The sequence below is a fragment of the Pezoporus flaviventris genome, unplaced genomic scaffold, assembly GCF_033815535.1.
Source record: "Pezoporus flaviventris isolate CSIRO_AGI_PZ_B2104156 unplaced genomic scaffold, CSIRO_AGI_Pfla_v1 ptg000005l, whole genome shotgun sequence".
In the NCBI taxonomy this organism is placed as follows: Eukaryota; Metazoa; Chordata; class Aves; order Psittaciformes; family Psittacidae; genus Pezoporus; species Pezoporus flaviventris.
This window is the reverse complement of record NW_026892553.1, coordinates 6,870,111-6,926,599: the sequence shown is the minus strand read 5'-3', so window position 1 is coordinate 6,926,599 and position 56,489 is coordinate 6,870,111. Positions and strand designations below refer to the sequence as shown.

Here is a 56,489-nt window from a genome sequence, read left to right as displayed (position 1 = left end):
CTGTGAGCAAGACACCAGGACAGCAAATTGCTCAGACAGCACTGGGATAGCTGGGGGGTGTCGAGGACTTGAACTAACTTCTATTCTTCTGTATCTAACCAGAGTGCTGAGGTTATCAGGTGGGCTTGGCAATGGAGGGGGGGAGAGGAGTTCCTTCTTCTACGTGCTGAATTGGCCAGATCTGGTGTGCAGTTCTTCCATCTCTGGGATTTTTGCCGAGTCATATGAAAACACATGGCCTGCAAAACGTCAGGAGAGGCAGCAGCAGGGTACAGCAGCAGTACCTGGTGACAGGCAGATGGTGGCAGTTCTGGTGGGGAGGAGCTGTGCAGTTTTGTGTGGCGTGAATGTTCATCTAAGATGCTGTCCTGTGTGTTTCTAGGATATTGATCCCTGTATGTGCAGGAGGAAGTCTGGGTCATGTGCTGAGTCTCTCATTTCATTCCCACAGCACAGGAATGACTTGCCCACAGAAGACTGCGTTTCACCCTGTGCTTACACACTGCAGGCTGCTTCGGCTCTCTGCAGGGCAGGATATTGTCGTGTGATTTTTGACACAGCCCTTTGTGCTTTGATCCCATTTCAGTTTTATGGCACGATGTGATGCCGTGTTTCCTGGGTATGACAAAGACAAAAATAGCACAGCACTGTGATGCAGTGTGATTGGCGTTTATGAGAATACCTCATCCCTTTTAACATATATTAAGTGGTGTAGAAGAAGATTAGTAAAGATGACAAAGTAAAAATAATAGCAGTTTAGGTTATGATGAGTATGGGAGAGTAGCAAAGCATGCTTGATTCCCACTGGTTTGTACAGAGTTATCTCTGCTTATAGCCAGGGTGAATCATCCTGGAAAGTTTGACTCCATTCATCATGGAAAGCTAGGGAAAAAACAAAATGGAAGAGAATTTGTCTCCATTTATTGTGGAAATCTAGGCAAAAACAAAGTGGAAGAGAATCTGGGCAGTAAATCCAGCTTTAAGACTCTAAGTAACAGACCAGAAACACATTGGCCTGGTGATACAAGAAGCTGGTCCAGAGGTGGCTCTTTCTTCTGGTTAAGATTTATTGGAAAAACATTGCTGAACTTGTTTGTCCCAGAAGATGGATCACCTGTGCAGGCCCCTATAGATTTGTGCCAGATCACATCTCATCTCTGCTGAAGTGTGCTAGCATTAAAACATGAAGTCAGCAAAACTCAAGATGACCCAGCTAACCAGACAGAAGTGTCCTTGCCTGCTCCACATGAAAAGTTTACTGTCAGTGCTCCAGAACGGTGTGGATCCAGTATTAGTGTTCATAGAAGCACAGCCTGTGTGAAAGGAAATCTTCTAAAAAGAAGTAAATACCTTGTTTGTGTTTTGTTGTTCTATTTCCTCTAAATACTGTACAATGGAAACTGCATGAAAGTGTGACTGGATGGAAACTGGCACACTTTACAGGTATGGCTTGGGAAAGCAGAAAGTACTAGATAGTATTCAACATGTTTTTTTAACCCCAAAGGTTTAAGGCTCCTGGTGAAAGACATTACCCCAGTGTTGCAGAGGCGTCTCAATGACTGAGATATAGAAAGGACAGAAAGCTTCTTCAGATTGGGGCAGAGTCTGGATGAATACCCAGAGTGATGCTCAGCACCTGGACTGTACTACCATTCAGGGAGGACAGTAGCTAGCAATGAAAAAAGAGAATGTGGCTCTGAAAACAATGACTAAAAATCCATCTCACTGAATGTCACACAAATTAGATGACTTAGACTGTATTTAAGAAGATAGCTGAGACTGCTTGGGTTGAACTCCTCCAGACAACATTGCTAATCCTGGTTTGACCTTATTAAAGGGCACAATAGGGAGCTACAAAACATTCTCAATCTGTTTCATCATTTATCTGCTAACTCAGAAGGAGGAAAAAAGAAAACATCCAAAGGAGCATCCTGCCTAAGCTTGTTCTAGAATTGTATACCTCTCTATTGTACAGTCGGTAAGAGAGTCCACTAGGCTGGGTTCTTGAGCCTCTGTTTTCCACATTCGTTAGCAGGAACCAGGAAACCTCTGCATTTTGTTCTTACTTTCTCTGTAAGTGTTCTTAGTGAATGCCACTGAATGGTATCAGAGACAGTGAAAGAAAGTCCCTTGAAACTTGTGCAAGAAGAGACCCTTTGAATAGTATCTGTATGGGGCTGTACAGATCAGCAGCTTTCTCTGGGTGAGCATGTTCATCGTGACTACCTGAATCCCCAGGGCACTCTGGATCTGGGTATATGAATGCCAGAGGGTAGCAAAATCCCAGCAGAGAGCTGACATCAGATCAATGTGCCTGACCAAGGCCCTTTTCAGGTGACCCTCAAAAAAGATTCAGGTAATTTGAACACACATTGTGTCCTCACACTTGGCCTTTTAAGTGCTCTGAAGTCAACAGATGAGATTCACATCAAGTGGACAGACACAAGATTAATATGAGTGCCCAAGAAATGGACCTTGTGAAGTAACCTGAGAGAAACCCAGAGAAGGTTTTGGCTTTTTCAGCTTTGTAGTTTATTGGTGTATTTGTGTTTTGGCCTGCTGTGGACACACAGAAGCCTGGGGCAGGGACTGAGCAAGCATGGCAGGGTGTGGTTGTGAGACTAATAAAGTAGGTTAGTCCATGTAGGTCTTGGAGGGGAGGGAAGGGGATGTCTGCTGCATTTTAATGTTAACAAGCCAGGATGTGTGGTGTATCACGGGGCACAGGAAGCTCTGGCTGCTCCCTCTCAAATACAACATTTCAATTAATTCAGAATCATCTGCATCTTCATGGAAAGGAGGAAAAGCCTGCGGGAAAAGAGTTGTCTGTGGTAGTTTGTGGTGGATAAAGTAGCTTCCTAATTTCATTCTCTTTGAAGAAGGTGTCAGCAGCCCGCACATGTCTGCAAGTCAGTGCTTTTGTCTGCATCCAGGGGACAAATGGGCTGGGTCATCAAAGCCAGGGGATGTCTTGGGACATCAGCTGCTCAGCAGCTCAGAAAGGTAGGTGGGCACTGGTTTTTGACATGTTTCAAGTGTATTTAAGGAACAGGATCTTCTGGCCAGAAATTAAAGGTCCTGAAGGTCAGCCCCAACACCTCCACACAAGGAGAGGTGTTTGGACATGGTCAGCATTCCATTATTTTGACATTTCCTTGTCCTGTTGCACAATATTGATACCAACCATAAAGCTGAGATGGACTGAGCATCGCCTATGCAGAAACATGCAGTCAAAATGACACCACATTGCCATCTCTGTTCTGAAATGCAAAGAGCTGCTCACCACTCACCAGCCAACCCCCAGTAATCTATATGTTTTCTTCTCACTGTCTTATGTCTTTTATTTCTCCAGAGAAACAGGGCTTTATATTCCCTATTTACCAATAGCAGCAGTGCTGGGGCAAAGACTGTATCAGCTTCCTGCATCCAAGAGCTTGGACAAATCTGGAGTGTGAAGCCTCTTCTTGTGACTACCGAGAGTCCTTAGCAGTGTTTCTAACAGTGCTTTTAACGTTTTCCCACCATAAGACCCCCACAGGCTCAGAGGATTCCCAAGGGAATTTTGTTTGACTAGTAAGATATAAACTAGTTATGAATAAGGCAGATTCTCTGTCAGTCCCCCAGAATACTCATAGTATCTAATGAATCCTGGGAAGCTGAGTAATGCCATAATCTTTTTTTCCACCTTTGGCTCTTTGAGTGCATTGCAGCTGTTAATGAACACCATCAGCCTCCAGTAATTCATCATTAACTGGGGAAACTGAGGCAAGAGAGAACAACCTGCAGTTATTTCTGAGATTATTGAGCCAGTCTTTCAAAGCAATCCATTTTCTCAGAAAGAAGGCATCAGCTCAGGGATGGATTAATGAAATACAATGTGGTACAGGGATGTACTTCACCAGTTTTGCATGCTGCACTGGGGCAAGACAGGGTTTATATTTGCTTCAAGAAAGCTCAAGTTACCTATGCAGGCGGTGTCTGACCCTGTGTTGGTTATTGTGGGAGCGGCTCTAGTTGTGTGTTTGTGTTGCTGAAAGGAAATCTTTACTGAATTGACATTGCCTGAAATCTGTACTATACTGACACTGTAAATATCAACATGAGGACACACCACTGATAAGATGGAGTTTGCTTCCATGCGATTCTCTCCTATGCTGTTCTGTCCTGTCTTACACCATTCTTTTCTTATACTTCTGAAGTTTGTGAAAGCATTCAGCTCTTGCAAATGCATCGAGTAATAGGAATAACACGAAACCAGGAAAAGACTCAGGCTGGAGCACCTCTCCTGTGAAAACAGGCTGAGAGAGCTGCGGCTCTTCAGCCTGGAGAAGTCGCTGAGAAGACCTTATAGCAGCCTTCCAGTACCTAAAGGGGCCCAGCAGAAAGCTGGAGAGGGACTTTTCACAAGGGCCTTTGGGGATAGGAAGAGGGGGAATGGCTTTAAACTGACAGAGGGAAGATTTAGGTTAACTATTAGGAAGCTCTTTACTATGAGGGTGGTGAGGCACTGGCACAGGTTGCCCAGAGGATTTGGATGCAGCTAGGAAACAAACTCCTATGGTTCTCCATGCTTTTCATTGCAGGAGGTCCTGCAATGAGCAAGATGAAGAGAAGGAATACAAGCAAGTAGGTTAAACTCCTCCCAGAGAAGCACGGGCTGGCTGACTGACTCAGGTTAGGTGTTCATCTCCTGGCAGCAGAGGACAGCAAGACAGTCTCTAGTAGTCCTCCTCAGAGCTCTTTGAGAGGCTGGTTGCTTCTCCCTACAGAGGGACCTTGGGGCTCCACTGATACTGCCAGTAGCTGGTGCTGTAGGAAAATGCTGTGCCCTCTGTTATCCCCACCACCCCTCGGAAAGGATGGTGCACTTTGAGCTCAGGGAGACTTGCTGACCTGTTAGGGAGCCTTGTGCTGTGATTCAGGGGAGAGGCAGCCTGACCCTGGCCCTGCTGCTTCTCTCTCAGATGCTCACAGAAAGCCAGAAGGCACATGCACAGACATGAAGTTCAGAATGCTGCGACTCAGCTCTGGGTCTGTTGGAAGGCCATCTTCAGTGAGGACTTCTGATATCTCCTGTGCTCTTGAGGAGCCATCCTTTTTCCTTAATGGTTATTTTTAGCTGTACACTAGCCTTTCACTGAGAGGGACTTTGGTATCTTGGTGGTTTGTGTGGTTTCTAAGAGAATTACCCAGAGAGCTTTTGTGTTTTCAAAGCACTGTACAAACATCAGTAAGCTAATCCTCCCTGCCCCCAGGGTAGCTGAGGATGGAGGTTTCTGGTGGGGGAAGGCTCGTGGGCTTGGGGATCTTCTCAAAACACGTTTTTAGGCTTGAAAAACTAGTTTTGACATCGCAGACTTCCCCCCCCCCCCCCCTTGTCCTCAAAAACAAACAGAAACATGCTAAGTGAGGGAAAAAAAACAACCTCTAAGACAAAGAAAATAAAGGCATGGCTGTGTTTGAAAAATGGAAGTCTGTGTTCTCTATGAAGATCGAATTGTCCTGAAACATAACAGGCATAATTGTGACTGAGTGTCTGCTTCTCTGTGTCTGTGCCTGAAGACAGCCGCTTCTGGGACAGAGAACAGCTGAGAACACAGTATGTATGTATATATCCATATGTCTACCTATCTGTTATCTATCTGTCATCTATCTGTCTATCCATCCACCTATCCACTATCTGTTCCTCATTTTTATAACCCACTCACTCTGCTGGTATAAATACCCTAAATGCCTTATTTCTCTGCATTTTAGTATCAGAGATGCCATGTGTTTAGTAAAAACCTAAATGAAGGATGCCTTCTGTCATGCCTAACTGGGCTGGGTGGTGTGTGCTCTGTGGTGCACCACTGTGTTTTGCAGTGGGGAAAAGAACTGGATGCAGAGTGGGAGTTATGGATGCCCAGCGGTGCATGTCTCTCACAGTCATGCAACCCTGACTGCAGATCACACCCTGTAACGTTAACAGGCTGGGAGGGAATTCCCTTCATCTGTGAGTGAATCAGCTGGGTGGGAGAGACAGCATGAACATTTCCTGGATTAGACTCCTGTTCTAGGCATCTCCCGCATAATAACATTCTGGGTTGTTGGGTTTTTTTTAGGTCTACTTCGTGTTCCAGCCCAGAAAGAGCTGCAATACTTGCCTGGACAACATTGCCATGGGTCAATTTGGTGTTCACCTGGAAAAAGCTTGCCATTTGAGCAGGAACCAAGAGGAATGTCTTCAGTATATAATGTTCCTGCATTGGAATAAAAATGGCTGGCAACCGCCTGTATATTTTTAAGGTTTCCAGAAATAGATCTAAGTCTCAGGCAAAATGAATGGAGCCAAGACTTAGATGGAAAGAACTGGTAAATGGTCATTTGTCTGAAACGGTTAGTGCTGAGATCATCTTCCACGTTATACACTGCTACCTGGAAACATGGCCCAGTTTTCTTTTCCCTCTTTATGGCTGTCTGAGCCCTATGTTCCAGTGTATTGATTCCCTTGACCAAGTTTCAGTACAGTGGGGAGAACTGGCTTAAAGTTAGTGGCAAGACTGAGAGCTCCCTCCCTGCTCTGTAGGAGCTGGAATGCCTGGAACACCAAGTCACTGTTAGAGCCCTGGAGAAGCAGAGGGAAGTCAGATTATAAGCAGCTGCTCTGTGAGTGAGAGAGAGAAGGTTTTCCAATCACAGTGGCAAGTGAAAGAGGTCAGGAAGAGATGAGTGGAAGCAAGGGCTAACTGGAGGGTAAAACACTCATGGAGGTGCATACTTACATTCCCAGGGGAATTTGATGTCAGTCAGTGAAGCCTGAATCCATGGGTGAGCCTACTAAGTTTTGCAGAGGGAGAAGGAGAACTTAGGAGCCAACTTCAGCACTGCAGTTTGGTGCCCAGTGCACCCATGAGCTAGCGTGGCTCCCAGGAATGGCTCAGCTGGCCTGAGGCTGAAGGTGCTATTCTGGCTCATTTGAGGCTGTCTTCCTTGGGGGTTACTGTCTCCACAGCGGTGCCAGTAAGTCTGCATGCCTGCTTGCTCCCTAACTCAGTTCTGCCACCACCATCCAGGTTAAAATCCATCCAGCTAAAAATGTTTGAATAGGTTCAATAGACACACAAGCAAGCCTGGATCATTTTGACAGGTAAGCACATCTACATTAACAAGTAGAATGGTGTAATAGGAGCAGATCTGGAAAACAAAAGAGCTGCTGCTGAATATTTAACATTCACACTAAAAGTGTTTCAGAGGAACTTTGTTTTTGACTTGCTCTATTCTGATCCAGTTAAATGAATCATAGAATCCTATCCTATTCTGTTAAAGAGCAGACAAGCTGTACAGCTCTGGAGGACTGCTGTTGTGAAGTCTGCAGGCTGCAAACATAGCAGCCCAAGAATGTGTTCTGAATGATCATCCAGAAGATAAATTCTGGAGAATGAAGAACTGGAGGGGGCAGGATGTACATGGGGAGAATGGAACACTCCAGTAAATACTGGTGCTTTGAGATCCCTCAGCTGATGACAAATTTGAAGCTAAACAGACTTGCCTTTATTTTTTCCTGCTTCCCTGGGTGACAAGTAGTGACTTGGTTACAGCTACAAAGATCAGTGATATTTTGTCACAGAAAATTATTGTGCACCTAATCAAAGTTCAACAAAGACTATCAGTCCTGGTTATAATCAGGAAGCTTCTTCCCCTGAACCAGGGCTGGTAAACTAGTGGGACTTTGTGCAGTAATTGGTGTTTCTAATGAATTTGGAAGCAGTTGCCAAAATGATACGCTGTCACTTCGTTATCCTCAGTGGGTTAAATTTAGCCCTGATAGATTTCTGTTGACTGCACTGGAGATACATACAGGATATGGGATGGATATTTCGCAAGGTCTCCTTCCTCCCTGACTGCAGAGCTCTTCCTTTGTCGCCCCATGAATGAAACACAAAGAGCCCTGTCAGGCTCCACAGTTTTGCATGAACTTAAACGTTTGTGAGGGAACAGTAAATATCACCACGTGTCACAGGACCTCTGGCCTGCCTCCGCTACCTCCTGTCATGCAGCTAGAGACTCCTGCTGTGGCATCTCATTGTCAGTATTGGTGATCCATGTGCCTTTGGAAGGGGTTTAATTTAAATAGCCAAAACATATTAACCTGAAAATCCATCTTAGAACTGGCTTCTCCTTGGTTCCTGTTCAGTAACTCTCAGTTTGGTTCTTCTATAGCCCCTTTCCTCAGACTGACTGTACACAATTACTCCTGATAATTACATGTTGAAGCCTTCAGAAAACCCCAAAACTCCTATCCAGTGGTCACCTGTATCAGAAGCATCTGGAGCTTGGTACTCAGCCTCAGAGGTTGGACCAGGCACTCATGTTCTCTGGCAGGCATGGAAAGAATCTTCTGGTGGCCTTCCTTACAATCTCTGAGTTTCCAGTCTCCGAGTCAGAAACGCAGTGGCCCTATATGGCCATTGCACTGGTACCATCATCTTGGATCCATATCAGCCACCTGTGAAGGAGGCAGAGCAGGAGAGAGGGACAGGGAGGGGAGCAAGGGGAACATTCCCAGAGAGCCTGTTTCTTTGGGGCACTGAAATGGTGAAGTTCTATCCTGAAGACTCCAAGTCACTTCCCTTTCTGCAACAAAACCTGTTAGTGTTGGGTGTAAGCTCTGTTGGTCTGAGCTCTATTGAATAAAAAGTTTGCTAGGTTTTATGTCTAGAAAGCTTTGGGTTGTCCTGTTAAGAAAGTAAGGTGGATGAGGAGCAGAGCAACAGGTCTTGTTAGATTTTGGAGCTGTAATTGTTTTTTCTGTCATGGTTGGTTTGTAGTGAGGCTTTGCTGGTCTAGACAGCTCTGGTGGGTGTCCCATGGGCTTTGTGGACAGCCTCAGGGGATAAACTGCATCAGTAATGTAGTGTTTTACCTTTAGCTCCCTGCTCCGAGTATTTTTTAGTTGACTGACCACTGTAAATGCTCAATAGCCTCTGAGAAATACATATGGGTAAGTATGTTTCTGTTTGGATACACATTACACCATTAAACCTGTCAGAATAAACACCACTGGAGCTACTTCTTCGGTTAACTATCTTTCCTAAAACTGAGTTTGATTCCTCCCGTCACCCATGGGAGAAATTTCTCTTCTTTAGGTTGGGAGGGAACAGATCAGTGGGCCTTACCCCACCTCCTGGCTCTGAGGAAAAGGCATCAATGTCAGCCTCCAAAGCTCACATCATTACTATTCTGCATACATTTCAGAGCATTTCTACATTAGCACCTTTCACCCAAACTGGAAAAATATGTTCCCATTCATTGTTTTGTCCTTGCTAGTTATGTTATCTGTTACTTGGGCTGTAAATATTTGAAGTGAGGTCCCAGAATATCCATTAGATTTCCCCTTGTTCCCCACATTGCTGCGAAGCAGTACAAGGTGTAGAAAGCAAGCAAGAGATGAGCACTTGCTCCTATATGGTACATAGAAAGAACAACTGGAGAAGAGGCAATTAGAGTAGAAAGGTGGTTCTTGGTTTTTTTTCACATGGTCACTGCATACATTGCACACCCTTTGTCTGGTCTGAAAGTCTCCCCTTGCACGTACCCCAGACACACAGGGATGTGGGCCATACACTGAGCTGTTGCTCCTCATCCTGCCTTCTCCCTTGGTCCCTTCAGGGGCCTCACTGGCAGTGGGGGACCCATATGCCAGGGGGAACTAGGAACTAGGGCTTTACAGAGCATCTGCAGACTCAGATCCCTGGGATTTCCAGGCAGTTCCAGCTATTTCTGCTGCAGGGAATGGACAAGCCTGGAGCTGGGGCTACACACTGTACTGAGCTCCATTCCTCAGGGTGGAAAGGGAGTCAGATAAACGGGGTCACAGATGCAATGGTCCTATCAGCTCCTGCCCCGTACCAGCAGCTGTGTGGGAATGGAGTTATTCTCAGCCTTTTCAAATCCTACCTCCTTAGATGTTGTACCCTCTCCCTTTCCTTTGCCCTCTCATCCTCCCAGCTTGAGAATCACTGCAAAAGATTACCCTGGTCCTCAAAGCAAAGCAAGGGTGTTTGTAATGAGTGACTGTGTTTGGGAGAAAAGATGCTTTTCACCTCGAAACACAATCAAACACTAAAATGATCCAAGAGCATCATCAAAGGCATCTCACTGTGAAACTGTAGACATTACTGTCTGAGCAGTAGAAAACTGTAAGAGCAGGTGAAAGAAGCTTACCTGCTGCTCAAAGAATAACTCATAACCAGACTGCTTAATTTAAATATAGGACAATCCAGGACTACTGTGTGGTGAAGGTAGTTCTCCTACTATGGTAACAATTTGATTTTCTGCCTCCATTTGCCTATGTGAATGAAACCGGATTTCTTTCAGCCCTCTGACATAAGTGCACATTCTAGTATGGAACATCTTTTCTTTATTGTTGTTTTTTTGGAGTGTGTTTATTTGTTTGTTTTTTAAATGACATGGTGGCAAGCTGGATGGAATAAAACTTCAATGTTCTGGCAAAGCTACGTGAAGGGCAGTTCAAGTTACCCAGCATTAGTCCCAAAAAAATACATGCTGATGAAATGGTCCCTTGCTTAAGTGCTCATGCTACGTAATTCTGGTATTTCGGACCAAATAATGTACGTTCTTTTTCTGTTGAAAAGAAGGTACTACAAAAGGTTTGATGTAAATGAAACCAAGACAATAAATCCCCGGTGAATTATCAGACCTCCTCCCAGGAGAATGCTTAATGTCATCCTGGTCTAATCCAATTCTGAAGTACTTCAATATTATTTAGGCTCTGAGCAGTCTGGAAATAATGCATTTTTGAGGCCCTGGGTAATGTTACTCATCTCTACAGCCTCCTGCAGGGAGGATCTTTAGTCAGCTGACACTTTTACCCCTTGGAATCTCACCCTGCAGTCGGGGAGGAGAGATAACCCCTGCCTGTGGCTCTTAAGGAATCCACTCATGTGGTTGTTCTCACATATGGCCAGGCAGGGAGGGCTCAGCAAGCCTGATACCACCATCCCTCCTCAGCAGCTGGCACAGGAGAGGTCTGCGGGGGAGGCGAGATCCTGGTGCAGCACCTCCACAGCAGGAATTCCTCATGACGCTGGAGCTGGAGCACCACACAGTTCAGATGTTTGGGATGTCTTGTCCTCCCCCTCCACAGGGAAGGGAAAGAGGAAAGGAAGAAGCATGGGATGAAGTAAAGCATAGAGATTTACATGCCTGTCACGGGGCATCGTTGTCTTTCAAAGTGGCATGAACGGTACTTTGTTTGGCTGTTCCTACGAGTAATGCAGAAGAAGGATGAGAGGAGTGGCTGTGGTGAGAGAGTCTGTCATGCTGTAGAATTCGCTTTGCTTTGTCTTGTCCCCGCAGACTGTTTGGAGACTGCTTGACATACAGTTTTTCACTTTCTGTGCGTGCAGCCAATGCCTGGCACACCGTGACTGGGAATGCCATTGCTTAGGATCTGACTGTTTCACTGATGAGCTTTGTTTGAATCACTGCTCCTATCGTTAGCACTGTGAAGAAAACGTTAGGTCCCTGGATGCTAAACTATGGCTCCTCAAATCTGGCAAGGAAAGACATAGACTTTTGTCTTCTGAGGTTTTATCATCGTCATGAAAAAGAATGATTAAATCCTCCAAATAGTTACCTCAGCCACTCAACAGAAGGGAAGTCGGAATAGAAGTCTCAACAGCAGCAGAATTGGGATCTCCCCATTATATATGATACTGTTTGCATGGTAATGAAGAAATCCCCAGAGTGCCACTTGAATTCAGTGACAAAGCTCACACCCAACATTCCTAAAATTGTGAGCAAGTGCCTGTATTATTCTGGATCTCTTTGATAATATCAATTTTCGCAGGAAACAAGTGGAACCCTTTCATGGAGCAGTCTTGTTTGACCTAGTCTGAGGAAGTCTCCATGTAAAAACAAGTCAGAAAAGGAAGAAAACTTTGTAAACAGGCTCTTAGGGAGCCTGTGACTTTTTGTGTAGAAAAGTTGCACCAATTTACATCAATCCAATTACACTGACTTTAATTTCTATGTAGACACAGCACAGAGATCCTAGTTTAGGTGAAACCTGCATATTCAGGTGGAGCAAACAAAGCTTATGGGCCCCATTTCTATCTCCTGCCACGTGGGCACAAGAATAGTTCTATTACTCTCTGTAGTATTACTTCTAGTTTACTCTGGGGTGAAGCAAGGCCTCGTCTCTCACAAACTTCATTTTCCTTTTTTATAGGGTGAGAACTAATCTGGATTTTCTCTTTCCCACATAGTGCTGCCTAGTGAGGAAACATCACATTGAAAAGCAAATCAACACATTTTATAAGCCTCTAGTTTTAGAATTATTTATGTTGTACTACATATGCATTTACAACAATATTATTCCTGGGGGAATAAAGAAGAAAAAACTTCCTTTCTGCAGACCCCGAGTATTTGATTATGGGTATTTACCAGGCACTTCAGAACAAACTGAAGCTTTTAAAGACGTACAAAGTGTTATTACGAATCTGATGTCAATTCCCAACATACTTCAGTTTAATATTAATGCCAGCAGAATGGTATAATCAAATGAAAGAAAATGGCTTGCTCGGCAGGAGTCTGTGCTGAGCTGCTCAGTAGAGCTTGGCATGCTCTCTGCCTATTTTATATCTGAATTTATGTGTTCTCGTATTAACATACTTTTCGTTTATCCAACACGCTGGGCGAAAAAAGGTGTCTGCTTGGGCTTTCCACCAACCAAGATGGCCTAAAGATTGAAAAAGCTTTAGTGGATTTGACAAGGAGACACCAATCAAAAAAAAAATAGGAAGATAGGTTTCTACTTGCCTGGAGAAATGAGATGAGGTGGCTTCTTTAAATCCCCATGAAAACACTGGATCTCGATTCTCTCCATCAGTGGTTCCAACACACCGGTGACACAGCAAGCTTTGGTGAACAGTCTACAGCTGGTCCTCAGACTGTTTTGATCCATGAATTTGACTGCTCCTTTATACTGTGTGATTATGGTGGTGGCTGCTGAGAAGGCTCCAAGACTAGAGGTGGTTTGTCTGCCAGGCTTCGGGGAGCCACAGCCCCGTGTGCTTTTGAAGCACCTGGAACTGGGTTTGTGCTTTTTAGTTAGACACTCATGCGAACCTTGTAGGTGAGAGCACTGAGGAGACTATCGACTGAAGTGTACCCGAGCAGGTATGACAGGGACCGAATGAGGGACAGGATCCACCACCTCACCACTACGGTCTTATTTTGACCAGTTCAACCTCCCATAAAGTAGCCTCTTTTTTAAATAAATAATGCTTTTAGCAAGAACCACCAGTGCCCCCTGACAAGCAAACAAACTTCAGCGTTCAGGGCCCCCACTTCTGGGGCGCTGAGCCCCTCGGCTTCTGCCCGGCGGGGCTTGCTCCTTTCACAGACCCCTCTCAGGGCATCGCTCCGATCGCATCCACCAACGCTTCGAAGCCTCCCGGAATCCCAGCGCAGCCCCGGCCTCCCTGTGCTGCATGGCCGAGGAGACCAGGGCGGGAAGGCGGCAGCTCCATCGCCGACCGAAGGCGTGCGGGTGGAAGGCCAAAGGAGGCGGGGCCGGGCGGGGCTTGCGCCGGGGCGGACAGGCGCGGCGCTGAGTCCCGTTAGAAGTAGCGCGGATCCCGCAGAGAGCCCCACCGGCGCAGGAGGAGCGACCTGCCGTGCCCAGTCCGCCGGGAAGATGCCGAAAACGGTGGGTGCCGCCGGCATAGAGCCGGGGTGCGGGGAGGGGGGGGGCCCTACCGCTGCGGCCGCCTCCGAGCGGGGCTGGGCGGGTGTGGCGGCGCCCGGGCCTCGCGGCGGGAGAGGACGGAGACGTCCCGGCCGTGGGGGCTCTTCCCGGCCGTGGGGGCTCTTCCCGGCCGTGGGGGCTCTTCCCGGCCGTGGGGGCTCTTCCCGGCCGTGGGGGCTCTTCCCGGCCGGGAGCAGTGGAGGGGCCTGGGAGGGAGAAAGCAGACGAGGAAGGCGGGAGTCCCGGGGAGCGCGGGTCGGGCGGGCAGCAGGGCGCGGAGCGGAGCCGCCCGTCCGTCCGTCCCTCCCTCCCTCCCTCCATCTTGTGCTGCGTGCCCCGCCGTGCACCCCCGCCTCACTTGTCCGGGGCGGTGGCCGGGCTGGGGCCCCGCCTGGGCCGCTGGTGGGTAACGGGGCAGCGCCCGCGGAGCCGCGCCAGCGGTGCCGGCAGTGTGCGCCCCGGGCCTGGGGAGGCGAGCGGGGTGAAGCTTACGAGAGCCTGCTGCGGAGTTCATTAACTCTATGGCCGCCTCTCCTGTGCTCTGTGCAGTGAAGTTGGGGTTTTCACAACTTGTAATTAGTCAGCTTGAGTTGCTAGGGAGCCTTGTCCCAGCTTGACTCGAAGTATTTCTTGGCTGGAGAGATCTCGGTACTTCAGAAAGCCTGGTCAAGTCTGTACTTGACTCTCCTCCTCGCAGCAGGAGTTTGGTGACTAATGAGGAGCATGGGTTTTTTCCATTTAATTTCTCCCGGTTGGAGTAAAAGAATTGGTCCTGGCCCTTCATTGATAAAACAGGAAGGAGCAGGCTGGAACGCTCTGGATGTTTCCTCACTGGGAGTGATCCGAAACGGCCTAGGAACACCAAATGTTTAAGCAAAGAGACTATGGTTTACGTAAAGGAGAGGAAAAAAAGCCCTAAACAAAACCCCATCCCTGTGCAAGTGGAAGTTGAAATGGAATCCACCCTTACTGTGTTTTTTTTTTTGAATGCAGTTTAATTTTATTACTTTAGAATAGGTCCTGGATGCCTGTTTGACTGATTTCTGCTTCTCCTGCTGTCTTAAATGCCAGCTTCCTGAGACAATAGCTGGCTTATTTGCTTTTTAAACATCAACATCTGAAAGGATATCAAACTTGAGCTACTTAAAGTTTGAGACAGTATTTTCTGAAGCTTTAGAAAGGCCTTCAGACATCAGCAATGATTAGTGAAGATTTACTTCCTAAAAAAGCCACCCTCAGAAACCTTACAGGCATCAAGTTCGGCAAGATTAACAGAAGTAGCTCGGGTTAGGGGACTTCAGTGGAAAATGTAGTTGAGACCTTTTAGCCAGAGAGTTCACAGTTGTGATGAGTGACTTCTGGTGTGCCTCAGCCAAGAAATCCTGAATATGTTGCGGGGGCACTTACGAGGCAGGATTCCCTCTAACAGGCTGAATCCAAGTGTTACGACACTGCGCTCGCTGGCTGCGAGGTGCTCATTGCAGCCTCTGTGCCTGCAGGCACACCCAGGGCTGGATTCGTGCTCTCAGTCTGCTGCTTTCTGGTTCTGACAGAGCAGTTCTGCTTTCGGAGCTTCAGCAGATACAGAAATGAGAGTGCTTTGCTGTGACACTGCGTACTGCGCGCTGCAGAAAGCGGTTCAGATGCTTGTGCCTGTTGAGGTGCAGAGCTGCAGGCCTCCTGCTCTATCAGTCCTCAGTTTCCTGCCCCATCTGCCCTAGCTGCAGACTCAACTGAAATAGTATTTTAAACATTATTTCTTGAGCTGTGGTTTGCAGGAACAGGATGTGCTGGCATAACTGTGTAATCAGTTCTTCATGTGAAAGAAACGCAACTGCTGGTGTGCTAGCTTAAGATTTGCTAATAGCTACTCAATTAACAAAGTAGTAAAATGCAAGTGACTTTCTCCAAAGCAGGTCAAACGTGGGTGAAACTTGAGCAGTTAGATGTAGCTATATGTGAGCTTCATCACAAAAATAAATCCATTGTGAGGAAGACGGATGGAGGAAATGTTCCAGGGAACAGTTCTGGCTGGGCAGGAAAAACATTTGTGTCTAAAGTGTTTGGTAGCTCTTATCATTCATCTCACCAAGCTTACAGAACATGCTGCTGCGTGGTTTGAGCAGCAAAACCTGTTGAGTTCCGAGTACCCACTCCTTGTTAAGCTAGGCTAAATGTTAACGCATCTAGCTAGAGATTGCCATTTTCTTACATGAGATTTGCTACAAGTGGCACTATGCTTTTGGTGCACTATTAATAGGAATCCAAGGTTAACTCTAGTAACCTTTGAACTAGTGGCACGTGATTTGCTGTCGTGAAGTGTAGTGTCTGCACAACTGGAGGGTTTGGTTGTTGGAGGCCTTGTAGGTTATGTAGAAAGTCCATCATGGATCAGCCAGCTGATCCTGCCGTGCTCTCAACAGGAAAGCTTTACTGGTTTATCTAGAGTGATCTTATAGGTAAGCAACTAACTCCCAATTTATGATTTTTTTTTTTTTGTTCTGAAAAGCTTGCAAGAGTTGAGCAGTTCAAGAGCACACCAAAAAGGGCAAGTAATTCCCCCCACACTTTGTATTGTAGAGGGATGGAAGTAGCTGAGTGATAAAATGCCTCTTGGAAGCCATTGTTGAGCTCTGAAGTCTCTTTCCTAGTTGAGAAGTCTCATTATTGGCCATGAGTAGGCTCTGATCTCATGCTTACTGACTAGTGATCTAGTCTCTCATTGAGTCATTCCAGGCTGGCAGAGCTGAAAGTCAGCTTCTAAATCCCGATAGAAGTGAATGAGGTGTCACGTTGACGGTTAGTCCAGGCCCCCTAGTTAATCACTTGACCTTTAGTATTACAAAAACCATCTTAGTTGGAGGAGTGGGAGGGAAAGTGGCCTTTTTTTGTACCAGTCATACCCATTTAATGGGCTGATACTTTACTGTGGTTTTAGCTATTGGAAAAAGCAATGCCGTATCAGGTTTCATTAACTGTTTTGCCTATGAATGAACATACATTGTGACTATATGAATGGATAGGCCACTGAACTTGAATTGTGAGCATCTGTCGTGTAAATTCAACTATCTTGTCACTAGGACTTGAGCTGTTCTGGTTTAGGTAACATACCCTTTACTTGTAGAGAAATGGGTTTAATCAGAGCTAATCTCATGAATACAGGAACCTTCAAACTAAGGTATAGTAAAGTTTGGACTCCTCTTATTGTATTAGAATGAAGTGTTTCTCTTGATGTTCATAAGTCTCCAGGTTTCTACGTCAAAGTGTTTCTGCATAGAAAATCCACTTGAACAAGCATGAAGTCTTCAGCACAAGAGAGTAGTAGGATTCATAGGTCTCAGGTCAATGATGCTATTTAAGATCTTTTTAACTCTTTCCTGCTGTTGCCTTTTCCTTTCGTATTTTCTAATATTCAGTGTAGCAATAGTCGTAACGGCCTTCGGGGACCCTGTCTGTACCTTAAATTGGTGGTTGTATTAGACTCCAAAGGTCCTTGAAACATACCCCCTATGTTCTTTGGAACTGCGTGAATCTGGTTAGAAGAGACCGGTAAGTATCAGGAGAATCCTCTGGGTAATTAGTTTCCTGATGTGTAGCTACTTGTTACCATTTGCGCAACTAAGTAACAAAACAGAGCCTACACTTGTTTGTTTGGGTGATTGATTTATTTACTTTTGCTGGTGTAATTTGCTAGAGGTCTTAAACTGAGGGCAAAAGGTGGACAGATGGAAGCCAAGACTTGGAGACTTTTTTGGATGTCCTGGGTTTGGATCCTGTTGCTCTATGAAGGAACCCTTGGAAGCATTTGAGATGCCTTCTCTCTTTTCCAAGGACAGTCCCTTTGGTGTTGCATCTCTTTCTCCCTTGCTTATTGCAACTTGGGAAGCTTTGCAGCACTGATCAAAGTTAGACAGGCTTTGGGAGACACGGGTGCTAGCTTCTTAGGCAAACTCAGTCCACTGTATCTTCTAATACTTCTGGATACACGGAGGTGTTGCAAAGCCCTGTCTTTGAGAGCTCCCTATACAGTGTTGCTCCTGTTGGTGAATTTCCAATGTCTTTGTACTTCAGCAGCTACAGTAGCTAGAAAGTGCTGAGTATACCCTAGAACCAGGTAAATTAGTGGACTGGCATTCAATGATTTAGCTCTTGCTTTATACCTGCTATGGGACTTTACAAACCAGGAAAGACCTTTACACCCCAGCTTGTATTGTATTCATCAGTAGATAAAGCAGTTAAGCCTGATAATGAGCAAAAGCTTGGTTTGGTACTTCTGGGCCTTCTGTGTTTAAACGGGGAGTTTAAAGAATACCGTTGATAAACTAGTGTTTGCTTTGTTTTTACATACTGGTGTAATCCTGCTTCCCCTTCTTAATGCAAGCATTTCACCTAATGTCAGTATTGTGCAGAAAGCATCGCTTACAGTGGCTTCAGACCGGTGATCAAGAGCTACTGTGAATGCCTGATTTGAATTGGTAGTCATAATCCTGTTTTTGAAACTGTAGTGTGACAGCGTTAGGCTTAGAATGCTTATCATATCAGAGGTTCTAGAAGATGAAATGTCTTAGTTGAGTCCTTTTGGTTTTGACCTCGATTTGCTGCTTGGGGCAGATGAGCAAGAAGGAGGTTGATGAGGTGCACACAATAAAAGGAGCCCAAAGAAAGCTTTAGATCGGCTTTTGCTACAAGAATCCTGTGGGGAAAAAAGTGCCTAATAGCAGGGATTGGTCATCACTCAATCCTTACAGGTATCCTGTCCCCTTAACACTTACTGGCAGTACTTTTTCTGGGCCCCCAAGGGGTTGCAGTGCTTTCCTTGGGGTAACTCTCACGTGCCTGATTAATCACCCCTGCAGGTTAATTACAATTCTTGCTTTTCTCGTGAGGATTGCTCATAAGATGTCTTAATATGGACTCCTTTTTTTTTTTTTTTGACAGGAAATGGCATCATTGCCTCTAGAGGAAACTTGTTTCAGTTGTTTTATGTATAATATCTGGTCTGAAGTGAAATCCTCCTGCGCAGAGCGCGCTCAAGTCCCTAGGTGGCTGCATGACAGACGGCTGATGAACTGAAACCGAGCCGTTTAAAGAGCTTCAGTCTTTGCTTCTTGCGAAGCTGGGCGTGCAGGGGAACAGGCCCCTTCCCCAGTTGCTGGGCTCCGCCTGTCCCTGTGGATCAATGGCCACTGCTTCCAGAGGAGCTTCCCTGGAAGAGGTGGCTCTGGCCCCCCTCCAGGTTAGGGAGGAGACTGACTAAAAGCTTCCTCTGCTGTGGCTTCGTCATCTCCTGGCCCCTTTCCTGGCTTGGGGCAGCTCAACCAACCTTATTTGGCTGACTTCTTTCTTTCTTCCCCCCCCCCCCTTTATTTTTTTTCCCTTTCCTTTTCCCTTCTGAGCGCGAGAGGGGCCTCCCTGAATTTGCACAATAAAGGTGTTATCTGTGCTTAATCGCTGCTCCGAGCACTACAATGGGGTCTGCTGGAAGAAAAAGAGCTCCGAAATCTCCACACTGACTCCTCGGGTCCCATCCCAGATCTCCCTCCCGGGGTCTTGTTTGTCTGTCTGTCTGCCAAAGGATTATCCTAGAAATCAGTTCACCCTGTGAGGAGTGTCTTTGCTGTTGCAGGCACACTTTTGGAAAAGAGGAAATCCCTCCTTGCCCGGGAATAATCCAGGGCAATTAACTGATGTAAATTAAGAGCACTAGTAAGCATCCAGTTAATTGCTTGCTTTTCCCTAGGGGTGTTTGGGAACAGCAGGAATTTGCATAGTGCAGCCAATAGTACTGCATCAAAGGAGTTTGGTTTTATCCAATCTGAAACTTCTCAAGCAGGCTGAAGTCTCTAGATTCGTGGAAGGCCACTCTTCCGGGCAAACCTCTTAGAGACAGCCACAGAAGTGTTACAACTTGGAGCATTCCAGTAGTTTGGAATTTGTGGGCATAAACCCCACCCTTCTGACTCCAGTAGCTAATGCTGGCTCTTACTGGGACGTTTAAAAGGTTGTGCAGTAAAAACTTGTCAGGGATGTAGGAAGAGAGAGTTGCTGGCAGGCTTGGTCGTTATAAATGATGCAACGGTTTGGAGGCTTAAAACCCGAAATTGCAGAGGATTGGGCCTTATATTGACAAGAGACAATTATAGCTGCAGCAACTGGGGGTACGTGGGTAGGTGATCTACTGCTGCTTCCTTCCTGTGCAGCTATGAAAGGATATCTTCAGTTGTATTAATGTGTGATCCTCCAGTGGAGTATTGGGGCAGTTGGAAATTCCTGGCCTTTTGAACTCTCACTAAAAGGGGCGAGAGCACTCTTTAAGAGGTTTTTAATGGTATGACCCCTGCAAAATGCTTTCCCAGTTGTTCTAACATCTCTGAAGCTGTAGTTGTCCTGAGGAACCTGTTCAAAGATACAAACTTTGAATGAAGGAATGATATTTAGTTCTCATCCCATTCCCAGGCTAAGAAATAGGAGCATTTGGCCATGCTGGGTGTCCCTCCCTTTGACCACTGCTGGCTGGCAAATGGTTACAGGGAAAGGCACAGGGGTGCTCCTAAAAGAGGAATGAATGCAAAAGCTCTGAATCTGATCCCCTCCGTAGAGAAACATGGAATTGGGCAAGAATGAGAGGACTGGCAGAGAGAGAAGAGATGGGCTCCTCTCTGCCTGCAGTGATTTTGGGTAGAGAAAAATTAAATCTCAGAAGAGATCAGGAAGAGGATAACTGAAGCAGTGAATAACTATGGCATGGTATGGGTTGTCCAGACTGATCTAGGTTCTCTTGCAAGTTTCTAGCTCTACTGGTCAACTTCTTTCTTTCATAGAGGAAGGCTACTCAGGAGAACAGACTTTAGTGGAGTGTGAATGCTGTAAAACCTGGGTATTTTTTCCTTTGTTTTGGGAGGGTAGGGGGTTATATCTATGTCAAAGAATCCTGTATGCAGCATATTAGAGAATCGCTATTCTATGGTTGTGTGCCTTCCTATAATCTCCAGGTATTTTTGAAACAAAAATGATGGCTTCTGCAGCCATGAGCCATTCCTGTCTGTCTGTATATTGCTGATTTATCCTTTTCTCCATAGAAAGCCCTTATGACTCACAACCTTTTATTCTCTGGACTGGGAGACCTAGTTATGGTGGGGAAGTGACTAAGTACAGGAAAAATCTGCCATCCTAGTCTGATCAATCACTTAGTCACACCATTTAATAAATGTATTTGGTTTTAAGTAACACAGGCTAATAAAGCATGGAATTTTCTGGGCTAAATCTTTCCTTGCCATACCATTTAAACTGTACTGAACTTGACTCTGCAGTATTAATTCTGTGCTTGGTTACAGTGCAAAAGATGAGCTGCCAGATGAATTATTAGGGTGAAGTGTCAGGGCTTTAAACTTCCCTCGCGCCCTGGAGGTGTGGCTTTTTGTTCATAACGCCTCTAAGAATAATATGGTGTAACTTTTTCACCCTCTGAACATGCTTCTCTGGAATAGTGAATTAAAAAAGCAGTAATCTATTTCCTCAATACATTAAATGTCTTTTCAGGCCAGCTGCTGGATGGACAAGATGGTTCTGGTTGCATTTTTTTCCTCTATTAAAATCTAGAACTTGATATCTTCCTAAAATGATTGTAATCCACAGGACTTCAGGATGGCAGCAGGTAGTTCTGAAGGCACTCTGTAAGAAGTAAGGCAGTTCTACTCCTGACAAATTCGAGCAATACCACGTTGCGTGGTCAAAAAGTGATGATACAAAACTCGCACAATACTTGTGGTCTAATACATCCTCTTATAGATAAACAATCCTATTAGTCCTATTAGTGTAACAACTCACTGTCAACCTTGGAGTTCCAGCTGGAAATTATAGAGAAGGGGAGGGATTTTTACATATGTATTAAAAGTAAGGCTTTCCTTACTTAGCCATTAACCAGGCACTTTAATGAATGGTTGACTTGTTCATATGCAAGTCAGCAAGAGGCATATGGCATACAAGTTTGCATAGACTTTAGAAATGCTTCCTCCCTGTGTGCAGAAGCTGACCAATGGTGTGACAAGGGGTAATGGGTACTCCTGGGGGTGTTCTGTCTGGACACAAGAGGAAAACTTTTCACAATGAGAATGATCATTGTGAAATGGGAATAATCTTCCCAGGGAAGTGATGGATTCCCCAGTGTTGGACAGGGGGCTGAGCCAGCTTATCTAGACTGTGTTTTATGACAGGAAAGATTGGACCAAGTGACCCTTGAGGTCCCTTCCAACCTGGCATTCTGTGAGTATCTTGAATATTCTATGAATTATCTTGTTGCTCTCCAGCCACTGTCCCAACTCGTGTTCAAGCCTGAAGTGTTACTCTGTCCCAGGTGCGGAATCCTGCAACTGTTCTGCTAAATTTCATGCTGTTAACGATTGCCCAATGGTCCAATCTATCTAGATCCCTCTGCAAGGCCTCATGCTCCTCAAGAGAGTCAACGGCATGTCCCAGTTTGGTATAAGCAGCAAACTTGATGATGGCACATTCCACTTGTGCATCCAGATCACTGATAAAAATAGTGAACAGAACTGGCACTAGGACTGAGCCCTGAGGGAACCAGTTGCCAGCCAGATGTAGTCTCATTTACTGCAACCCTTTGGGCCCTGCTGTCCAGCCAGTTCTTCACCCAGTGCTCTGTGACCCTGCTCGTCTCACAGTTGGACAACTGGTCCAGAAAGATGCTGTGAGGGACACTATCAAAAGCCTTATTAAAATCGAGGAAAACTACATCCACTGCATTCCCTTCATCCATTAGGTGGGTGACCTTGTTGTAAAAGAATATCAGATTAGTTAATATGTTCCCTTTGTGAACCCATGCTGGCTGTCCCTGATGATTGTATTGTCCTTTAAACACCTTTCAGTTGAGCCCAATTACTTGGTTAATCTAGTTAATATCTGACTACTAAAACAGGTCTTCTAGTAACTATATCCTAAGGAACCAAAATTGCCTGGAAAGCTGTAGGGGTTGAAACAAACTTGCTTGTACTGAAGCTTATAGTGGAGACAATAGAATACTTGGTGTCTAAGTAATAACAATGCGCAAAATCTGGACAGTTTGGTGTGGTATATGTGTGGCTTTTGTTGTAGGTGTTTTTTTTATATTGTACTTTAGTAATTATGCTAAATTATGTTACTCTTCACATTCATATGTTCCATTAAGTTTTGACAGCATTCATTAATGGAGGCACTGCAGAGCCTGCATTAGAAAGGTGTGGCTTTTCTAGTGTACTATTTGTAACTACTGCATGTTATATACCAAGTGTTAAGATAACTCAGTGCTTTATGAGACAAGATCAAAAGCTTAAGCATTGATAACTATTTTTCCAAGATCTGTTTATTTAATTTGCCCCTACATATATCTGTGTATTAAAGAAACTTCAAATCACCTTTGAAGAAGTAGACTAATTTGATTCATTTGTTTTATCGGGTAGATAATCAGAACTTTAGCTGAGATGTATTGAATCCAATTGAATTCAGTGCTTTGTGGCTGCAGTTATCCTCGGTGAAAAATCGGGGTCTGAGCTTACCTCAAGCAAGAAACCTTTCTTGTGTTTCTGAAAACAGGCTGTGTAAGAGACTGGATTTCTGTTGCAGTATCTGTGTTTTTCACCAAGGAGCAATCAACATGTGAATTTGCTTGCATTAGTGGAATACAGGAAGCAGAAAGTAATAAAATGATTATGTTCTAGGCAATATTCACAATCTACAGAACCAGAAGCTGTTGTGTGAAAGAACTGTGTACACATGACTGCTCATTTTGTGAGCTCCTTCAGAAACTGTTACAGTTACTATGGTTTGAATAATAGGGTCAAAAAAGCTACTTATAATGCCTGAAAGCTCCAAGCCCATGGTTGGAAAGGTGGTGGGATCTGAAAGCATTCTGATCCAGCACCTTGAAACCCTAAACTAAGGCAATACTTGAATAAGCTATGTGTCTTATCCTCCAGCCTGCAGCTCTGTTGTGCTGCCTTTATATGAGCTGAGCTGTAACATATTCTTTCCCAAAATACTGAGATGGTGTGATTTCTTACTGCTGTAGCATTAGTCCTTTGCGCCAAAAAACCAAGCAAAGACCCTCTGCTACCTGAATATGGTGGTCAAAAAAGCCGAAAGTGAAAAATGATATAGTTTTTTCTTGCTTAAAACAGTAAACTACACCTCACACTGATGCTATTCTGACCAGCAATAAACTGGGAAGCTGGAAAAGTTCAGGTGGAAGCTGAAGACTCAGTTTTCTTACTCTTCTTTTAATGACTTGCTGCTGCAAGTGTTTTAGGCTATGTGAAATCTATAGACACAGTGTCTTCTCCACTGATGGGGACAATGTATACCTAGGATGTTGTGGTAACAGCCGTGCATGTGGAAGTGAGCTAAAGTTAAAAATCCCCCAAGTTGTGTGTTTTTTCTTTATCTTGTTCTGTGGTTTGTTACTAACATCTTAAATTGAAGGTTGACTGCAAGCTGCAGTGCGATGTGTTGTGCTCGATTTGAATACCCTTTTGTACACCCAAGAGAACAGGGTAGAGATCTTTTCTGAACGAGGATGTATGTCAGCATCTTCACTGGACATATTACTGTCTTGAATAGCAAAAGATGGGAGCAAATGGGACTAAATCCACACTAAACCAGTGAGCTTCCAGATCACTGAAAGATCAGAGCAATCAACTGGAGATGTCCTGAACAGTACTTGCTTGTGCATCATACACAGGAAACAACTACACTATCTTAGCATTTGTGAGAACAAACACTAAGTAATCAGAATCTGTTTAAAAATCTGACAGAAGGCTGTCCTGCTCCTTTGCTGCTTCACTTCTGAGTAATTTAATATAAAGGCGTTGTTGCTTGCTCTGTACTTGGTTCACCTCTGTGCAGTCTTTTCTGCCACTAAGCACCAACTTAGCCATGGGAGAAGTGGTTGGTCACTTCCTCTAAGCTTTGAAAGTGTCTTTCATTCATACTGCAAAGTAGCTGGTTGATGTTTCTTCTTTTAACATAGAACACCTCAAATTCATCTGTTTATAGGAAATTTAAGATTCACTGCATAATAGCTTGCTTCTCAGTGAGCTGGTTCTATCCCTTTGGTGGAAGGGTGCATATTCTGAGACTCTTTCCTTGGTATCTTGAAGCTGTGTGCTGCATTGCCCTGTCCTTTCAAATGTTTCCTTATCTCTTTGCAAGTGACTATGTGCAAATGTTTTGGTCTCAGAACTGGCATAGAGGACTTTCCAGTGAAATGCTTTTACGGTATTCTAATGACAGCTTTGAGGTGGCAGTGTTTGGAAGGATTTGAAAATAATTTGTATCCGAGGGGATTCGAACAGTCTTGTAAATCAAGCGTGCGCAAGAGTAGCTTGCTGCGTTTTCTGCTCCTAGTGTTCTGGAGATGTGCGGTTGAGGGCGAGTTATCTGCATGCAGGAATGTTGAAGGAACCCCAGGCTTTGATTGAAGTTGAAATAATGCCTGCAAATCCTATGCTGCTGTTCCTTAACATATGGGAAAGAACCTGAAAACATAACAAAGAACAACCCTACACAGCAGGCCTGAGTGAGAGTGAAGTGCTCAAGTTGACTTGTGAATGCTCTTTGCAGAAGGCTGCCTTGCAGACTCCCTGCCTCTCCTTAGTCTAGTAAGTTGAACATGAGCCGGCTTCAGTGTGTGCTTGCAGCCCAGAAAGCAACCATATCCTGGCCTGCATCAAAAGGAGCGTGACCAGCAGGTCGAAGGAGGTGATCCTGTCCCTCTGCTCTGCTCTTGTGAGACCTCACCTGGAGCACTGTGTGCAGTTCTGGTGTCCTCAACATAAAAAGGACATGGAACTGTTGGAACAAGTCCAGAGGAGGCCACAAGGATGATCAGGGGCTGGAGCACCTCCTGTATGAAGACAGGCTGAGAAAGTTGGGGCTGTTCAGCCTGGAGAAGAGAAGGCTGCGTGGAGACCTCCTAGCAGCCTTCCAGTATCTGAAGGGGGCCTATAGGGATGCTGGGGAGGGACTCTTCATTAGGGACTGTAGTGACAGGACAAGGGGTAACGGGTTAAAACTTAAACAGGGGAAGTTTAGATTGGATATAAGGAAGAAGTTCTTTCCTGTGAGGGTGGTGAGGCACTGGAATGTGTTTCCCAGGGAGGTTGTGAATGCTCCATCCCTGGCAGTGTTCAAGGTCAGGTTGGACGAAGCCTTGGGTGCCATGGTTTAGTGTGAGGTGTCCCGACCATGGCAGGGAGTTGGAACTGGATGATCTTAAGGTCCTTTCTAACCCTAACTATTCTGTGATTCTAAGTTTTAGTGTTTGGCTTTGTAAGTTACATTTGTATGTATGTTGACTTGCATAGGAGATATACTGAGCATCTGGCTATTTCTCTTCTTACTACTCAGCTGTGTTTTTCAGGTTTGACCTTCAGCTTCAGGAAGACCATTAGCAGTTTGGCTTATCTGTATGCTTTGCTGCGTAGATATAGTTCATAGTATCTCTGTTTGTAGAGGAGGTTTAAAGGATCTGAATACTGAAACTGCGAATCAAGGAAGGAAATTTTTCCTGCCCTCTTGATACAAGAAGTCAGTTTCTGCCATGAGCATTATAAATGCTTGAGCTAATTTGTAAACTCATCTTCTGGAGTGCAGAGATACGGAGAAAGTAAGAGCTAGTTAAATATAATGATGAAAAAAAACCATAATGATTGAAAGCAACCCCCTTTTTTTAACACTTAATATAAAGCCCAGTTACTTTTCAGCTCTCTTACCTGTTGTGTACAGTTGATCTGTGCAGGGTATCTCTGGGTATATCCAGGCAGTGTTCTGAAAACACTTTACCGCATGAAGCTAGTGTAGGCTGGAAAACAGTGTCAGCTTGGCTGCATGTTTGAGAGCTTTGATGGTGTGCTGCAACTGTACAGTTTTGCTCCCCTCAATGTGTTTGTCTTGCACTGCCCTGAGTAGTTCAACTTAATAGTGCATCACTTCTGTTCTGCAGAATTGTGTTAATGGCATGTGCACATGTGGCTTGACGAAGGGTAAATCTCACCAAGGGGTTCTGTATCGGAGCTACTGCAAAGGATAAAGCAGGAGTGGTTGGGAGCAAAGGCTGCTCAGCAGCTTGGCCCATCCTGTCCTGTTGTACTCCAACAGCCACCTTACCCTTCCCTCTTCCTGTAATCTGTGCCAGCAGTAATGCCCCCATGTAAATGTAGTGAATGGGACTGATGAAATGGTTCCGTTGGAAAACGGCAGATGAGTTATTCTCTGCCTGATTCATTCTTTGGTGCTGCTTGTGGTGTAGTCATGGGTTGCTAATACAAGGCCAAAAAAGGCAGTGGGAGGATGCAGGGTGTTTGGGATGGGTTGTCCTGGCGATGGGACCGCACCCTGCGGGTGCTGGCTCTACTCCCTGCAGCTCTGGAGCAGCCCTGTGCCCACTTGTGGGATGCTGGGTCCCGTGTATCCTGGTGGTGTAGCCACTCTCTATTAGGAAAACTCAAGTGCTTGAACTAGATGGAGCTTAAAATAACAAAAGGTACTTCAGCAATCACAAGCTGGTCTTTTATGAGCCTTGTGTAGTCCCAAGAGAGCTATTTAGAACCTAAAATAGGTTGGTGGTGAGGAAAGCAAATGTGGGTGGGGAAACTGAATATTAAGAAGAAGTGCTGAAAGGAGCCATTTCGGGGAAATCCTGCCTTTTGGGGAACCATGACCTAAATAGATAGGAAAAAGCAGGCAGCCTAAATGAGACCCTGTTCTGAAAGGAAGTTGCAGGATTTGTCTAGTACCCTGGAAATGATAAACCCGAGAATCACAGGATGATGAAACGGCTTTACCTCACTCTTGACTGTGCCTGCAGTTAAATTTGGAGGGATGGCTCATAGTCTGGGCAGTCAGATCCCACAGTAAGGCTGTGTTCTAGCTCCTAGAAGTCTGGCTATTGTTCAGATATTCAGTGAGCGCTGTGAGCTGGCCAAGAACTTGATGTGCCACACCCAGGCACTGCTGTGGATGTCTGGAACAGGCAGCCCTGTGTTCAGCTGCCCCTCGCTGCAGTGAGCTGAGATGCTGGGTGTCTCCTGGTTGCAGAACAGAGAAGCATGTGAAACAGATAAGCATGCTTCTGACATGTTCGTCCAAACAGGAGAACCCTTTGGAAGGAAGAGCTCAGTCACAGCGGTTATCACCGTGCTGTCTTTCCTGTGGAAAGTCTCTTGAATGATAAGCAAAGCGTCTGAGCATAGCTTTTTATTCATTTTCCCTCAACTCCAAGTTACCTTTAAGACAATTCTTAATTGCAGGTGACTTTAGAGACCTTTACATAGGGAATGAGTATTTAGTTTATTAGCTCATGAATGTCAAGTATTTACTGTACATATGGTGCCTCTATGTAGCTCACATTTGTCTTGTTAGCATCCTGTCTTGATCTTGTTTTGAGCCCCTTCCAGCAAAATAGCTGCTTATAATTCTGGCAGACATCCACTGGATGCTAGGTTTGGGAAGCGTATTGGCTGTCTGGAAATGTGCCTTGGCTACCCGTCTTTCTCTGCTTAACCCCTTGAACTGGGTCTTTGCAGCTGTTAAATGGTACTGGGAAATCCCTGCTTTTGGAATGGAGCTTGGGAGGGAAAAACTAGACTAAGGCAAGTTTAGGGGTGGGGAAAAAAGTGGCCTGTTAAGGGTCTTCTCAGATGCTTCCAGTGGTGGTGGTGAGTGCTGGAACTGTTTTACTGGTTAAGTTACTGCAGTAGCAGCCAGGATAATAGCATTAGTCTAAGGTGTGCAGCTGGGGGGGGGGAGAACATAAAATACTTGTTTGTAACCTGTGAATAGGATTGCTTAGGAGGGGCACACAATAGCTCTGAGGAATGTCACCCATACCACTGCTGGCATTTCAAACATGCTATGCCTCCTGACCTGCTGACTGCCTTTAATTTGAAGAGCTTTCACTGGGGATGTGGTTAAGCTCAGACATGTGAAGTACAACTCCCAACCCTACTATTAGTGTGCAGAGGCCATAATAGGCATATACTGTTTCACCAGAGAATAGCATCTTCTAACAGGCACACAAAAAAGGGTGTTTACAAAATACCCCCCCCCCCCAACCAAAAGCCAAAGCTACTCAGGGTATAGAAGTTGAATGATGGCAACTGCATATGGCTAGATTTTGCTTCAAGTTTTCCCACCTGATCCAGATGGTGTGGAAAAGAGGTCAGAGTTTTCCCCCATGATTCTTCTTTTAATCTCCTTCTGAGTTTTGGCTAGTAAAGGATGTTCTTTAAGTAGCTCAAACAACAGGGACAAAAATAGTTATTCTAAAGGCCTCTTCAAACTAGCAATGTTAATGGCTTGGAACAGCTACAGGAAAGCAAAGGGAGGTGCATGAGGAATCTATTTATGAGAAAGGAAATGGTAAAAATAGAGGAATTGATCCATTGCACAAGGTTGTGACTAAGTTGTGTAATAAATGGCACACAAGTATCTGGACATAGCTGTAAATGTGGGGATCCACCCATGGTTTCTTTTACTGGCTTGGTACTCTCATCTTGCAAGTCCTTTTGTCAAAGTGAAACTTGTTTGCACTCCGGACAGGGTGGCAAGCTGCTAGCAGCCGTAGTATTGAAACGCTACCAGTAGGATGCGACTACTTGCTATCCGCTTGGTTGAAAAGGAAGGAATTGCATTTAAGTAGCTTAAACTTGGAAACGTGTCACTAATGGTTTCGGAAGCCATGCTGTGTAGGGGGTAGGGGAATTCCCTGTCCCTTGTTTTTTTTCCTTTTAATTGTTTTGAATGAATAACTTCAGCATCTTCTCATGAAGCATGACTTTTATTCCTGAAAACGTTGCCTGCCCAAATCAGATGATTAAATTGGGTAAACGATGCCTCCAGAGATCTAAAATGCCAAATTCTCCAGCCTGGCAAAAGCGCTGGCATAGCTCTGGCTTTGTGTGGCTCTGTGTTCTTGCATTACTAATGTGTGCTCCGTAGTGCTAACTGAAGAAGACAGCAGAAGACAATGGCAGACAGTGTCTTCAAAGAAATAGATTTTATTTATTTATTTATCTCTGGTAATATTCCTGTTTACCACTGGCTACGTGGAATAATTTCATTTTCCTTATCACTGAGAGATGAGCAGTGCAAATTCATCTCAAAATAACTTCCTGTGTTAACAGCCAAACAAATACATATTTGGGGCTCTGATACTACAGTGTGACAGGGCTTATATTAGGATAAATCACTTGTTTTCCTCTTTGAAGCTGACTGCTTTAGCATTATTAGTTTGCTGATGACACCAAGCTGTGTGGTTCAGTTGATAATGTTGGAGGGAAGGAATGCCACCTCACGTTTGTGAGGTGGGCTGATGCCAACCTCATGAAGTTTAGCCATGCCAAGTGCAAGGTCCTACACCTGGGTCGGAGCAATCCCAGGCACAGCTACAGGTTGGGCAGAGAAGAGATTCAGAGCAGCCCTGTGGAGAAGGACTTGGGGGTGTTGGTCGATGAGAAAATGAACATGAGCCGGCTTCAGTGTGCGCTCACAGCCCAGAAAGCAACCGTATCCTGGGCTGCATCAAAAGGAGCGTGACCAGCAGGTCAAAGGAGGTGATCCTGCCCCTCTGCTCTGCTCTCGTGAGACCTCACCTGGAGCACTGTGTGCAGTTCTGGTGTCCTCAACATAAAAAGGACATGGAACTGTTGGAACAAGTCCAAAGGAGGCCACGAGGATGATCAGGGGCTGGAGCACCTCCTGTATGGAGACAGGCTGAGAAAGTTGGGGCTGTTCAGCCTGGAGAAGAGAAGGCTGCGTGGAGACCTCCTAGCAGCCTTCCAGTATCTGAAGGGCCTATAGGGATGCTGGGGAGGGACTCTTCATTAGGGACTGTAGTGATAGCACAAAGGGTAATGGGTTAAAACTGAAACAGGGGAAGTTTAGATTGGATATAAGGAGGAAGTTCTTTCCTGTGAGGGTGGTGAGGCACTGGAATGGGTTTCCCAGGGAGGTTGTGAATGCTCCATCCCTGGCGGTGTTCAAGGCCAGGTTGGAAGAAGCCTTGGGCGAGATGGTTTAGTGTGAGGTGTCCGTGCCCATAGCAGGGAGTTGGAACTGGATGATCTTAAGGTCCTTTCCAACCCTAACTATTCTATGATTCTATTTTGTACTGGATATTTAGAGCTGCCTCAGTCAATCTCTTCTCCTTACCCTTTTCAAGAACTGGGATTGGCTCTTTCAACCACTGGATACAAAGTCTGCTTTAAACCCTGTCAGAAAATGTGTATAGCTGTTGGAGTGGACATGGAATCAGCTTATTTTGAACCCATTTGTTAGATAAAGTAGAAATTCTCTGCTCTTCTAAGCTCCATATGGGGCAGAGGTACTTTTAAAAGCTTCCACATTGGTCATCAAGTGCCAGAAGTGTGGGTAACCTGAAGAGTAGCTTTCTAATGGCCAGCATCTGTAATCAGCTTTCCCCATGCCCTGTGTTGGTAAATCGGTGCTATGAAGGTGAATATTACTGGAAACCATGGGCAGAGAGCTTTCTGTGTCGGCAGCATCCCCTCGGTGTCTCTGCTGAAGTGAGATAAGTGTCAGATGCACACTTGTGTCATAGGGCATGTCTTGCTTCCTGCAGCTCGGGCGCTCCCTTCTCCACCCTTTCTTAGTTCACTTTCTGCAGACAGACTCTTCAAAGCTGTGAGCTTTCTCAGTCTTGCCTGCTGTTGCTGTAGCTTGCTTCCTGTGGTAGCTTTTCCCCTTGCTGTTCTCAACAGCTTGGCTCCTGAAGCTGTCTGTGAAAGCTGCAGCTTGCTGCCCACATGTCTCCAGTAAAGCGAGGTGGCAACTGGTGGAAGTGGAGGGAGGGAACACAGCTCTGATGTGGCTTTAAGATGTGGTCCCACAGAGGTTTCTGAATCAAGCTGTTTGTTCTTCTATTGTTTTTAGTTCAAATACTGACCTAAGTATAAGATTTTATTGATAAGGTGCTGCTTAGCTTTATCTGGTGCTTGATTTTAAATTAAGCAAATTGGTAATTTTGTTGGGTTGATGTTTTCTCTAAGTGAATTTATTAATCCATGAGGTATGCTTGGGGTTAAGCACTGTTGTGTATGTGGCCACAGGGCTCTGCGCATTAATCCAGTGGTTGTGGATCCTCCCTGAGGACTTGGATCACATCTGTGAGCTGTAGGTCAGTCAGCGATACGCACTTTACAGTAGAATCTGGAGGACGCTGCCAGTTCCTCATGTTTTTGAAACTCACATCACTGTGGTCTAGGCTGTTGCACACGAGATGTGTGATCTCCATTCTTCTGCAAGGGGGATGGATTGTGGTGGGGATAAGGAAACAGGCCAGAAAAAATTGTTGCTGAAGCTAATAAGAGGAGCTTCTTTCTGTGCTTCCAGACTGCAGTTCTTTATCCCTGCTGAACTCAGTGGTTGAGCCCATTAATTGAGATTGGAGTATGCAGTCCCTAGTTCCTTTTGTCACTGGCTGCTTACAGAGAAGCCGGTTCTCCCTCTGCAGTTGGCTTTTAATTGAGTTTTATTATAGTTACAGACTGAAGTTTCCCTTAGATGACACTGGGCTGTGGAATTTAATGTAATAGTGGATGCAACTTTACTGTAAGCTTCATGTAAACCTGCCATTTCTTGCTGAGTCTGACTGTCAATGTTGGCATTTTTGTGTGCTTTAATGAACAGCTATGTGTCTTGTTCATGTATAGTAGCCTGAAGCTTGTAATGCTGAGCTAGTTTTAAATGGTGGTTGGGTGCATAAGATAATGTATAAGAAAGGCAGTAAGCTTGGGCACCTTCAGCAATTTGATTCACAGTCTATAACTTTCTGTCCTGGTTTATGTCTTAATATACAGCAGGTACAGCTAGGATGTGTTAGTAACTAGTGTATTGCTGAAAGGTATAGTCAACTCTGGTTTGTTCGTTGTAACAACTGGCTTTGTCAGAAATGATATTAAAAATAGCCCCAACTGAATAACTAACAACTACTGCAAAATGAAGTCAGATGCTGTGTTCTCAACTGCGCAAAGAGAACGGGGTGGATGGGAAGAGTGCAATCACTACAGTCACGGGGGTGTTTTATCTGGTAAAATGTTTTCAGATAATCCTTGCTGTGTGCACTTTTAGTCTTGGTATAAGGTGACATGTGCAAAGCAGCTCAATTTTTCTGTAACATCAGCTTTTTCACCTCAGGCTCTGCACCAAAATCACTAGGGATTCTTTAAAGGGTGAGTTCCTACTACAGGCTGTAGTTAGGTACCAAAACATAGTAAGTGCCTGTGAGGGTGATGTTATGTGTACTGTATCGCATGTAAGTCGTACCTCTGGCTTGCTGGTACCGTGTGCCTCAAAGGTGGGCAAACTTCCAGCTCTGCTATATTATGGTGACTTCATACAAATTGTCATGGTGGGGTGGAATGGGATGCCTTCCTTGGCTGTGTTGCCCCCATCTGTGGCTCCAGATGAAGGAGGAGTGCTGTGTTCCCAGGTGAGTGAGGAGGAGAGTAGTGGAGATAGCTGGGAAGCTCCAGGAACCTTTAGGAGGGTTAAAGCTCTCTTTGGGACTGCAGCGTGGCAGGGCCAGGGCTGGTGCCTGGGGTGTACCTGCTGCTGTTCTGTTCCCTGATGAGCTTAGGGGTATGAAAAGGCCCTTTAAGACTGCTGGAAGGGGGCTTGGTTTAATTAAGTGTAATCCCTTTAAAAATTGCAAGCGCTTTCACATGACCCGATTCCAGTCTTACACTGACACAGAGGAACCAGGGCTGTTTCGGTGGAGTGCTGGCACTCGGGAAGGAGCCAGATGTCTGTGAGTATTGCTGGTGCTGCAGGTGGGGGCTCTTCTGAGGTTGTGCGAAGCATGATGCCCTGGTACGCTCCATGGGTCAGCATGTGACTCCTGTCCCCGTGTTGGCTGGCCAGCTTGGTGGGAAGTGAAGTACAACCCTGGGGAGCCAGTGTCCTCTAGAACACACTTGTGTTTTGAGGGACAGAGGAACAATTCTCATTATACTTACTATCCTGTTGCTAATCTTGTTGCAAACCAAAACTGAGAAGGTTTTCAGATTATTAGGGTGCCTTATGCGATCTAGAGTTCAGAGTTTATTCAGCTTCACTGGGATTTGATGTGATTCTCTGGTCAGAACTGTTGGAACCGATGCATGGTGTTAGTTTAGTACCTTTATCTGCAGAAACTGGTGCTCTGTAGCATAGAGGGTCTATAAAGGATGGCCTGGAATTACTTATTAATTGAACATCTGTAATAGCCAAACGAACAGTTAAATGTGGCTTTTCCTTATGCTATTTTCTCCAGAAATAATCCACTTGGTGGCTTGAACTTGAGAAATATGAACATCTGAAGCTTGAAGCCTGTGAACCAGTGGGGTATAACAGCTTCCTCACGCTCAGGAAATTGAAAGAGGAAAGAAGCTTTAGGTTAGGGTCAGAGTTTTGCAGAGGTTGATACCCTGTTGTGCTGACCCTACCTATTATTCTGACATGAATTTCCTAGTTCTCTCTTCCTGTCTCAACTTCTGACAAACAGAACTGTCTGTTTTACCTCTTGTGCTGCTCAACACGCTGGGGCATTAGCACAAGTAGTACATCCGTTACTCAGTGTGACGGTATCCGTCTTTCCTGTTTGTCCTGCCATGTGCAGCTACAAATTTTCGTCTTAGGAAGTAGTTCTAGCAAGTTATTAGTAGGGCCTACTGAGAGACTTGGAAGGGAGCTGATAATCACTGCTGCTCGTAAAACTTGGGGAGCTCAGTGAGGTAGAAAGTGAGACTTGAAGGGATATTGGCAATATTAAAATATCTGGAAAGGTGCTGCAGATGGGTGCCTGGTACCAGTCTCTAAGCCTGTCTCCTGTAGTCTGCTAAACACTATGGGAGGAGGGTGGTTGTGTCCTGTAGCTTTTGAAAGCTTTTGCTTATCAAAAGGAGCTTTCTTTGGCTGCAGCTGCTCTGGGGGCTGGAACAGTGTCTCTTCCATGCAAGAGGTTTTGTCTGTGTAGGAGGTCTTGCCCTCACCACAACACTGTCCTTGGCAGCAGGAAGCTCTTTAATGCACTCTGGTAGTGGCAATCTTTAGCTGTGCTTAGACTGGTAGAACAATGGTAATTCCTCAAATAGAGAAGAGGAAGAGTTGCTAGGTTTCTAGCTCTTTCCTGTAGCTGTTATGAAATGAATCAGTTAAATATGGGCTTTTTTTCTTGAGTGTTTTTTAGCTTGGTGCATGTAAATTTATTTGCTGGTTGAAAAGTGGTACTTGAATTTTCTTGTAATGTGCAAGATGGCCTTCTCTGGAAGCTTTTCATACAGTGTTGCTAGCTGTTTGTATGCAAAATATATGAAATGATGCTCATAAGATAAAAGAAGGCTATTTAGAGGCCACCTACTAAGGTAAAACTTCTGCTAGATGAAGATCTAATCAGAATGTAGAGGGCTGCAGACACTAAATAGGCTTACCAAAGCTGATGTTTATAGCAGCCTAACTTCTCAGCCAAGTATTAAGTTAGCGTGAAACTAGTGATTAAAATGGCACTGGTACAGCCCAGGACATACTTTCCCCAGCACAGCCTGCTGATGGTTAACAGCAGTTCGCTGTTGAGTGTGTTAAAGCTGAGTTCCGATCAGGGAAGCTAGCATTACCAGGGTGTGGTTCTCGAAAGCAACAAGCCTGTTTCCTGTGGTGTCTTAGCTCGTGCTGCCTTATAGAACAGGCTGAAGTTGCCAGTGCAGACCCCAGTCAAGACTTTGCTGCTCCTAAACCTTAGGTTGCTATGCATCTTGAGCATAGGGGACTTCTGCGGGGTGGGGAGGGAAGTGTATCTCTTCCTATTGAATGTACTGATTGAAAGGTGGTAACTGGCCAGCTTAAGTGCATTTACATAAGCGATGAGTTCCAGCATGGGACCTTATTTTACTGGGCTGACAAAGATGTAAGTCTTAATTCATGCAGAATACTTATTTATGAGGATAGTTACTGAAGCAGCTTTGTTGTAAATTTTAAGCTCTGATTTGCTCTAAATAGCTATTTGGGCACAGGCTGCTAAGAGCTGCCACAAACATTTCAGTTCTCTTTTTGGTGCTTCCTCTGTGCTCAGATACTTAAAGAGTTCAATCACCTCTGTGCATGGTAAGAGTAGCTACTGTGCTTTATCCTCATACAGTGGAGCACAAAGACTGTTTTTCTCTCACTGTAGCTGGTACGTTTGTGTTTTAGGTGAACATGAAAGACTTCAAAACCCCCAGTAAGCAACTTGTTGCTCAATAGCTCATTTAATGTACCCCCTCTTATACTTAGATATGCCCTATGGACATCTTTGCTCTGACTGGTGGGTGTGCTGAGCAAAGTCAGGCTTACAAGCCAGCACTCTTTGTAGAAGAGGCTGCTTCCAGGTATAAGTAGCAAAGCTGTTTTTGAGAATGTTCAGCCCTCCTAGCAGCATCTGGCTTCCTGGATCATCAGGGCATTGTGAAATGAGCCAATTGGCAACACCTTGGATCTGAGGAGAATAGTTTTTGGACAGTATAGCAAAACTTCAGGCAACTGCATGCTATTGAAAGCTGCTAATTTTAAAGAAAGCTTGATTGCCTATGAGTTGAGGTCGTTTGCTCTGTCCCTGCTACTTCAGTACACTGTTTGACTTTGTTGTGTCAGAAGGTTCAAAGGATTTCAAAACCAACTCATGGAAAAGCAGACGAGGAATGTTATCTTTGGTCCGGTAGTGTCTATGTAGCATTCCTTATGGATGCAACAGTTAGAACTGCAACTCTACTTGACTTCAGTTGTGCTTGTTAAGCCTATGTTTAACCTCTTATAGAACATGCTGAAATGTTTAGCTAAAAACTTAAAGCCTTTAGGTTCCTCACGAGAGGGTGTCAAGTATGAAATAGTGCTGTGCCTAGGCTCAGGTAGGCTTTGGTAAACTTCAGAATCTGTTTGGATATAATGGTCTCTTTCAGCACTTGACTTAGGCTTAGTGAGCAGAATACTTCCTGTTTATGGGGGAAAAATGATTGTAGCTTTCTTGCAGTCTCCTGCTGCTGTCTTAGTGAACAAGATGTGAAATCTGTCCACGCACTTGATAGGAATATGGGGATCAGATCTGGCTGCTATCATGTCAGTCTTGGGTGGTTCTTTGACTATTTCTCTGTTTACTCTAGCTTTTTGGTGTTGTGTTAGCTTATAGTCCAAGTGTGAATTTGAGGTATTCTTACTGAAATTGTTCCTGGTACAGTTCCCTTCGCCCCTTGAAGATGGGTTGAGTATGCTAAGAGGATTGACTGCACTGAAGAGCAAGCAAATTAGGATTTGCTGATGGGGGGGGTAAATAGCTACTGCAAAGAAGAGAACTAGGAATGCAAGACCTGTAAGCTGGGGCTTGGTGCGCTGTGAATCTCTTCACTGTGTACAGCTTCAAGGTTTGAACCTTTGTCTTGATTGAAAAACATTAAACCAGTTTGAGCTAAAGCATCTGCAGCTTGTGTTCCTAAACTGGGACATGTCTTTGTCTTTTTCAGTTGATAGGTATGCCAATGGAAATGAATTCTCAGACATTTTGGTGTACTTACAGGTCTTACTTTGCCTGGTCCAAAGTTGAGGCATCTGTGTTTAGGCAGGAATATTCTTATCTACACTTAAGAATCTGCACAATGTTTTCCAGCAGTGTTCAGCTGTTGTAATGCAATTGGCATGTTTTACGCTAATCTTTGAGGTGAAATGCCTCTGCAGTTGTTAATTCTTCCAGGGGCTTCCTTGACATCCATCCTTCAGATGGAAGGGTTGGATGTCCGGTTGTTTGTACCAGGGTTTGGAACATCTCTGCTTTTACGAAAGACATCAGAATGTTCTGCACTACAGAAATTCAACTCCATAAACTGTAAATGGCTCTCACATATGTCAATGTACAGACAGGAATGCTGGTAGGAATGGAGAGGATAAGCTTGTACAATGTGAAACAGGAAAGTTATATTCTATAGGGAAACTGGGAACACCATGCTGGCAGGGCAGAGGACTTTGTAACTGCTGGCAGTGAAATTCCTGGAGGCTTTAGAGCTGGTCCCTGGCTATAGGCAGATGTTGGTTTTCATGTTTTATGTGACAACACACAATAATGTGTTGTAATGATGCATTTTCTGTCTTCCAGATCAGCGTGCGTGTTACTACTATGGATGCTGAGCTGGAGTTTGCCATCCAGCCCAACACTACAGGGAAGCAACTCTTTGATCAGGTAAGTGATAGAGCTGCAGAAGATCTAAAGTTGATACAGGAATTGTGATTCTATTAAGGTGACAGCAAACAATTTCTAAAGGACTTCAAAGATTAAGTGACAGTACACAGTAGGTTCAAGAGAATTTAGCATAGTAAGACATTTTCTTCTTTTTTTTTTCCAAAAACTACAGCTTTTTTTTAATCTCCAGGAATGTGTTATGAGCTGTTCTTACCTCTAATGAATGGAATTGGTGTTACAGCTCATAAGATTTGGAAAACAGTAGATGTCTGCAGTCATAATTCATAAGTCTTTGAGGGAGTTAGTAAGCTATCTTTGGTTGGCTCACTTGCAAGCACTGAGTAATTGATTTCAAAGAGTAGTTGCTCTCTAAAACAGGAGAGGCTTAGCTGGGTTGCAAATGTTGCTGCAGTCCCTCAGTGCAGGTGAAATGACGTTCTACACTCCCATCAGGCCCTAAGGGAAATCTTAATGAAAGCTATGTACTGTATTGTATTGAGCTGTCTTCATTTGGGTTCCTCAGCCTTCTTCTACATTCACTTGGCTAGGCAAATTTCCTCCTGCTTTGGTTCAAACAGAAGCAGGGAGGCATGTGCAGCCCAAAGTTGGAGCAGCTGAAGGCAGACATTATCCATTACGGCACTTGAAACCTTGACAGGCTCCACTGTGCTTTCTCTGCTGTAATCTTGAAGGCCACGGGTTTGCTACTTGGAGGAAAATCGGAACAGTAAGTTCATAGCTTAAAGTAAAATGAATCTTGGAGTAATGACAAGATGAAGGAAGTGCCAGACCAGATAGGTCAGATATGGGTGTGGTTCAGTAGTGCTCTGCATTGTGAGGCCAGCTCTACATAGTACCTATCTTAACAAAGAATAAAACTTAAGGGGTGACCCACCCATAGAAGTCAGTTACTTCATCTGGGGCCAAAAAACCTCATCTGAATCTTTTTGTCAGATGTTTAACCACAAACTACTACTTTCTGCCATACTCAGCTGAATGATTCAACACTAGATGTTATGTTGCTCTTTGCAGCCCAGCCCTGAAATGGAGGGAATAGAGCGAGATCCTAGGCTTTACAGAAAGAGCATCCTTTTGTAATGGGAAAAAGAGAAGGGCTTTGAGGGAAGTTCTGAGTTGCAGTGTCATTCTCAGCTGTGTGATACTACATAGTAGCTCCTACATATTTTAATCCTGTGTGGTCTCAATTACAACAGTTTTTGATTGATAGAGGTGAGAGCTGAATTCTGTCCAGGATCCATGTGTGCAGCGTGGATCTCCAGCACTGCTAGTTCACAGGAGCATATACCAATGAAGCTGAGGTGAAATACCCCAAGTTCCTCAAAAGGTGAACTATTTTTATTTTGGAAAATAAGTGGAAGTTTCCTATGATTATTTTTTCAAAACCTGGTTTTGGACTTTAATCCAAGCAGAGCACCAGGTGCTCACAAGTGGTGCTGTTGAAGTCTCTGGTGTCTTTAATCTGCGCATGATTTTTTCAGTCGGCTCTAGACCATCTGCATCTTTTGCTGCAAACTGACATTGTGGTGGCAGACTTGGGCTTCAGCACTTTGTCTCCAGAAGCATCCGACTGTGTTTCCAATATGGGAACTCCTAATGTCTTAGTAATTGATTTCGCTCCTTTGTGTCATGTTCTCCAACAGCTGCATGTTCTCCTCCCTGCTGTGTGCTTCACACAGCACCTGTCTAAACACAGGTTTTAATTTGCTTTTGCCATCGTAAACAATTTGCAAAGGGAAAAAACAAATGATGCTGCTGCAGAACTACGTTTCTATATTGCTAATGTAAATGAGGCAGTGTTCAGTTCAGCTGAATTGGATTGTAGGTGTAGTTGTAAGACGAAATGCAGTGTATGTGAGTGAAAAGGTGTCTTAAGCTAGCTGTTAAACATTTGCTATATCTAAAAGGTCTGGTGGACATCCCTTTATACTGTCCATATATCAAGCTTGTGGGAATAAGAGTTAAACTGTTTTCCAGTGCTTTAGCACACAAGATTTCCTTGTGGAGTTAGTGATGTCGGTTCCTGATAGGGCTGACAACTGAAATGAACGTCCTAGAGCCTAAGCGGTGGCTGATGTCCAGGTTTTGACTAAATGATTAGTCAAAGACCTAGCACGATAGTGCTAGGTGGTGTTAGTGTAGTTACTACCACAGTGATGGTGGTAGAAAGACTAACCCTTTGCTAGGGCTTGAGAACATTGCGAGCAGGAAGGTAGGGAGTTGGCAGTAGATGTGATGGTATCAGATCTGTCTTCCACCTCTAGCATAAATAAGGAATTCTCAAGGCTACTGCTATATAAGTATTTGAGGAGCCTAATCGCAGCTTCTTTTGCTGTCTTGTGGGCTAATTATTGGCCCTTTATGCAATTAAGGAAACTTGATTGCAAAGGAAGCAGCATTCAGCTCCTGACACAATGGGAAATGTATCATCTTTGAACAATTGCAACAGACTATCTTTTTTGAATGGAAAATTCAAGGCTCTTTCCTGTTGCAGAAAGATTTTACAGTCATGCTTGACATAAAGGAAACCAAGTACTACTTGTATATGAACATGCTCAAACAGATTATTGATCTTTGCATAAAGAACTAGCTTAATGCCACGCCAAAACGCGAGAGCCTCTAGTGAGCTCGCAGTAAATACTAAACTTGCTCCCTCTAGTATGGGGATGGGGCTTTGAATATGTTGGTAGCTGGCATGTAGCCAGTATGTTTCAAATGGCTGAGCTGTTTGTGTGGTTTAGATTCTGTAAAGAGATAGTCCAGAGCTGTTCTACCTGCTGACACTGCTAACGGGCTAAGCAGTCACTGCTGTCTGACTGATAATCTGTCCACCCTGTATCAGTTTCTATCCTGACATGGTCTTGGGTCCCATGGTGGGGGTGTGTAAGAGCAAAGTTATGGCTGTTCATTTTCTAGTTCCTTTAAATGATGTTGTCCTCCTGGAATTGCAGATTGAGTATTTTCTGCATGATGCTGGTCCTGAGAAAGGATCTGCTTTCATCAATGCTTTTTTTGAGGGAAGGGAGTGTTCCTCTGCAGAGCAAACTTACGGTTTTGCTGTTGCAGCACATTAACCTTCTGGTGTAAAAGCTGACTTTTGACTCTTTCACAGAAAAAAAGTAAGTTATCCTGCTTATTTTTGCCCCAGAGTGCCCTCTCATTAGAGCTGTTAGTTCAGAGTTAAGCAAAAGGGAAGCTTGTGAGCATTACCAAGGTTTCTAGCTGTACAACTTCCTTGGTGCATGCTGCTGGCTTTGCTCAGTAATATTTAGGCAGATTGTGTTTCCATCTGTTGTGTATAAAGGCAGATAAATATACTTGTTGTGCCACACAATTCTGACCTGCTCTGAATAAGATTCAGAAGGCTTTGTAAAGCCTATATCTGGGTAACAGCTTCATGAGGAGGAATAGTTTGAGTCTGAAATCCTGTAGGAATAATAGACAAATGGGCTTGAGGTAGAACTGTTCCTGTCTCCCTCTTTCCTGCTTGGTTAAATTCCAAAGTAATTTTCTGTAGTGATAGAACAATGCAGATGCTTCACTGCTTTGTTGGGAATAGTCTTCTGCCCCAAAGTAGCTGGCTGTAGAAACATCATTGAGCTGATAGTAACATCATGATTTATACTGCAGATCTTTGTGTAGCACCCGATCCTCATGGCTTGTATCTGCACAGCTTTAGCTTAAATAGCTTAAACTTGTATGCATAGACAAAACCTGGATTAATTGATACAGGAGGATTGTACTATCTTGTCTTCTGAAGGTTTGCTTATATACCTTTTGCTATTGTACCTTAACATTAGCTGATGAACTTGGTGCTTATTGACTCACTAACAAACAGTAGCTCTGTTCCCATTCCTCAGCTGCTAGCCATGGATTCAAAGAAGAGCCTGAGGATGGGTTATACCTGTCAGGGCTGCTGCTTATCCCACAGGCCTGGTCACTTCATGGGTACCTTGAAATACTGCTTTCCTGGAGATGCAGGGCACAGGCATCAGTGAGAGCTGCTTGTTTTGCTTCTTTGACCTTTTTCTGTATCAGGCTGAAGTGCAGTTGGACTAGGGACTAGTATGTAAAACAAACACAAAGCAAATCAGTGCGATCTCCAACACATGAGAGATTAACTGATTCCCTGGTAAAACTGCTTAGCTACTTACTGCTGTGGGTAGCTTTGAAGTTGTGTCCCTTCAATCTTTACCTTTCTTTTCCTTTCAGTCTTCCTTTTCTTTTGATTAAATTGGTTCTAGCTTGAATCAGTGAGATTTTGGCCTGTTGGGGGAATGAGGGGACAAGCCCATGGCTTGGACAGGGAGAGAGGTAACTAACTTGCTTGCCTAAGTGCTCCATGGCTGGCTACAGGCTTTCATGGAAATGCCCTGGTTAATGGACACGGCATCTTACTGGCTCCTCGGGCAGCCTGTGTACAGGCTAGTCACAGAAGCCTCAACTGCTTTAACTTCTGCTCTATGAAAACATATTCCCTTCTTCCATGTCTCCCACACATGCTATATGAAGCAGCTTCTAAAATGCTTTGTTTCTTATCACTTTTGACCTTGGATCATCCTGGCATCTTGTTCCTTCATGCCCCTTTGGAGCCCCATATTCCTTCTAGTCTCTGGTAGAGAACTCTGCTGTCTGCTGTATCAGGTCTGTTATGTGGGGATGTCTACCCATTTGAAAGGCCTGGTAGTGTTTAAATACATAGAAATGGATCTGGAACACTGAATTCAGTGTATAAAAACACTGAACCAAAAACCTACTACGGCAGTTTCATGGTAGCAAGCAGCAAGTCCTGGGATAGTGGCTGGCTCCTCCAGCAAACCCAAGGACTCTTGTTTGTGTAATGAAGGCTCGTGGTTGAGTGGTATGGAAATGTGTCTCAGATTTCACAGGAACATGTGGAAACTTGGCTTTTATAAAAGCAGTAGTCCAAAAATGGACTGCTTGTTGCTAAGGAGGTCAGTGGCAAACTGTAACAAACTTAAAAACTTAAGATCCCATCACTTAGCACTTTGGCACTTTAGTACTTTGAAAGGCAAAGTTAGAAATATATCCATTGGGCAAATGGAAAGGGAACAGTTGAGTCCTTTATGGCCGTAGATAGAGCCCATCGTGGGTATTAAGTTAGGGTACCTGTAAGACCATGTTCAAAGTTGGTTTTGATTATTGCATACGAAACTGCAGTTGTGGCACCAGTTCAGAGCTCCTCCAGTAATAAGGTGCTGTGCTAGCAGTTTTCTTTCAGAAGTGCTTGATATGCTTGTTGTAGAAAGGGAGAGAGGCCTGCTTCATCTTTAACTAGGACAGCATGTGAGATTCAGGACAGGTTAATGCTGTGGTATAGCCTGGGATGCTTTGGCCTTTAGTACAGGAACTTGGTCCTACTGGAGTGTCTTCTCTGCTTGCGTGCTTTGATCTTGCTATCTGTTGCTAATTGTAGACTAAGCCTAGTACTGCAGGCTAAACAACACCCATGGGGTGACTTAATGTTCTCTTTGGCATGAAGAAAAGATGTCACACTCCATCTGAGAGTGTAGACTTTAGGTGTGTAAGCATAGCATTCTGTGTTAAACAGTACTCTGTACCTCTCCTGTGTGCCGGCCCTTCTCCATCCTCAGCTGCTGCTAGTAACTGCTTAATGGAACTTCTCACAGTTCATCAGGGCTCTGAATGCTGTACACCCCCAAATAGAATTGAGCTGCCAACTGCCAGCCAGACTCCTTGCAGCTGTAGAAAGCTGTTTCTTCTTCATGCTTTTTCCCTTGCTGAATGGAACTGAATAATCTGCTAAACATGAGGTGGGAAGGAGGGAGGAAGACTATCCTTTTCACACTTGCCCCCCATGATTCAGTAGCAGCCTGGGGGTGTGATGTTGTGTACTGTGCTGTCTCCCCCTCTCCCCTGTCCAGTTTGTTGTTGTCACTGCTATTGCTGTGGAATAAAAGTCCTTTTGTGCAGGGCCACAGTGTGATGCCTTTCAGTTCCTTGCTGGCAGTCCAGCTTGTTGCATTCCCAGGCGTAAGCTGCTGACAAATGGAAGTGAGTCAGGCAGACACATGCAGCAGAGGGGGGAGCTTTCAACCCATTCAGATGTTAATACTGCTGAGAACAGCTTCCCTTGGACTCTGGACAGCCTTTCTTCCTCTTCTCCTACCTTGTGCTTTCAAAACATACAGCAAACTTTCTTCTTCTCCAGAAGTCTCCTTAGCTGTGTGTGTGATACCCACGAGTGAAGGTTTATTTGCCCCACATTCCCTTGTGTTTAGAAGGGCTTCAGGCCAGCTCTCCAACTGGTATTCAATGAAGGACAGGCTGAATAATTTCATGGACTGCTGTGGGATGATGTATATAGAGTACATGATTGTGTGTGTGCTACTAATGGCATGCCTCTGCTGAAAGCTTCGTTTGGGTTTTGGGCTTAAAAAGAACTGGAGCCCTAATTCTGCTTTTGTAAGGCCAGAAGAAATGTGTGATCCAAGCCCTAAAGAATCTAAATAGTGATGTGTTTGCTGGGAATCTATGTCCTTGCTCTAGTGTATCTCTCCAAAGCTGGAGACCACATCACAAGGGAGCAGAGTGCATCCTTAGGGTTTCTTAAAGTGATTTAAAAGGAAGTAGGCATTTAGGGAGAAATCATAAACCATGAGAGAAGGCAGTACAAAATGACCTCAGCTTACCTGGCAGAGGGGACTCCATGATCGGGCAGCGGGTTTCCCAGGGCAAGGCCCATACCCTGCTGTCCAGTTTCCAGGAGGGAAGCTGTGAGCAAGCCTGAGGGGTGGGTGGGTGTAAAATCAGCTTGGAGTGTTGTACTTAAGGTGCCATGTCAAAGGATATTCTCCCTTCCCATTCCTTTTCTAGTAATGGAGGGGGCAGATAAGTGCTGGTATGAGGAAAACTGGGGGTTCAGGAGAGATGTGGGGGAACCTAAGTTTCCAGACACTTGCTGTGTGCTGTGGCATGTTCTAGACTTGCCAGGTCACAGAGCTGTGGTCTTATGCTAGTGAACAGTCTTCATCAAGAAACCTCCCCACCCTTTTTACCAGCAGTAGCATTCTAGAGCAGTAGTCTTGCCCCCCCATGAGGCTCTTGTCTCTTGTTACAGTATGTCCATAAAGCCCTAACTCTTACTTACACAGTATGCATGGTGTGCTAGGGAAACGACCAAGGAGAGAGCTTACCTAATGATGTAGTTAATTTTTGTGGCAGCTTTGTCCTGGCATAGGAATAGCATTCCCCACTGCAGTACACCTTAATGGTGCCACTTACTAAAGAGCTGCATGAAAGGGCGGTCCACAGCTATTGGTAGAGTAGAATACAGATCTTAAACCAGCACTGCCTGGTAGGACACAACCTTGCAGGTGATTCATGGCTTTCCCAGTTGTGGTGCATTTGCATGATCAGTGAGGGATTACCTGAAAGTGGAGCTGTGTTCCTGACTCCTGGCAGCTCTTGCACCTTTCAGAGCTGTTGCATTGTATTTTGGCTAAAAATGTTGTCATTTATAATTAGCTGCGGGAAGTAGTGTCCCAGTTGTTGTTTATAAATAGCAGGAAGCCAGAGAGAGAGGGGGGAGAGGGAAAAATACAATATATCTCCCACTTACCCCCCTCAGATGCTGCATTATCCAGGTTTGTGCACCGTAGCAGGGGAGGTAGAAGGCTAGAGCACTCGTGTTTGAACTTACCTTGAACAGTGAGATCTGCCTGGCTGGGCTCTTGCTAATCATCTTTCTTGCAGGTCGTCAAGACAATTGGTCTAAGAGAGGTCTGGTTTTTTGGACTTCAGTATCAGGACACCAAGGGCTTCTCAACATGGCTGAAATTGAACAAAAAGGTATGTTTGCTCCGAGCTTTCACTTGGCCTGGGTTCCCTTCTCTTGGAGGGCAGGGGCAACTTCAGTCTCTCTACTCCTGTCAGGGATCTGGTCTTGCCTCTCCGCACACCTGGAGTACCATAAGAGTAGCGAGTTGGTGTTGCCTTCCTTCAGCCTTGGCATCCCCTCCCCAAGGTACAAGGAGTCATGGCGTCTGACCTGATCCTCCTGCATCTAGTCCTGCTTGTCATCCAGGCAGATCTCTTATCTTTTCTGTTAATGTGCTGATGTGGTGCTCATGTGAGCATCTTGGAGGGAACCCTGGAAAGTAACTTACCCAGCACTGACCGTAACTAGTGGCTTGTCTAAAGTCCTGTGGGAAGAGGTGATGAGGTATTTGGCGATAAGGGATTGAAAATCTTTGCTTTTCTGCCCGTTCACTTCTGCATTGGAAAAGAGAATTTTTCTTTTTTTCCAATGCGTGCTTGCCTTGCTGTTATAAACTGGCTCCCCTTCACTTGATATGTAGGCTATAAAATGTGATAACTCTGTTCCAGGTAACAGCACAGGATGTACGTAAAGAAAGCCCCCTGCTTTTCAAATTCCGTGCCAAGTTCTACCCAGAGGATGTGGCAGAAGAGCTGATCCAGGACATCACACAGCGCCTTTTCTTCCTTCAAGTGAAGGAGGCAATTCTGAATGATGACATTTATTGCCCTCCAGAAACAGCTGTCCTTCTGGCTTCTTATGCTGTCCAGTCAAAATACGGAGACTTCAACAAAGAGGTGCACAAGTCTGGCTACCTTGCTAGTGACAAACTGCTCCCACAGAGGTGAGTGAACCTGGGTAGCCTCAGACCTTCTTTGCTTTAAAGGGCTTGGGATTCTTTGGGGTAGGAGATGTCTTGATTGGAGTGTTCAGAATAAAATACAGCCTTGTTTCTCTCTGAGGACTGGTGTTAGTATTCATGTAATTAAGAGCTTTAATCTTACACATCCTATTGCTACTGAAGAAACTCTAATCAGGAGTAGTGAGAGAAGCTCCAAAACAGAACAGTTGCTACAAGGAGAAGCACAACTGAATACAACTTGTCATTTGTCAGGAGTCTGAATACTGACCGGTGTGTCTCTAGCTAGCCTTATAATAAAACTGTATCTCCTGGAATACTTTTGTGGGGAAAATATGATGCCAATGGGGTTTTTAATGAAACATAATTTGATTGGTTTTAAACATCTTGTGTGTTCTTTCTAGAGTTCTCGAGCAGCACAAGCTTAACAAGGACCAGTGGGAGGAGAGGATCCAGGTGTGGCATGAGGAGCATCGAGGAATGATTAGGTAACCGATGGAAGTGTGAAACTGGAGTGTTTAGAGTGGTAAATGCTAGTGTGTAATGTATGAATACATACAAAGACCTGTGGCATGCTTCAGGAGGAGTTAGTATTCTTCAGGTTATTCTGCGCTGTATACCCAGGTTCACATGCCTCTGCCGTCTCTAGTCCACATCAGCTGGCTGTTCTTGCTAAAACAAAACTGAGTTTGCACAGTTTGTTATTATCTGCTGGGGTGGTGCTTGGAACCTTTGCAGCTTGTTGCTGCTCTGCCCATGTAGGAAGGCAACACTATCTTCTTCTAATGGCTTATAGACCTATTAAAGAGTATCTGCTTTCCTTTTGCATGCTGCAGAGAAGATGCTGTCTTGGAGTACCTGAAAATTGCACAGGACCTGGAGATGTATGGTGTGAACTACTTCAGCATTAAGAACAAGAAGGGCTCTGAACTATGGCTAGGCGTAGATGCTCTTGGACTCAACATTTACGAGCAGAATGACAGGTAATAAACCCCCCTCTCCTCATCATTGCTTTTAGCTCTTTTCTAGTGTAAAGGCATTCAGAATTAAACTTTTCTGGAATTCAGTTCTTTAACTAGACTTTACAATTTCTATGTTCTTGGCTGTGCTTTCACGCTGCCAGAATGATCCATAAAATGTGCTGCTTTGGACAGAAACATACAAGAAGTTGGCAAATGCTGTTAAGCTAGTTTTACTTGTGTCCCCAGTCTTCCTGCCACAGATGCATTCTTCAGTTCTGTTTTCCATTAAAAAAGTGGGATTGGAAAACTGCTTCTTATGTTTATAGTTCATTTACATGACTAAATTTGCTGATTCCAGTCAATGTAAGAGTACTGAAATATGAGGGCAGATTTGCTTGAATTTTGAGCTTTATATTGCAAGTCAAGGATTTGGAATGACTTGGGGCTCTTTTATTTCCTTTTGCTTTCTGTTTCTGCAGGCTGACACCGAAAATTGGATTCCCTTGGAGTGAGATCAGAAATATCTCGTTCAATGACAAGAAATTTGTTATCAAGCCTATTGACAAGAAAGCACCAGTAAGAAGCAACATTCAAACTAAAGTTTTTGGTGGCTTAGCTGAATGATCACCACCCCCCCCCCCCCCCCCAATGTCTTCATAATAATGCCAAGGCTGACTCTTGTAGTAGTCAGGTAGTAGTGCTCTACTACCTGATCTGTTCAGGGCAGTATGCACAGAATGGGTCTAATGGCAGTAGGGTGATAACTGGGATTTATTTCTGGCTAGGAGGGCAGAATTTTGAGTATAACCTTAAGCTGTTTGAAGTCAGTGCCAGGGAGAAGCTCTTTGCTTAGGGTCTCTGATTCTCCTAAGACTGTTCACATTCTCAGATAATACAATTAGGATCTGAGCTGACACCTACGTTAATATGAATGCTTCCTTTGCAGCTGACTTTAGTAGTGCCTGGGATGGTCTCTTGCAGTTTTTCCCCTTGCTTGAAGCTGAAGCTTCAGGTTATTTTGTGGGGTTTGCTGGGAGAGCTTTTTCTTGCAAATGTATAATTAATGTAATTGGTTTCATCTGTAAGGTTTATTAATTTCCTGCATCAGCTGATACCTTCTGTTCATTCTTGCTGCTTGGAAGCAGTTCCCTGCCACTGTTGCTCCTTTCTAATAGGACAGTTATTTATGCATTAGACATAATGCTTAACATCCTTTCTGGCCTAAGACAAAACATTACACTTGCTGTGGCTGGTCAGACTGTTGCATTAAGTAATTGTGTGGGAAGGAAGGTGGGAAAAGTCATAGTCTCAGTGTGCCTGGTAAGACAGCTCCTGATAATGTTTGTAATGAAACTGTGAAGCCAAGTTGCTGTGTACTTTGTGCTAAGGATGCTTTACAGTGAAACCCAGGACACTGTAACAACAAGCTGGGCGCTTACGCCCTGTATGTATTTCTTGGATTGAAATTCATTCCTGAAAGATAAGTGTTTAACTACCAAGGAATTGGATACCATTAAGAAAACCTGGTGAGCAGTTCCAGAGTTCTTAGGGTCTTGGAGCATATAGCATGCATAGGGGGCTGCTTATGTTAAAAGAACAGGTCTAAAGCTGCCTTTTTCTTGTCCCAAGGACTTTGTATTCTATGCCCCTCGGTTACGGATTAACAAACGAATCTTGGCCCTTTGTATGGGGAACCATGAGCTCTACATGCGCAGACGTAAACCAGATACCATTGAGGTGCAGCAGATGAAAGCACAAGCTCGGGAAGAGAAGCATCAGAAACAAATGGAGAGGTTGGTAGGGTTCTGAGTAACCCAGACTTGGTTGATCACTGCACAATGGCATTATGTGGTATAGATTGCTGGCAACACCTTAATGTTCTGGAGCCAAAAATAGAGCAGGTTGCTTTGTGCTTCAGTAGATCTTAATGGGATGATGGAAATGGCATGTATCACAAATGTGACCCACAGTTGCTTTCTTGGAATTAAAGATTTGCCTGTCCATTTGACAGGAGTGATGTGGATCTTGATATAAGGAGCTTTCCCTTATAGCATTGCTATTATCAACTTGTCATTGAGATAAATGCCAGCAGAGCTTTTTTTTTCTCCACTGCTATAAAGGGGCATGCGTGGAATAAAACTCATAAGCTGTGTGCTGTAGCATACATCTTTTGTGTGCTTATGGCTTTACTAGCAGTGCTCCAGTCTGCGTAGCTGTTAATTTGAAGTTACGTTATGATTTCCCTCTTATCAGAGCCCTGTTGGAGAATGAGAAGAAGAAGAGGGAGTTGGCAGAAAAGGAGAAGGAGAAGATTGAACGTGAGAAGGAAGAGCTAATGGAGAGACTCAAGCAAATTGAGGAGCAAACCAAGAAAGCTCAGCAAGGTAACATGAAATGTTCCAGTATTTCCTTAGATGCATAATCTGAGTGAGAAGGGTATAGTGAGAAGAGTGTAGCTACGAGCATCTCAGCTGTTTCGCTCTCCAGTATTGTGTACTAACTGGTGTTAGGGCCCTGATTTGACTTTCCAAAGCTGAATGTAAGCTTTCTGTATACAGCTTGTGAAATAGGACTTGCATTAGAGATGAGTGGCAGCCAAGATGACTCTCTGGCAGCAAGTGTACCTTGCAGTTGTTCATGTGCTGCCTGGAAGCTTTATCCCAGCATGTCCATAGCAGGAGGGAATCAAAATGTAGCCGAGGTAACACCAGCCAGTACTCTGCTGGTGGGATTGCTGTCTGATTGCTTGGCCAGTGTTACAGTGTGATACTGCTCAAGCAAATCCTGTATGCTTCTCTGCTTTCTAAGTTTGTCATTTTTGGAATGAGTACTTCCTCACAAATGAATTGGGCAAGTAATCTGTCAGTTTGCACAGGCCTGTCTCTTAGCCTTCCAGCTCCAGTTACAATATGAAGCAGATGAAAGGAACAGTTGCTCCTATCTCTCCTTTACTTGTACCTCTGAAGGAGAACCCTCATCCAGGACATAGATGTAAAGGCACCTTCCTCTTCTACTGTCATTCTTTACTTGATCTCTCTTCAAACATTCTCCCCTATGCTTTCAGAACTGGAAGAACAAACCCGCAGAGCTTTGGAGCTGGAACAGGAGAGGAAACGAGCTCAGGAGGAAGCAGAGAAACTGGCTAAAGAACGTAGAGAAGCCGAAGAGGCAAAGGAGGCCCTACTGAAAGCATCCCATGATCAACAAAAGACCCAGGAACAGCTGGTAAGTGGGTGAACTGAAAATTGGGTAGGTAGGATAGTGACAGGGCATCTAAGCTCTTCAAGCAAACCAGGCTATGAATATAGCAAGGAAGCATACTCTGGTTCCTTAATCTATAGCCTCAAGCAGATGAACTTATACCTGAATACAAGTTTATTTGTACAGCAGATATGAATTGTGCTCTTTTCCTTTTTTGTATGTGATACCAAGAAGAGTGTAGAGCAATTGCTTTTCTTGGGTTTTCGTTTTCCTTTGCATCATGGAGATGTCAGTTGGACTGAAGTTTACAGAAACGTTTTCTTACTGTAAAGATGGTGGAGATACTGTTTTTATTGAGGACTTTGACTGAATGTTTCATCTAGCATGTACTTTGGTTCTGTCCCCACTAGAAGCCTTTCTTTTGCAGGCTGCTGAGATGGCAGAACTCACAGCTAGGATCACGCAGCTGGAGCTGGCCAGGCAGAAGAAAGAGAGCGAGGCCCAAGAGTGGCAACAGAAGGTAAAATAGAATCTGGGCAAACAGCAGTACTTTTTACAGAGTTGCTCTTCATTCTGTGCTGTGACCCAAAGTACTGCACTAGAAAACACACTAGTGTGAATGTCTGTAAGCTTGAGGCCCTTGTCAATACCCAGCTTTACTTTTCTTGGTGGAATGACTGCTATTCTGACTCCATGTAGCAATATTTTGACTAATGAGGCCTGTAGCCCATTTTCAATGAATTAGAAGCATTCTTCAAAACTCAGAACTGTTAGCAGGAAGCTTTGCAAATGGTTGTGGCTGAGTAGCTTTGGAGCATAGGAAACCTTGCCACTGAGGCACTGTAATAAGCACTGACACATGCACTCAGGATTATATTGGCTAACTCAGTGACATGTCCTGCCGCAGGCACAGATGGTGCAGGAGGACCTAGAAAAGACCAAAGAGGAGTTGAAGACTGCCATGAGCACTCCTCACGTCACTGAGCCCATGCACGCTGAGAATGAGCATGATGATGAGCAGGATGAGAATGCGGCGGAAGCCAGTGCTGAGCTGCGGTCAGAGGCCACCATCAAGGACCGCAGTGAGGAACAACGCACCACTGAAGCGGAGAAGAACGAACGGGTCCAGAAGCACTTGAAGGTAAGGAGTCACAGGAGAGAGGGTGTGTGTCTGGGGGCTGCTTCTGGTTGTGTTACCAATAATTGCAGCTGGTATTTACTGTATTTAAAAGAATAAAGGAAGGGGGGAAAGAGGTGGTCATGATCTTGTCAGATAGCTGCTTGAGCAAAGAGGCAGATCTTGTCTCCTTGACTTCCATTTCACTGCGAGTAGGGAAGCATTTTTAAAGCAGTGCCAAAAAGCAGCATCTGTTGGATGTAGTGTGCTTGCATGAGTCTTGCCAGCCATCTGACAGCTGTTCATAACCCTGGATGCAATGAATTGGAGAACTTGGTCCAGTTCCTATCAAGCAGCTGTCTGTAACTGTCTTGTCTGTCTGGGTTGCATTGCAGAACCCTGGAAGCAGCTCACTAGGGCTCAGGATGGAGAGATCAGTGCTGTGCCACTTTCCCATATGGAGCTCCAGTGTTCTGGTGTTGACTCTTTCCAAGCTTTTTGTTACACTGTGTGCTAGTTGCCTGATTTGCATCAGGCTTTGCTTGTTCTGCATCGTGCCGTGATAGTTATGCACAGCAGAGTGACAGAGGTACACTTTATCTTCTGCGTCAAGCTGCTTTTGTGATGGAAGCCTTGTAACTGCTTGCATCCTGCAAGATGCTCTTGTTGAATTTAGGGGTCCTTCCATTTCACTTTTTGAAGTACATGAGTGATAGACTGCCTGATGGCTTCTACCTTCAAATGTCAGGGAGAAATATTAACAGCTCCATATAATCACAGGGTTGGAAGGGACCTCTTAAGATCATCTAGTCTCCCTTCCTCGCTCAGGCGGGGTCAGCTGGAGCAGGTTGCCTGCAACTGTAAACATTCAGGCTTAACTGTTTCCATAGACACTGAATCTTTGGGAGGATCAGTAAGAAACCTCCTTGTCCAGCTTTGTGTCTCTGGCGTGTGCTAACCCATTGCTATCTGCTTCCCCTTCTCTGAAGGCTCTTTCCTCAGAGCTGGCAAATGCTCGGGATGAAACCAAGAAGACAGCCAATGATATGATCCATGCTGAGAACATGCGTCTAGGCCGAGACAAGTACAAGACCCTCCGTCAGATTCGGCAGGGCAACACCAAGCAACGCATCGATGAATTCGAGTCCATGTAAACTCTCCCTGCACCTGCTGCCCTGCACTCTCTTCTCCTCTCTTTCCCATCCTCTCCCATCATTCACTCGTAATCGTGCTACGCTGGAACCACTACAGAAGAGTGACCATGGTCTTATTTATCAAGTTTTGGGCAAATGCTGGAGTTAAGCAACAGAAGAAAGAATAGTTATTTACATCTTCCTGGGGTGGCTTGTCGAAGCAAACGTGTACTGGGGCAAATCTGAAATTGCTTGGCTTTGGGTAAAGTCTCACTGCGTGTAGTTTTGCATTCCTTACTGAAGTGGCTGTGTTGCTGTCCTCTCCCACTGGGTGAGGTGGTCAGCAGATGCTTTCACTGAATTATGTACAGTAAAGTGCTAAGTTTGACACTGTGCCTTCCTACTAACTTGTGCAAGCTTCAGTATTAAGCTTAGTAGCCAGGGTCTGAATTTCTGATGATAACAGGGTCTGAATCATGTAGTTGAGAAGAGGAGGCTGGAGCTTAGGAAGAAGGGTTAGAGATACAATATGGGCTTTCTAAAAGACCAAAGCTTTTGTCCTTCAAACATAAGCAGACCAAACAGATTCTGTGGCGTTCCTGCTGGTGTTGCCTTTATTGTTTAATGATGGAACTTTGAATTTCTAATCATGCAGAGGCCTTTGGAATATTTCCACTGATGCAGTGTGGTTTGGAGCCTTGAATTCCCTGCTTTCCGGAAGTTTTATCTCTGGTAAATGGCTTTGTTCACTGTCATTTGTCTGACTTGAATGTAACCACTGAGGCAGAGATAGCTAAGAACCACTGCCTTCTTTTTTGGGTTTGTCTGTGGAAACCTAAAGGGGTAGGTAAAAAAGGAGTCAAGACTCAAAATTTTTGTAGCTGTATTTTCCCTTTCTGAACCAGGATATTTCTAGTCGTGTGAATAGGAATTCAGGTCTTTTCCGTAAGAGGCCTTCTTAACACATAGTCATTGGTGCCTTATGACTGTGTATACATCTGGTGTAGCTCAGATGCAATCATGAAAATTGATCAGCAGCTGGGGACCAAAAAATACTCTTACCTGGGTCACGTACAAGACTGTATCTGTCTTCCTGGCTTCAAGCAGCGTTTGAGGGGAGAGGATCCTGAGATACTTGTCCAGTTGTTGCCTTAATCCTCACTAGCATTCTGCCAGATCCCTGGCTCAAGTGCTTTTCCTTTCCCGGAAGGATGCTTTGCCCCTTTGTAGCTTTGAGAACAGAAGGCTTTGTCTCTTAGAAGTGGTTGTGAGACTGGTCCCAAGAGCCATTTGTACCAGTTACTGTATTACCCATCACCTCCTGTCTTCCCAGCTATCCATGCTGTAGCTAGCCAGAATCCTTCCTGCCATTTCTGGGGAGGAAACAGCCATGCACGCTCAGGGTTGAATTGGATTTTTGCCTTGATCCTTCATAGAAGGAAATGTAAACTTTGTGAAGAGGCCTCTTAAGAATGGATTCCACCTACAATGGAGTCCTCCTTTGCTTTGCCCTCCTTGGGTTAGCCTGTCTCCATAGGAAGTCATCAGGCTAGCCTGTGACTTATTTTCTTGCCTAACATGATCCTAAATCTTGTGACTTTCTCAGTTTTATGGATTTCCCCCTTTGTATGGTATCACTGCTAGTGGTGATAGAAGGAAAACATCTGAATGCTAGAGCTTTTTCAGCTCCTTGCTCTATGGGAAAGGTAAAGGGGGACTGTGCCAAAAAGAAATGTTCCTGATAGTGTTAATAAACTGCAGTATTTCCCCAAGAATTCCTTGGGCTGCTGGAATCAACCTTACCAGTGCTGTATTATTTTATTTTTTGGGAGCAATACAGGTCTGTGTGGAGATCCATACAAATGCCAACCAACCAACCTCTGTTAGGAGCATAGCTTAGTGTGTTCCTAACCCTGGATGCCTTCTAAACATCCAGGCAGGTCATGTGGAAACCCCCTTCTCCTCCCTGGACACAACAGTCTTTTGGGGGGATCATGACATGGTAAGCTTTTGGTTGGCCAAAGTAGTTTGAAAGTCACAAATGACAGATTGCAGTTAAATTTGTTGGAACTGATCGGGTGTATTTCTGTACTGAAGGGTTACTGGCACTGGCTCTATATGAGTCTCGATACTGGGGGAACAGACAACCTTTACACTTCTGTTTTGGTGCTTTAAAGCTGGTTCTCAGCACTTCCGCTCTGTCCATTGCAACTATTGATGCATTTTGGGGTGAGAAAAGCCTTTATTACATTTTAGCAACTTCCTAACAAGCTGATGTATGGTGCCTGGAATATGTGTTCAAATAATAAACCAGTAAACCTTTTTTGCTCTGGGTCACACCACACTGCTGAGATCATGTATTATGATGCTGGCATGACTTCTGTTTATAGGGTTTTTTAATCGTTCTAATTCCAAATAGTCCAATATAGGAATAGAACGGCTTGTGCCAGTGAGTCTATTTAACTCTTTGTAGTTGTTTCAGCCCTGCCTTCTTCTTAACCAGTATTATATTCCAGTGGTATCTAATGATATTTGATTTCAATACTTCTAGCTATGCACAATTAGAAAATATTAGTCATGGGACGGAGGCTGTGGTTGTGGTCCTCCTTCCCTTGGAAATGTATACTGTATTGTAAAGAAATGATATTTTGCAAGAAAACTAATGTAAGAAGCTTTCAGTATTATGGTGAGATTTGTAGACACGGTTTTTTATTTGTTAGAATACAGTGAATTGTTCTTCTTCCTCTCCATGTTCCAGTTTCATTGGATAACTGCTCCTCTTGGGGATGGGGGAAGTACTTTATCAAATGTTTGCCTGGCTTGGTTTTTGTTTTTTTTTTTCTCTTTTTTTTTTGTTGCTGTAAATTATGTTTTTGACCAGTCTTTTTACTGGATTGTAATAAAACATCAGTTCCTTAAGGTTATGGAGTAATTCGTGGGTCCATGTGCTTATCTGCAGACAGAACCTTGATATTAAGGCATTTTTTTCCTGTTTGGAGGAGTTGTTAAAATCCATACCCTTTTCTTCCTAAAGTGCCAATAAAGTTCAGAGAAACTCAGCAGATGGTGTCTGGCTGGTTACTTTGAGCCTAGTGCTGTCTCCTGGCTAAACAGGTCTTCCATGTGGTTCCTGAGAGGTCAGCCTTGTAGCACTCTTGCAAATAAGGAGATCATACATCCCCAAAGGCAGCAGGTTGAATAACATCCCTTTCCCTGCCTGCCCAGCCCTCTAAGCTATCGGACCAGAGCAAGTACTGGAATTCACATTTCTTTGTGGACACAAAGTCTGTTTATTATATATATATAAACTTATATTGTGTTTAACTTGCAAATGGACTGGTCAAATGGAGGAGGAACTGCTGCTGGAACTTGCCACAAGTGAGTGCCTGCCATGCCAC

At 44.6% G+C, this 56,489-nt stretch overlaps 1 protein-coding gene across 2 annotated transcripts; it reads left to right on the top strand.

Moving 5' to 3' along the window:
- Positions 1-13,544: 13,544 nt before the first annotated feature.
- On the top strand, positions 13,545-56,150 carry MSN (moesin). 2 transcript variants are annotated; one of them, XM_061445856.1, is made up of 13 exons: positions 13,545-13,714; positions 37,917-38,000; positions 45,756-45,851; positions 46,389-46,663; positions 47,083-47,166; positions 47,515-47,661; positions 48,120-48,216; positions 49,270-49,433; positions 49,894-50,024; positions 50,705-50,865; positions 51,269-51,361; positions 51,749-51,982; positions 52,948-56,150. In XM_061445856.1, the coding sequence occupies exons 1-13, from the start codon at positions 13,703-13,705 to the stop codon at positions 53,110-53,112; spliced, it is 1,743 nt and encodes a 580-aa protein (XP_061301840.1). In that variant the 5' UTR covers positions 13,545-13,702; the 3' UTR covers positions 53,113-56,150. The 2 variants fall into 2 exon arrangements, with proteins under 2 accessions (XP_061301840.1, XP_061301841.1); XM_061445857.1 differs by lacking the exons at positions 13,545-13,714; positions 45,756-45,851; positions 46,389-46,663 and having other exon boundaries at positions 37,942-38,000.
- Positions 56,151-56,489: the final 339 nt, after the last annotated feature.

Excerpts from the sequence above, each read along its gene's own strand:
- MSN (XM_061445856.1), top strand. Across the intron at positions 45,852-46,388 it reads GGCTGAAATTGAACAAAAAG|GTAACAGCACAGGATGTACG; the intron begins GTATGTTTGCTC and ends ACTCTGTTCCAG. Across the intron at positions 47,167-47,514 it reads GAGCATCGAGGAATGATTAG|AGAAGATGCTGTCTTGGAGT; the intron begins GTAACCGATGGA and ends TGCATGCTGCAG.